Here is a 72089-nt window from a genome sequence, read left to right on the forward strand (position 1 = left end):
ACAACCCGAGGTTTGCTACTCAGTAGGGAAACAAATAAGCAACATCACATAAACAGTATGGTTTCCCAGACTCAAGCAACATATCCTCCATGGTTAATTACTTCACCAACCCATGGGCACATATAATAAGCACTGGTTTCTTACAATACACACGAATACACCAGTACTGGTTTAGTCACATTTACGGGGAGTACTTTTCTGTACGCTATCATCTACTTAAGGAAGATTTAAATAATGCTTCCCACATGAATAAGTGAATAAAGTTTACTCTAGATATAAGTACTGAAATTATTAACAATTCACAATTACACAAGGAAATAACATCATTCCTATATCTTTCTCTAATTCCACTAAGCATTCATAACCACATTACTAACTATAAAAATTTCTTTTCCAAAGAGGATTTTCATCTTTCAATATGAAGCCAAAATGCAACAGTACAATTTCACATGTTTTATAAACATTCTATTTAAATCAATGCATTCTTCGTAGCATTTCTAAAAATCTTATAATCTAGGCAAAGAGAAGGAAATGAGAGTTTGATAATCAAACTATTTCCTTCAAAGACACAAGATCAACAAGATCACACTACATGCTAAAATTTCTCACTATAAGTCTAACATTTTAATTGCATGGTTTTCATTTCGCTGTCATTTTAGAAGGATGCCAAACAGCCTAACATGACATTTCCAATTATTATGGTTGCAACAGAATGTTCTAGTTTTCCAAACAATAGAGATCAAAACAGGTAATCTTATCGATGATGCAAGGCCTCTTGAGAACACTCACTACTTTAATACAATACAAACACACCATAATTTGCAACCTATCATTGAAAATCAAATTATGATCAAAAGGTAAGTGAGGAGATATCAACAAAATAATACATATTAATGCATGCACATCAAACAAGCTTTTCATTCGCACTTTCTAAACATAATAAGGTAATTACATATACCCAAAAGCAAGTTCAATGGAGCATTGCTAAAATAAATCCTCAATCAAACTTGTTTAATGAAACACATAAAACAATCTTTCATGGAACACATTAATACACTCTTGAAGCTACGATAACATGTTCCCTTAAATACTTCTTTTACAAACAAAGCAGTTTCACATAACAACTATTCCCATATTGATGCACATCACTTAAGATAGAATTTAATTATGTTACTCCTACATTACACATGGATAATTCTTAAATGTAAACATACAATTTTCTCCCAATAATCAATATGAACTTTCAAACCCATAGCCCTTTTATTATCTAAACACACAGAAGCGTCATAGGGTTCAAGAATTCACACCCTTTCTCTCGCAAAAGAAAACTCAAATAAGAGATAATTACACATATCCCAAACATTTTAATTTCTAGAGAGAGAGAGGAGGAAGGGTGATAATCATTCAATTTGCTACAAAATAAGCATTCAATATCTACCATACTAGTCCTTCAAGCGAACAACACTAAGCTAGATCATAAACTTAAACAAGCACATTTCGTACTTCCAGATTCAAGACAAGCACTGACCAACCCCAATGGATCAATCTAAAGAGTACAACACTCAATAAGGAAGGTACATACGACTTTCTTTCCGAATAAGAGTAATCATAGACCAAGATATCCATAAGCAAACAAAACACAATCAATCACTCAAAACACCAACATCAAGAAGATGAAAACAAGGTGTGAACACACACGTTACACACCAGTTAAGGTCTGCTCGATCACTCACATACAAAAAGGAGGACAAGCATACAACATAAGGTCGATACACCTCACACCAACTAAGGGCACGATGAAACCAGAGATCCCAGTGTTTGCAACATGGGCTCTGATACCAAATGTAATGCCCCGCCAGGAAACCCCGAAGGGATAAGCTAAAACACATGAATAGAGTGCAAATAATATTTTTTTTTAAAGATAAACACAACATTAAGATACAACGAGATATCAAAATTCAGATTACATAGCGGAAGACATCAACTAACACCTAAAGGGTTTCCCAATCGTGATTACTTAATTCCACATTTCACTTAACTCACACTAATAAATCCAATAAGCTGATTATCTTATAATGAGATAATTCTTAAACAAGGATAATTTCTTTCAGTAAGATGAAAATATAGATCACAAGATAAGGTTCATCCATTAAGATTTATTCATACCTTTCGTTCATACTTTTCATTATAATATAAGTTAAGCATCTAATTTAATAACACACTTGAATTTCATCATAAACTAATGAGATCTTTCCATGCATACTTAATTTCCTTAACAATAATTGAATATATTCCATTATTCTAATCTACATTTTTTCACGATCCAATTTATTGTATTTTAAAGACGATTGCATACATGCATGTACGATTAATTTCATCTTATCCATTCTATACATTCTAACATAATGTCATCCATACATACTAAAACTGAAAAGGAAACATAAGAGAATAAGCATCACATAACACCAAATTGATATTGGAGTTCACCCCTAAAGGGCTACATCTCCGGGTCTGCTCAACTGCAAGACCCCTCTGATAATTAAATAAGTTAAGAATACATGAGGTTTTCATCATTTACAATCTTGCCATCAAGGCGAAACATAACCAAAATACAAATGACCACGTTGGTCAATAAGTACATAAACGATCCCTGAAAAGGAAAGGATCCAGTTGAACATAATGGAAGCAAATACAAAGTTCCATTGGAGCATCTGCGAAACTAAGTCATCGCGACCCAAGGTCTAGCATGATATCAACTATTCACAAGGCATAAGCAACATGATGATTCCACAAAAGTGCTCCTATCAAGACAACACAACAACACACTAGCGAACATAGGGACAAGTGTCAGCACACAACCTGGTATGGTTACCATGGCAGGTCTTCATAGGTTCCGACCCCATCCACTGGGTTACCCTAGCAACCTAATCCAAACCTCTGGCCCATCCAAGCCTCATGTGGACCCACACATCCTTTCGTGAAGACAAGGATGATGGTTTGCCATTTCAGGCCTTCTCACTGCATGCCGAGTTTGTACTAGCACTCATCCCATGTGTGAGGCACAATTATCTTACTTAGTGATTCATTAACTAACACTCTAATATGCTATTAGGTTATCACTTATTAGACACACTTCCAATGGGTTACCCAACAACCACTTTGGGCGCGACCCCCAATCGAAAGCCACTTTCCCATACGACACTAGACTATACTCAAATGAACTCAAAAACCAAGGAATACACATGGTCAAGTGAATAGAGTTCAAAATGGAGGAAACAACCATTTGGTCAAACGTGATTTCATATGAGGTGCACTGACTGACGATACTCTTTCTAGAGACCTGACTAGCTATGGTCAACCATGAAACATCATTTGACACCCACATAAAGGATATGACCAATTACGAAACCACCACAAAACCATAGTCAAACTCGAGACCGAGGACAGAAACAAGTACCCCAAATCAATCCATATGACAAGGTCCTATCGAACAAAACAAGGCTTGCCATTACTTAAGCAAAAGAGAATACAGAAATGAAACTTGCATAGGCAACAATTGGTAGATACAATCCCCCTTTTTTTTTCAAATTGATTTAAACATTAAATGTCGATCAAGTTTTCTAAATGATCCGAGTTAGATTGCAGTTATCTACCTCATCTAGGTACAGGTTGTTCTTGGTTTTCTAACTCACTGAGGTTCACTTGCATCAAACATACATAAATACGTCATTATGATTTTTTAAACCAATTTCACAAGAATCACATTAAATAAACATTAACCAACTAAATATGATATTTATTCTTCAAATAAAACATCATTGTCATACTGGTTTGAAAATAATTTTCTCCAAGTTCATCTTTCCAGAACCAAGTTAAACTTTTTCGATTAAGGAAATATACATTTAAAAGAACAAAAAATAGGCAAGCTTTTCCCAAATCCACAAAATTACTTCCTTACGTATATATAGAAAAATACCAAAATTAACTATTAATTAATGTATACATTTATTAATTCGTGATTAATTAAATATAACAAACTAATAATTAATAACGAAATTAACAAATTAAGTACTTAATTAGAAAAATATGCACTAATAATAAAATAGAATTTGAATATTAATTAATGTATATTTATCATTATACAAATAATTAATAACAAAATACTCACAAATTATTAATTAATGACCAAAATTTATTCATAATTAATACTTTATTTAAAATTAACAATTATAATAATATTAAATTAATATATATTTTTTTGATAAAAAAAATATTAAAAAAAAACAATATAAAGGGGGAGGGGCGGGGGGTATCCACGTGGACCCCACGTGGGCCCCCTGGTAGCTCACGTGTGCTACCTCCCCGTGGTGGGGGTTTATTCCCCGCCACGTGGGTTTTGCTATTTTTAAATTTTTTTTTTAATTACCGCTAAAATAACAGTACCCAGAAAAAAATAAAAAACACAGTCAATCAGAGACTAAATTTTTTAATTTTTTTTATAGCTTTGGGTTTTCTAAATTTTACAATATGAGAATACCCAGATCCAGGAAAGAACAAATTCCTCTAAAACAACACCATATTGGCAAAATGAGATTGATCTACACAAATTTTACATCAAATCTGCCAAACCCCCAAACTAAATTCCAATTTAAAAACTTGAACATGAAACCTTTAAAGGAGTTAAATAAAAATTTATCAAGAACGGCCAAACCCCCGAAATTCGTTCTATTTATTTATTTATCTTTTTTTTTTTTACCAAGTTTATAGAGAGCAATCCAAAATTCAATCTGGAGATTGGAAAGGGAGCAAAGAGGATTTAATTTCGGAAATTAATCTACAACTTCTTTCATTTTCCCCAAATAAATGAGATCTTCAACAACACAACCAAATTCCTTCGAAAAGAACAAACAACTCTGATAAACAAGGAAATCAAAGATATAAACTGGAATCTTACCTCATATAGCAATCCTGGAAAGATTTAGTAAGGAGTCCAACCCGTAGGCTCGAGAAATTCCTTCCTTTGGCAAAACCCCCAAATTTTCCATCCAAAAATATTTTCAAAAAAAATCAACCTCCCATATTTTTCCAAAAACCTAGGTTAAATGGGAGAAGTTTGACCAAAATTTTCCTTTTTTTGGGAATTAAAATATTTTATTTAAAATTTCTCCAAAAATCATTCTTTTAAACTATATCAATAAATTAAACTTGCTTTTCAATTTAAAATTGATTTTCTCAAATAACTGAAATTAACCTTTCTATTTCAAAAAGTCAACAAGATTAAATTAATTCTATTTCAATTAAATTTAATTCTTTCTTTTCCAACAGCATAAACATAATAAATTTAATATTAAAACTAACCATTTAATTGAACTTGCTACCAACCTGAATTGAGCAATTCAATTAACGATTAATCACATAAAAAGGAAGCCTATTTAATTTAGACTCCAAAATACTAATGCGAAAACACACATTAAATCAAATTAAAGATTAAGGATTAATTACTCGATTTAACCACACACAAAACACGCAACTCAAGAAAGCTACGCAGACAGACGACTCGCATACCCAACCAAAGGGAATACCGACGACGACTGACAATGCTCACTTGAGCATGACTATGGTCAAACGAGGATCTCACGACCACCTAATCCAACACTAAGGATTAAAGAGGTAAACTCAAACCTGCGAACCTAGGTGGAGACGAACCTTGCACCCATGCGGTACTATACCTGAAATCTCCTGCAACCAAGAGTCATACATGCATATATATATATATATATATACTTAATGAAAGTGTTAGCCCGAGGTTAATAACACAAAAAAGAAGAACTAATAAACTTGCATACAAACAGGCGCGGAAACCACATTAACAAGTATGCACTAAAATCAAAACACCTGACTATAATCATTATATTATGATAAACTAACCAAGGTCAAACCGAGATTATAAATTGATTAGGGTAGAGGTACTACAACTCCCAAATATAGCAAAGTAAAAAAGGGTGGGGCCCACAAAACACTGATGTTAGTATTGTAAAAAGTGCTTGCAGACCTACGTAAAGGTACTATGGGCTAAAATAGTACAATGCCCTTGGTTTTTTAAGTTTTATAAACTTTTTTATTAAAAAAACACACCTCTTTGTTAATTTAATGAAATAATTTTTTAAAACAAGACACAAATTTATTTATTTTTCACCTATGTATTGATTTTTTGATGCAGTGCTGATGTAGGTGATAGTATGGAGGTACGAATTTTCAACATTGAACAACATGCCTACCAAAAAAATTCACCAAAAATTTGCCAATTTGATTTTGATATTTTGGCAAGAAATTTAGGGGTTTTTGGGCCTCCTCAACACGATGGTGATCTCTGTTTTGTGCCAAGGTGCCCATAGTATTCAACTACCTCCAGAACTTGCCTCATAAAATGTGCCCTCAACCAAATTGACCCAATTTCCAACTTCTCAAATTTTGACAAACCAATACTTGATCTTAAGGTTTTTTGACGTCGTGGATGTGATGGTGATGTCTGTTTCACCTCAAAACTGATAAGAAATTCACTCACCACTAGATCCACAAAAAAAGAATTTCTAGGACTTTTAATGCCTTTGAGAAAAGAAATTTTCAAAACTTGAGAAGGGATTTGTCAAATTTGTGCTCTGATACCATGTTGAATTTTGCAACATAAGCTCCTATAAGATCAAATGGCAAACAAAAACACCTCCCACAAGAGAGAGTTGGACAAAAGAATGCTATATTACTTAAAAGCAAATAATACAAAATGAGTTACAATTATACAATGAGGTGCTTATAAAGAAAGCGTTGTGCTAAATTTAAGAGAACTAAAGTGCAAGCATGAGGAGTTAAATGAAGCTCAACTCTAGATAAACTAGATGAATAAAAGCTAAACTAGGTGCACAACTAAAATAAGCACTCATAAGTGAACTCAAGCAAAAAAGCATAACTTGTTGTAAAAAAACAACTAATAGCTAAATATGCTCATGTGTGTGTGTGTGTATCTATATGTATGTATGTATATTATATGTATGTAAGTGTATATGTATGTGTATATGTATTCGTATAAACATACACATACACATACACTTATATGTGTGTGTGTGTGTGTGCGCGCGCACGCGTGTACACATATGTATGTCTACATACATACATATATTTGATCGGTAAATCGTATATATATTTTATTAATTCGGAAAAACATGTACATGTCAAAATTTTAGGCCCATATTTGCAAAACAAGCATCATCAAAACCCCAAAACCCTTACATCCATACAGTAGAAAGTTTATCACCCGAACCTGGCAAGTACAATAGAAAAATAACATTATAGTAAATAAAACCAAAACTGGGTGATTCTCGCCTTCATCTACGCCTCCTCCATCACCTTCTTTCCTTTCGCATCCTTTGCCACTGCTCGATCTTCCATCAACTTCTCATCCTTTGGTTTCTCGCTACCATCGAAGCCTTCACCAAGCAATAGAGCCCAATCCTGTCTCGCACACCCCTTCCCTACCGGTCATCCACACTTCCTTCTTGGGTGAGCTAGCTGAGTCTTGAGGGACCGATAGTCCTCATAGGGTCCCCACTTGGCAACTCCCAGACATGTTTCCTAGGCAATGATTGATGAGATGTATTGTTTCACACCTTAAAGTCCTATCTGCATTGCAATTCGCCTAATTTCCTTGTTGCATGTTGCACTCCATACTAAGAACGACTAGAGTGGAGGGGCATATTCACTCACATGTAGCCATCTCCCACCCGGGATTACAAACCCCTCTACATCTCACACCAGGACTAACAATTCTTCAAACCCACCCAACCATTCTTTCTTGATACACGTATGCATTACCTTTGCCATCGATCAACACAGTTCTAGCTCCAAACACCATGCCATGAACAACGAAACAATGTCCATGTTGGTGCGGTACTTGAAACCCCCCTTCTAGATATTCTACCCCCAGCACAATCTTCACTCTGGTCAGGAAAGTGCTTTCCTCATACACGAAAATGTTTGCCAATCTATCATCAGTAATTCGTTCCCAGAATGCCATCTGTTGCTTGCTTGTCTATAGAGAAAAATTCGATTTCATATTGATCCCTAAGCTCTGCAACAACACCTTTAGCTTCACCTAGATGCAAATGCAAAAAAAATTTATTGCCTCTTGTGTGGTTTATAGTAGACTCATCCGTCCATCGCCATAAATGTTCTTTCCAAATTGGTATTGGGGCAAGAAATGGTAACATCTCCCACGTGCTTAGATACGGTAACAAATTGGAATTTTTTTAGGTGTTTGAACTTCATTACTATGCAATACATCACCCTTAGTCGGTCATCCCTTGAAGCCACCACATTCCTCCTATCTTGAAGCAAAAATTACACCACCTCTTATGTCACCTCAATCTTACACCAATCCAAAGGCATGGTTCAATTGCACATGCGTGGGCTGAGAACAAATAAAATATTTGTTTGGAATCATTGATTACTACCCGATTCGAATCTGCATATCTACCAACCTCCCATTGTCTGACCACCTGATTTCGTTTTGTACATAATCCACGATCATCTTTTCTTGAAGGTTTGCATCATAATTACCTTCTTGCAATGTGTGGGAAATTTTGAATTGTGGAAATTCCTTTAGTAAATTAATGATCATGCTAATGACCTTATCAATATGTTAATGGATTGCCTCTCCCTTTGCTAATGCCTATATAATAATATTTGAATCACCCTCCAAATGTAAATGTCTCACACTGAGCCTTTTTTCCATTTGGACTGCTAATAGGGCTGCATTAGCTTTTGTCAAGTTATTGGTCGTAATCCCTAGACCTAGTCCGCATTTAGCCAAAATCATCCCTTCATGGTTGCAAGCCATACACCCTGCCCTTGATTGACTCAGATTGCCTTTCTTTGCTCCATCAAAATTCACCTTGATCCACCCTTCGTCTGGAGGATTCCATTTTATATCGTGTCTCTGCCTTTCCATAGGATCAAACCTATGAATCCCATTAGCATACACACAAACACACATACACATATACATACACATATACATACACATACACATACACACACATATGTATACATACATACATACATATATGTATGTATGTACATATACATATACATATACATATACATATACATATACATATACATATATGCATATGCATATTGGTGAGATTCCTTTTATCCTAGGGGGTCATTTGTGAAACTTCCCCTAGAAAACCCTTGCGATGAACACCTGAAAAACTTTTTTTTTTCCAGCTTAGATTCATAACCCCAAATTTGTCAAATACTAATCCCAAGACTCTAAATATGCAAAACAACAACCTATATAAAACCATCATATGTTGCAAATAACTTCATTCTTTTCTTACAAAGCCATGGATTTAATTATGCATGAAAACCTGCTCTTTCCAAGGGTTGATAATAAAAGGGAGATTGACTCCCACAACATGGAAGCCGAAATATCATAGCAAATGAATAGAAATCTATAACCATATAAGAATTTTTACATAACCCAAAGAAAAAAATTCATGCAAACAAGAATTCAAAATCTACATGTAAAAGAATTAAAAAAATACCATCAATGGTGAAACAAGATATACCTTGAGAAAACCCTCAAGAGGGAAAAACTAGAATCCACAAACATCTATGCTCACGTATTATCTCATCAACAAAGATCACAATACATTTACAAAGTCTTCATGAATAACTCTAAAGCATCAAGCTCTCTAAATGCGATCCATATGAACAAGCAAACTATAATCAAGTAACACATATCCCAATCCATACTTCAAACCCTCACATGTGCAACCTATAATAGATGCTCAAACATGCTAACCTCAAACTACTCAACATTATAATAACCTTTCTCAACAACTACTCATATGATTACTTTTATAAACACGAGCTTGCACAAACTCACAAAGTAGTATTACATAGACCATGCGACCAATACCACGAGCTTCCAAAACCAGTAACCCCTCATTTGCTTTTTGGTACTAAGCAAACTATAATCAAGTAACACATATCCCAATCCATACTTCAAACCCTCACACGTGCAACCTATAATAGATGCTCAAACAGGGTAACCTCGAACTAGTCAACCTTATAATAACCTTCCTCAACAACTACTCATATGATTACTTTTATAAACACGAGCTTGCACAAACTCACAAAGTAGTATTACATAGACCATGCGACCAATACCACGAGCTTCCAAAACCATTAATCCCTCATTTGCTTTTTGGTACTAAGTTTCCCCAATGCTAAATATTTTCTCTGTGTGAAAACTCATATTGAATATTTAACCTATGTGATGCACATATCCAAAGATCTCATTGGTGCACCACAAATAATATTAAATTATATTATAACATTATGTCAGGTGTACAACACATCTTTTCCTAACATGCATGAGTTAGACAAATAAATGAAAAGAAATATAGAAAATAACATGTTGAAATAGAAGCAACATGATGATCTCAAAAGAAGAAAATAATAATTTTAAGATTGTAGTGAATGCCCATGAGATAGAGCTCCCAAAAGGAGAAGATATACTACCAATATTAAACGTTGTTGATTTGCACTCCTATTAAAGGGGAGAGCAAGTGGAGAAACAAATAAATGTTTAACTTCATTAATGGATGATTCAATTAAGATTTTCAAACACCTATAGACTAGGAATTTAAAATACACGCCTATTTTATTTTTAATAGCATCAAGAATCCAAAATCATTATGCTAGGTGATTGAATGGAGTTTAATGATTGGAGTCACTCATTTAATTATCCATATCGTAGTTATAAGCAATAAGACGAAGCCAAAGCTCTACAAGGTTGTAGGACGTGTAGAATTGCAAGTAGATCAATTTTGGGCAAAATATGTGCCCTAAAATGCGATAGATATGAAAGATATCAACAAGAAGAAAAAAGTAGGGGTAGGCACGAGGAGGGGGAGACAAACCGTTTTGTGACAAAGGGTGATGAGAAAAATAGAGGAAGAATTAGATTAATCATATTTCATCTATCTTGGGTGTAAGCTATTGCTTTTCCAAATCTATATGCTTTCTAACAAATTAGGCTCTTTTTAGTTTGTTTTGTAAAGCTTTTACAAATATAATTTCATGACATAATACAATAAAAAACCATTTTTAATTCCGTTTGGCATATACATTTGTTGGTGATATCTTAGGTTGCTTAGTCAAGGTGGTTGTTTGATTAACCCCCTACGTTGATTATATCACTAGTTAGTCTCTTTAAAAAAATGAAGTTTCCTATATAGTAACATAGAAATGATAAAGATGGATGTGATAAAAATAATCTTATAAATAATAATTAAAAAAGAATTATAATATTACAAGTAACAATAAAAAAGACACTCATAAAATCACATATCTTTTTTAATATTTCAAGATAGATAAATTGCTCAAGAGATCAAAACATTTCAAATTTAATTGAAAAACCAAATCTATAATATTTGTATAGTTTAAAAAAATGTTTGCACATTGCATTTTTAATATTCCATAAACAATATTAATCTTATATTTACACTATTTTTTTCTTCAGAAAATAGACTAATTCTTCCAACACTAAAGGTAATAGAAAATCTAAAATCCAAAATCCAAGAATTGAAAAACATCTAAAGAGATCTTTAAAAAGATTATTATGTTACACATTTATTATTGGAGTTGAGGAAAAATCAACTCTACAGCTCCTAAAGATTACTTGCATGCAAACTTGTCACAGAAGGAGAGAAGCAAAAAAGCTATGGAGGCCAGAATTCAGAGATCCAGAAAAGAGGAGTCATATTGATTGTGCAACAAGAATGCAATTCAATAATTACAGTTGTTATGAAAAATACAAAGAGAGAATCCTTATAAAAGGATACTTGAAACCCTAAAGAAATATAAGATTCCTAAGTTTAGCTTAAGCATGGAGTATAATAGATTAATAATTAAATAAATAATTATTAGCTAATAAAAGATAACTCTAACACCCCTCTTAAGATGAATTTAGGGAGTAGCTAGAAAATAACTAAGGACTAAAAAAAAGCATGTAAAAAATGTACGAAAGCAACAATGGGTCTCGACAACTAGCCCTGATGAGGTACCCAAGTACAATAAAATCTCTATAAAGTGGAGAAAAAAGGAGAAAACCCCGTGGGAACAAAACTCCTCTCCAAGAAGAGATGAAAGCTCAAGTGAAGGACTAAGAAGCCTCCAAACAAAAGTGTTCCAGAAGATAGAAACAAAAAGAAGAGAATGAAGAACACCACTTAAGCATGAAATAGCTGTCAAAGAGTAACTGCTGATCTGAAGAACCTCCTCTGAAATAAAACATGACTAGGTAGAGAAGACTATAATCTGCATGAGTGCCCTCAAATGACACTACTCGAATCAGATGACAAACAAAGACAAACAACTGGACTAGAAGATATAGATGACATGAAACACGAAAGCCTGAAGAGCTGATCAATCGAACCAAGGAAGCATTAGAACAACATGACAAATCTCCCCATAATGCTAAAAAGGGAGAGGGACAGGTACACTAAAAAGAACGACCAACAAGAATTGCATGACGAAGAACCAGGAACATCGAAGGTGCAGAGAAAGTACATAGTGTTGTGGAAGGAACACTCACTTGACACACATCATGAGGCTAATGTCATCGAAGGAACACTCACGTGACAAAGGTAGATGATAAACAAAGGCAAACATCAACCCCCCATGACACTTTATAAATAATGCATGTACAATAAGGCACAAGATGTGCAAAATCCCAAGTATACAATGCATGATGGCACTTTACTTCAGTGCGTTGGCATAAATAAAAAGCTACAATGATCAGAAGAGACATAAGACTGGAAACAAGAAGAACAACCAAAGACGAAACATCTTACTCAAAGAAAGAGATCCCAAGACCTGAAACATTCAAGATATTCATCAGAGTGCTGAAAAGTAAAAAACTGAATAAAATATACCTGGAGTAGAATCTAGAAAAAAAACTCATATGAATCGAAAGAACACGGAACAAGCTTTCCAACGATATAAAGTTTTATAAAAACGGAGTTTGGATGCTCAAGTTATGTCTCCCAGAGTGCAAAAAGGAACCTCTGGATTTGACAGTAAAAAAACACCATAAAAAAAGCAAAATCAAAAGTTCAAACCTCCAAATTGGAATAGAGCTCAAAAAGAGCTTTCCGACGATATAAGGTTTTTGAAAAAGCGCCTTCGTATGACCAAAAAAAAAAAACCCCTCTTATAGGGCATAAAGAGGGTTAAAAAAAGAATATATATATATTTTTTTTGACGAAAATTTTCTGACGCATTTGCAGATTGAGCCGTACAGATTTTTTGTACCTAGAAAAACCTGCCAATAAAAATGATGCCCTAGATGCCCCTGTCATTGAAAATAGGCAAATTATATATCAAAATTCATGGAATGAGCCTTTTGAATCCAACTGTGAGGTCCTTTTGGCACCAAATTGTACCAAAAAATTAGCTACCCCCAGAAATGAAAAAAAAAATAGCACAAACCCCCGAATACGCATATCTGAATAACAAGACCTAAAATCTCTCTTGAAGAGAACAAGGGCATGCAGATCTAGAGCTCGATACCATATTGGAGTTGAGGAAAAATCAATTCTACAACTCCCAAAGATCATTTGCATGCAAACCTGTCACAGAAGGAGAAAAACAAAAAACGCTATGAAGGCCATAATTCATAGATCCAGAAAAGAGGAGTCATATTGATTGTACAACAATAATGCAATTCAATAATTACAGTTGTTATGAAAAATACAAAGAGAGAATCTTTATAAAAGGATACTCGAAACCCTAAAGGTGAAAACTTTAAAAAATTATAAGAATCCTAAGTTTAGCTTAAGCATAGAGTATAATAGACTAATAATTAAATAAATAATTATTAGCTAATAAAAGATAAACTCTAACATTTATTAAAAATATTCTATAATATATCAATACATCAAATAATAATGAATAACTCAATAATTTTTTTGAAGATTAAATATAAAATATTCGAATCCTTCAAAATAAATAATAAAAAATAAAAGTATTGAAACATGAAAGCTATTAATTTTTAATCTAGAAGTTTAAAACACTAAAATTAATAATTAATTCTAAATATTATAAAACACCAATTATTTCTCTATTTTCTAGATAAAATGAAATCTATTTAATATTTTTTAATTTTTTGAAATTGACATGAGTCTTCCAACTCCTAAGCATCATCCCTATATTTGTTTTCTTCTTGAGTAGAATTTCCAAAATGGTTGGGTCCCTTATCCTCTCCTCATATTCATATAGCCTTATGATTTAAGGACATAATTAATTTATAATATTTTTATTCTTAATTTATAATTTTAACCAAGACTTTTGAGATGTGATGTCATTTCATGATTTATTTTATATATTTTTATTATATTAATATAAAAATATAATATTTATATTAATAAATAAAAAATAATAGGTTTTTAACATTTTACAAGACTAAAAGACAACCTAAGAGACAACCGAGGCATCACTTTAGTGTAGAAAGAGAAAGTAATATATTTTATAAGCAAAGGAAAAAAAACATAAAAACAAAAGAAACCAGGTATTCACCCGAAAAAACCCTAAATCAACGTGGACCCGAATTTTGAAAACAGAATAGAGTGTGGAACGAGAGCAGGACGATGCCTCCTTTTTGCCCAATCCCCATGCACGTACTTGTCTCTCCTTTGAAATAAATAGCGACTCCTAAAACAAAATTTAAAGCTTGGAGGGACATTTTGACCTCTTCTAAGCTCAAATCGCATCACTCGCTTTGTCTGCACTCCACTTTGGTCCAGTCTTCTGCAGGCCAAGCAGTAGAGACGGAGCCAGAGCCACTGAAAAAGCAAGCAGGGAGGTAAGTAAAACTAATTAAGGTTTGGCATGTGAATATTGAGCAGAGCAGTGACAATGTACTCTACACAGTCCCCATTTTCTTCGCTAAGTCATCCCTCAATCTCGTCCCAGCCTTTCCACATGCCCATATCTTCTTCGGCGCACTTGGCCATGTCTGGGCCGGGTATTGCGCACCCGAACAGCTTAGCATATCAGTCGCAGATTTACCACCATTCGACCCACCTTCAAATTCCCTCTCAGCTGCGCGAACTGTGCCAGCCCCAGTCCATTTCTCAGCCCCTCTGTGACATTGTACAGCCCGGTCCCGGCCATTATGACCCAGTGCAGCCCGTTGTCTCTCCGCCTGGCCCGGGTCAGTATGAGGCTGTTCAGAGAACTGTCTCCCCGCCTTGCCCCGGGCAGTATGAGGCCATTCAGAGGACGACTGGATGCTCGCCCGCTGGGCAGTATGAGCATGTGCAAAGGGCCGAGTCCTCGCCGGCTGGGCAGTTTGAGACCGTTCAAAGGGCGGTATCCTCGCCTGCTGGCCAGTATGAGACCGCCCATAGGGCTGTGTCCTCACCAACTGGGCAATATGAGGTTGTCCAAAGAGCCGTTTCCTCGCCCGCCGGACAGTATGATTCCGTCCACACTGTCACCTCTCCGCCCTGCCCTGGGCAGCAATACACAATAGCTGAAACGCCCGTGTCCAGCTCTGCTTATTGTGCTTCAAACCCTGAGGCTAAGGGCTCTGAAAAGATAGGAGCTGCGGAGTATGAAGACGAGGCAGAAGGAGAAGACAATAAGAAGAAGGAGAAGGAGAGAGAACATCATAAGAAGAGATCAAAGAATTGGACAAAGGCCGAGACTTCAAAATTGATTAGGCTGAGGACTGAATTTGAGCCCAGGTTTGCCAAGGGGGGCAAGAAATCAGAGATATGGGACGAAATTGCAGAGGCTTTTAGGAATGATCAATTCTGCCGTGATGCCCAGCAGTGCCGGGACAAGTGGGAGAAGCTTGCTGCTGCCTACAAGGGAGTGAGGGATGGTGCCAAGGATAGGGACGATAACCCTTTCTTCGAAGAGATGCATCCCTTGTTAGGGGGGAAGGTGTTGTCGAGGAAGGATAAAGAGAGGGATAGGGATCAGGAAGCAGCAGAGTTGTCTAAGGTGGCAGTGGTATCCAGTGAAACTGCTGCAAGGGACTATGAGGCAGATCACAATGATGCTGCAAAGAGAAATTATGATTATTATAGGGACGAGGAGGAGTGGGAGGCGGACATGGTGGCTCAGAGGGGGAAGAAACGCAGATTAAGGCCCAAGTATATTGCAGTGTCTGACCTATCTGCTGTTAAGGATATAGTGGGGACGGTCTTTGAAAAGCAGCAGGAGTTGTTCAGAGATGTCTTGGAGAATGTTGAGAGGAGGGAACAAATGAGGGAGCTGGCACGGCAGGAGAAAGAGGAGAAATGGAGGGCCGAAGAGCGGGCTCAAAGGGAGGTGTTCCAAAAGGCTATGCTGGTCTTATTACAGAGGCTTGTTGGTGATGGAGCAGGTAATTTTGAATCAGGAGCTCTGACAATTCCACCAGTTTCTTCCTTTGATGGAAATAATCAGGTGCTGAAGAAACGGTCGAAGAATTGGAAGCGGGCTGAGGTTCTTCAGCTTATCAGGCTAAGAGGCGAAATGGATAGCAAGTTTTCAGAGTCTACAAGAAGGGGATTGCTTTGGGATCAACTGGCAGACTGTCTAATGGCACAAGGAATCAAGCGGGATGCAAAACAGTGCAAGGAGAAATGGGATAAACTTGCAGCAGAATACAAAGATGTTGTAGATGAGAAGAAGGATGCTAGTTTGAGTCCATATTTTGCAGAGGTAGCAGCCATACTAGGCCGGCATCTTGTTAATTCAGAGTAGCTGCCATCTTTTTACATTCTCAAAGGTATGCTATCCATCTTTTGCTTTGCTTCTTGTTTTGATATCTTGTTGATTAAATCATGATGAGATTTGGAAGAAATTTATCAACGTGACAATGTGCACTAGCTTTTTTGTCACATGGTTGCAAAGTAGAAATAGGTGCAATACTGAGACTTACACATGCCCTACAGAATAAAAGCAACACTCATCTCAATATTAATTCCCCGACTTTTGAAAGCAGTGTGCCCATGCCATAGCATATAAATGTCTATGCAATGGCATCTTTTTTATAGAATGTGGTATGTTGGTAACCTGCCAAAATAGAGATCGCTAATATATCACTAACCTGCCAAAACGTTTTATACTAAAATCTCAACATCACATATTAATATGATTCGGGGGATATTAGTATTGCCATTCACTGGAAAAACAGTTCTATAAATGTTAGATTAGCTGTAAAGGGTTGGATTTGTGCTTTTTATGTAATGCAAAGGCACCACATGAAGCTGTGATAGTTTGCAGTTTACAGCACAATTGTCTTAAATGGCTGTTTTAAGGACTAATGGTTTGTAAAGGTCTAAAGGTTACAGGCTTGCCTTAGGATATAGGGACATGAACGTTAGGTTTAGAAATTGGGCGTTTAAGAGAGATTTCATTTATGTAGGGGAGATGGATGAATAAGGAAGATCGGATTCAGAATGATTCTGCAAGGTTTAATTTTTCTGAACATGGTTATCAATTTGTTGCCCTTTGATCTTTAAGTGCAATGTTTTGAGAGACTGGAGTCGTGGACACATTTTTTGATGTAAGCCTGCAAGGATTCTCTCTGTTGAACACACATCTTAGTCACTTGTCAATTTTCCCACACTTTTCCATGCCTTGGTTTGAGGTATGCTTTTGGATTTTTCTTTGCATATCCAATCTTTTAGTAATTGAGGTTTCATCGGAAGAGATTCTTAAATAGTCTGTTGACAAGTTTTTTCAATTTTTTTTTTCTCGAGAACAAGTTAAATGCCATAATCATTTGCTAGATGCTTACTATTTGCTATTTTCTGTTGCATAGAATAATATAATATACGAATTGCCAAGTATTTGTAATATTTTATGCTTTTCTGATGTTTAGAAGAATACAAAAAAACATTTTTGACCAACCCAAGCCTTATGTATATCATAAAAGAGTACACTGCGATGCTTTTGATAGTACTGTCTAAAGAAAATGTATAATTTGTTATGTGCTTGCAATTAGTTATGTATAGCTGTTTTCTAGAATAACATAATCAACTATTTTTGACCAACCAAAAACTTGAGTCTGATGATTATTTGTACGTAAGAATTTAAGCCTTTGATGTTTTGTATGATTGTAAATCATTTAGGTAAAGTGAGATTTAACCTTTTCCAGATAAAACTATTTAGAAGTTTAGCTTCCTATTTATGATGTATATTTGTTGATTTTAACACTTTCAGATTAATGTAAACTCAGAAAATTAGAAGTTAATTGCTAACTAAGTTGATTAGATGAAAGATTTATAGTTTACCAGATTTAAGCATAACCAAGAAATGAACAAAATAAGAACAACACACGGTTACCCTGGGAAAACCTCCTAGGAGGAAAAACCCAGCCAGGAAAGATCCTCAGATCTGATTATGGATTATATTCATATGAAGATTACAACACTTATCTCAAGTACTTGAAGGTGATTGCACTTAGGGCTGATAATGTCTTCCACAAGACTGTACTTTCACAAGCATCAAGTTGTCAAGTCTGCCCCCTTTACCGCTTTCAACAGCAATCAGTTCTAAACCCTAGGTCTGCATTATATTGCACATGAAGTCTGCACTTTGTTGGACTGCAATCCTTAGCCCTCAGTTCGCTCTCCTCATGGATGAATTTTGCACCTTTAATGGCAGATGTAATTCGCTGGTATAGCAGATGTGATTTGCTGTAATATTGCTCCTTCACCAACTTTCACATTAATCAGATGTATACTTCGCATCATTAGTAGATATGTATTTCACTTGAAGGATGTATATTAATTGTATTATGAATGAGGTGAATGTGTCTTTTATATATGTGATGTAAGATCCTTTTATGTCGGCCTAATATAAATGACTTTTAATTTATTTGAAACTCTTTAATCCGAAATGCCTTAATAGGATAGGGTTGGCCCTATTTGTGGAGCACGTTAGAATGTGGCGTGAGGTTCTATTATGTAGCGTGGGGTTTAATGGAGTGCCGTGAGGTATAGGGCCCAGCCCTACACGCTGGAGAAAGGGGCTGGCCCCCTTGGGCGGATTCCAATGTTGCCCAAGGCAATTGGAATCCGCCATTTCCCTAATTACAATCAACAATATTCACCTAAGGAACTATGTTCATTCCCTAAATAAATATACCACAGCTGAGTTTAATACAAAAGATATGCTATGCTATATAAATGCCAAAGGGGATTAGAAAACTGTCCCTGATTCTATGGTTGGAGTTGAAGAAAGCTGATCGGAGCAAAAGAAGATTGGAACAGTGAGGTTACTATAGAAGATTAGGCACAAGTTTTGATTTGAAATCTAATGGGTCACGGAAGAGAATGCCAATAGCAGTTGTGACTGTACCAGTGCAGTGATTATACAATACTGAAATAGAGGAGTGTACAAAAGGGTAGAAATATACCTTAGAATACAAATTAGGTACAAGTACTAGTGATCGTCCAATGTGATAATGTAATGTCTCCTATTGGGATATACCTGATTTTGCCCAAAAATAACAATTATAACAAATGCAATTTATTTTCAAATAGAATTCTATAATAAAATTACATAATTGTAATGCCAATTTAGAGAAAATCCTAATTTAGCTCTTATAAACAATATTAAGTAACATCAAAGCATTATTATCAAGAATCTATGATCATATACAAATAATCTTTATTAAAATCAAAGTATCCTAAAATCATTCATATTTATTTCATAGCTTATCAACCATTTTAGGAATCCGATGGAAAAGCTGGATAGAATGCCAGGAGACTGTCTTCCTCAACCAAGCCCAAAGGCACGAAATGAACTTCCAATCCATGCGGCCCCTCGGCTCACAAGTATGGTAGGACCTCCTGTCCATCCATCTCGGGGTGGCATACTTGATGAGGGGAGGCCAGTATTGCTGCATCTTTGTATTTGAAAAACATTTCACATTGATTCCAAACATGGTTGCTGATTGAAATTAGATAAATAATTACTTATCCTATATTTCTTGATGGATTGGCAATTTAATCATATAAGTAGGTCTTAAAAGCTTCCTAACAGATTAAGTTGAGATAAATACAATAATACTTGCATACCAATTATTTCCCTTAATATTGTAGACTGCTGTTTTTAATTTCTAACTCAGGTTTATTTCTGAATAATTCTCCAATTCAAACTTGATTACTCCATGCCTTCCTCAATTTAGATTTGTCTCTTTACGAAGCGCTGCATGGAAGAAATGCTTGTTAATCTCTGCCTTAAGATATTCCATTTAGCGGGGCCTTTTGTTAAATAGCTGAGGGGAATTTATTTTCTCTTAGTTGGCCTTTAGTACTTTTTATGCTGTCACCCAATTTAGTTGGCCTCAAAATTCTTTTTTATGCTGTCACCTAGGATAAGTATAAAGTGAGGCTGCGATTTTCTGAGTGGTGTATTTTAAGTCGTGTGCATGACAGATAGAGACCATATGATTTTGGTTACTGGAGTGGTGGCATCCTTAACATTATAGGCTCCGAAACTTTTAGGGGATGCAAGCATTCCTCTGTTGGTTGCATCTATGCTTGCAGATTTTGGATATGATATTCCTGCATAGTAAACTATACCAAATTGGAGATTTGCTTGGGAGACTACCTCAGTGAGTACTCCAGGCCGTGTATTTCAACCTCAATTGTATTGATTGGAAATTTGGGAGAGCGTATTGGTGTAGGTGCAAATATGTTGGACAATAATGAAAGCTTTAGCAAACAAGAAATTCAAAGACTTCTATAGCCTATGATGTGTTTATGGTGTATGGAAGGAAGCAAAGGTTATGGAGGATTACCAAGATGCCAAGGGTTTTGGGAATGGAGAGGAGTGTGAGGTTGTAGATTTCAGAAGGTGGGAAAAGGCAATGAGAGTTGTGGAGGATATGGAGGGAGTTGGCAAGGGAGGAAGAAAAGTTTTACAAGAGTTCATTGGAAGAATAGCTATAAATTGAGAGTTCAAATGTGGAGTGAGAATTCCAAAATATTGCTATAAAAGACTTTAGAAATCCTGAGATGATCAATGATGTCCAGAATAACATAAATTATAATTGAGTTAGTGTCTAGGTTGACATAGTTTTTGAGAAAGTTTGATGTAGAATCAGAAAGAGGTACTGGATTGGGTCTACTTGGCATTTTCATAATCAGTTTTTAGGATAAGAATCAACTAAATGCATCCTCAAACATGCTAATGGAATGTACACTACAATGAGTGCATAATTGATAAAAGGGAATAGAAATTGTAAAGTAGGCAATTTCCTACAATACAATATCATAAAAGGGTGTGGTACTGTTGTTGGTTTGAATTGTGTGTTAAGCATTAAACATGTACTGTTTCTTTATTTTCTCTTCCCATAAAGAAGGCTTTGATATTTATGGTCACGAATATGATTCTCTGTTCATTTTAAGTTGGTGGTAATAGACCCTGAGCAGTCCAATCAGGAACACTAGACAGTAGCAGACTACATAACAGCATATCAATAGAGTATATGTTGGGCCAACTTGCTCACATTTTCATGTTATGTTCAGGATATTTTGAGCAATAGTAAATAGTTTATTTATTACTCTATCTTATGTTTGGTGTTTTGATAATGTTTTTGTTGGGAATTAGTGTTCACATAGAGTGTGTGAGGTAAAGTGAGTTAAATAAAATAACTTGCGTAATTATTATGGGTAATGAATAAATGTAATAATATTAAGTTGTTTGACAAACAATTTAATATTATTACATTTATTCATAAGGTTTGTTTATAGGTAAATGTATTAGTGGTTTGTGTGTGTTAGAGTTGTTAAAACAACTCAACTATTTTTAGGGAGTTGTTTTAGGAGTTTCCTATAATATAGGAGATTTAACTCCTATATATATGTAAAGCATTTGAATGGAAAGTGAAGCATCGCATTATTTGTGTAAAATATTTGTAGCTTCTCTGTGCATCCTTGCCCATATTTCTTATATGGTATCAGAACGGGTCGCCTAGATCTGAGTCGAGCTTTCCCTTCCAGTATTCTTTATTGGAATTAGTTTTGAAGTTGTTCATCTAAAGGAACAAGATCCCGGTCTTCAATGGATTGACTTCACTAAATCGATCAACGCCTCCGATATATGATCATAATTTCTCAGGCATGATATTGAAGATCTTATGCCGTGTAGCAGAAGGTTTGGTGGATTTAATTGTCGATTCTATGCAATAGAATGATGATGATTTGTGTGCACTTAGATCATTTCATGTTTCCTAGAATTTCGAGATGTAATATCTGATTTTTGCTAATGATTGATGCAAGAAAAATAAGATACGGATTTGTGCACTAAGAGCATACCATCCAGTCTAGTCTTTGGGTATCACAGATCGGACGCTTTGTGGCATCTAATTCTGCAATATTATCTACTTGTAATGGACCAGAATGAATATTGGCAAAGATGAGTATTTTGCTGTCCCAAGAAGTTGAGGTACATCAAATTGAATGCCAAAGAGGAGAAAGGTGCCGCCAAAGAGCTTGAAGTCGACTTGGTGTACGTGATTAATAAAGGTTTTATTGTTCATGAGTCTTCATGTCGTACCAGATCCTTGTCAGCCACATCTTGGTCAGTGCTGTGGAAAATAAGATCCGTGTGTGACTTTTCCTCTTTCGTCTATTCTTTGTATTCACGGGAACAACTCTGTTCATGCTAGGCAGTTGTGTGGAGTGGTCATAGTTCATGATCACTGCCTTTTGTTACGATTTATTCGTGATTGCTAGAGGTTATTCCTTGGTGACCATTGCCCTAGAACACGCAACGAATTTGGCCTGATCACATTTTGGTTTCTGTTTATGTGGAGGTATTTACATTGGAAGACCATGTATTACAAATCAAATCGGCTTCACATTGATGAGCTCTTTGCATGAAGAGTGTAGGGGTAGATTTGTAGCTTTCTTCTTAGTTGAAGCTTTGTATTTTTTTGTAGACTTGCAAACCCGATTGACACATTTTCCTTGGCTCATTGGTGGCGGTGTTTGAGTTGGGTTTTTTAATTTTATTTTGGGATTTGTGTTGCTCGACCATGTGACCTCCTAGCTGTGGCCAATAAATTCTTCCAAGTTTACGCATCCTTCTAGAAATTGTCAATGAATGGAGTTCGTGGTTAAACATGTAAGATACTAGCATTAATACTTGCAGCTTGTGGTATTATTTGCAGTTTGAGTGTTTAGTTTAGCTATAAGTATATTTTATTAAAGTCAAGTTCTTGCTATAGATATTATGTTGGAGTCCAAAAAGTTTGGTAAAATATTGTATGTTGTCAAAATCAAGGCATTCCTTTTTGTTTAAAATAATGTTCATTCAAGAGTCATTATTTGTTATAATAAAAAAAAGTGTTATTGTTCCAATTGTAATTGGATGCATTATCGCTTGTATGCGACGCCCATTTGTGCGGAGAATATGTTATTTTCTCACAATTGACAAAATTAAGCTTCAAAGTTGAATTTGCTAAGTAGCAAATCCACTGGAGGTTGGAGGCACAAGAGGCTGGAGGAAATTTAGTGACCTCTCGTCAGTCACTAGCAATTGTATTAGTGACAAAACTTGTGCCAAAACAAGTAAAGCCAAGATTGGTTTCCAGGTGGCAGCGGCAACTGTCTCATATCATTTGTGATTAGAGTGGCAATGATCTCAAATGGTGGCTGCATACGCGACAACAAAGGCTTGGTTCTCAAGCTTTGTTTGTCCCCATTCACAAGATGATGTAAGTGGTTGGATGTGCTTGTCCCCAATCGCTGCTGTTGGTTGTTTGTGAATGGATGTATTTGTCCTCATTCACAAGATGACTGGATGTGTTTGTCCCCAGTCACAAGAGTTGGTGATTATTGGATGTGTTCATCCCCAATCATAATTGTTGTGAGCAGAAGTGTATGTCCTTGTTCATGACCTTGTTTTTGGGTAGATGTGTTTGTCCGTATCCAAAATTGATGTAAGACCTTGGATAGATGTGTTAGTCCCTACTCTTATCTTATAGTGTTTGGTGGGCTACTATGTGTGGTCATCAAGTATTGTCTCTCACCCCATGTTCACACTAAGGGGGGGTGTTGGGAATTAGTGTTCACATAGAGTGTGTGAGGTAAAGTGAGTTAAATAAAATAACTCGCGTAATTATTATGGGTAATGAATAAATGTAATAATATTAAGTTGTTTAACAAACAACTTAATATTATTAATAGTCATAAGGTTTGTTTATAGGTAAATGTATTAGTGGTTTGTGTTTGTTGAGTTGTTAAAACAACTCAACTATATTTAGGGAGTTGTTTTAGGAGTTTCCTATAATATAGGAGATTAAACTCCTATATATGTAAAGCATTTGAATGGAAAGTGAAGCATCGTATTATTTGTGTAAAATATTTGCAGCTTCTCTGTGTATCCTTGCCCATATTTCTGATAGTTCTCATTTTACAAAGCAGACAACATATTTTCTAGTAGAAATTAGGTTCAGATGTATAAATATCTGGATATAGACTAGTTGAATTTGTATGATCAATTGCTATTATTGCAAAGGAGTGTGGTTGGAGAGAAGCCAGTGGAAATAATTAGTCCCTTGCTGCGAACAGCTCAAGATAATTAATCAACACTACAAAGAAAAGAAATAAAATGTGATAACCTTTTGTTACTACCTGCACTCTACTATCCATCTAAGCTTTTTATCACGTCATTAGCTTCTAGCAGCCATTAGCTCAAGGCAATGAGATATTAGATTTGTATGGTATGATGATACCACATCATTATTTTCAGTTTTATTCCTTATTGTTTTGTTTTGTATTTGGATGGGTTGTCTATATGAACTGTAGTTTGTCATTTATATTGAAATTTTTTCCTATGGTATGTGGATATATATATTTTTAATAATCATTGTATTGCTAATGCGTTGTTTATATCAAGGCTTTTATACTTTGATGGTAATGTGCATGTTTTTGACTTTTTGTGCCTGTGTGTCTGCTAGGTCAAATCTGAATTGACATTAACAAGGTAATCAATTAATCTTTGTGGAGGAAAAAATTTAAGGGCATTTCTATAGCATAGAAATATAGAGAGAAAATAAAATAGAGTTAACCCATGAATTGTTGAAAATAGATTCTTGTAGTTCATATTCATATCACTAATTACATTGCATTGCACAAAGATATTTCATATTGCATAAATAATAAATAGATAGTGACAGTTGTACAAAGTTAACATAAAACTAATACAACGTTCCAAAAACTCAAATTTAGTCAATGACTCCTGCTTGTTCAAATAGAGCTGTGCTAGAGGGCAGAAGGTCCTGATGATGAAGCTCCTGTATAAGAGCCTGACCTAGGTCTTTCAATAACATGAGGATTAAAATCTCATGAATGCAAGTTGATATATTGCTGGTTATGAGCAGAAATGTTGTTTTGGCAATTTATGTTTCCAGTGTCAATTTCATATACAAAATGACCTAAACATATATTGCCAAAAAATGCAACATTTTTGCTCATAGCCAGCAATATTCTGTTTGTAGATCAGTTTGTATACATAATATAAATCAGGTTATCTACAAACTGATTTGATTCTGTAAAATGGACTATCTAAATTGGTTTCTAGATCAGTTTGTATGCACGAATCTGTTGACCAAGTGCATTCTATATAAATTGGTGATCATCATATTCTGTTGACATCTGAAGTCTGATAATAAATTGGTGAAATTTTGATGTTACTGATTTGACATTGTCCTTCAAACTCGAGAGCAGTCTATAGTTAAAGAAGGAAAAATTATGAATGGACACCAAATATACGCACACGTTATAATTTGAGTATTTGGTTGAATTAGATAGGGAGATAATTGTAATTTACTCAATAAAAGTTACAACTGCCTCTTAGCTGTCTTCCTGTTGTATATTCTATTTCTTGTATTGTTTCAATCAAAAAAATATATACTTTATCGTTTCATTTCAAAAAGATTGTTTGTAATTTACAGTAGTATTTATTCAAGATATTTTAAGGATTTTTTTTAATTAAATAAATAAATAATAATTGAACATTAATAATTTGTAATAATTGAATATGAGAAATGTAAATGAAAAATTAAGCTTATAATTGATGAATGGAAGAATAATGAAGACGCTTTGAATATGTATTTTGGAAATAAGAATAGTTAAATGTCAATTGAGAATCATTTTGGAATCAAAATTCTTTATTAAGATTTGTGTATGCAACCAGAGAAATAAAATCTGGCAAAGATAGATATGTAAAGATAAATATGTGGCATCAAGGCAAAAATCTGGAAAAATAAAATTTGGCAAAGATAAATAGCCCCAACTTGAAGATACAGGAAATGGCTATGGGGCTACCAGAAGGCACCCGCCCATGGTGTGGCTATGGGGCCACTAGAAGGCACCCGCCCATGGTGTATTTTATAAGTCTACTTTATATTTATACACCATGGATGTGTTCATTCTGGTGGCCCCAAATACATTACCAAAGATACGCACCTCTGTCTTGCATCTTGTCTGCCCCAACTCGCGTTTCGTCTGTCGCATATTTTGCCCTTTTCTTTTTGATCTGCATCTTGGGTTGTATCAAAATGGCATGCAGTGCGACTTAATACTGATTCATGTTTTTTTTTCTGACTTTTGCAGGTTTTTTAATTTTTTGTGTTCCGTTTAGTGTTTTGTGATTTTTTTGGTTTTTTTTTTCGCGATTTAGTTTAACTGCAAATAAATCGTGGAAAATTGTTGACAAATTTATTTGTGATTTTCGTGTATTTCATACAAAAAATCGGCAGAATGGGCAATTGTAGATTAATCGTGTTTAGTTGTTTTGTACTTCTATGGTCCTAGGTTTGAGTCCCAGTTGACCAAATGAGCTGTAGCTCAATACAAACCACATTCCTTCAGTGATCCAAAAACATCCATATCTTCTTATGTTCAATTTATGTGTTTATATAATAAGCCAAAAGGTGGAAATCAACCATCACACTTGTTAATAATTATGCAATTATATTTCTGAACACCCTTAACAAAGGGTTTTGGAGTTTTTTTAAATTTTAAAGGCTTATCTCACCTTTTGCCCCTTTTAATTCAAAGAATTATCTTCTTTTTCATCTACTCTATATTTTAATAATTTTTTTTCCTCAATAAAGTGTTGTGGCCGTATAGATTTAATTAAATATCAAAAAAAGTTTACATATGGTTGCAGAGAGGCTGAGCCATGCTCCAAGCCGTTTGCCAAAATTGCTTAACAGGCAAAACGGCCAAAATGCCCACATTTGTCTTTTGTCTGCAACTACCCTAATGGGCAAATCCATAAGAGCAAGAGTTGATAAAGCAGGATGAAGGACTGGAGAAAGAAGTCTCAAAACGCTAAGGGCAAAAAAATTGTCTTGTAGAGGTTTATTTATAGAATAGAGTTCCAGATGAACCTCTCATCTTGAAAAGGCAGACCATAAATGCCTCATAATGGCGAAGTGAGTTATGCGCCATGCCGTCCTTTCAGCTAGTTGGAATGAGCAATACTTGAGTAAATTCCACACTTATGAAAAGATTTGCTCTTGATCTTTAAGCAACCAAGTTGGCAAACTTGCCACCAAAGATATGATTTGATTGACTACTCATCAATGCCTTGAGAGGGTTTACCAACCTGTGATCCAACTCCAACTCATATGGGTGACCTGTCAAATGATATTGCTGACTGGGAGCGCTCCTATACACCTCAATAGTCAAAGCTTTGGAAGGCCATCATTGTTGGGGCCTAATCTTCGAAATTCAATTCCATCGGTTCCCAGATCTGCAATTTTGTTAGCCTCCCTATAAATATGCTTGATAGTAAATGCTTCAAAGAACTTGAGCAGTTCTAGTGCTATGTCTAGCCTAGCATTTAGTTTCCAGTTTGGTGTTGCCCCAACCAGGACAGCATTGACCACAATTGCTGAATCACCTTCTATTTAAACCCTCTGGATTTCCAAGTCCTTACATAGAAGCAAGCCTTTTGTATGAGCCTTGAACTCTGCAATATTATTTGAATCCTCCTCCAAGGGCTTATTTAACTTAGCCACTACAGACCCATCCCAAAAATGTATAACGCATCTTGCTCCTAAAGCCCCAGATTGGCCAACTGATCTGCAATTTTGTTAGCCTCCCTATAAATATGATTGATAGCAAATGCTTCGAAGAACTTGAGTAGTTCTAGTGCTCTGTCTAGCATAGCATTGAGTTTCCAGTCTGGAGTTGCCCCAACCCTGACAGCATTGACCATAATTGCTGAATAGCTTTATATTTCAACCCTTTGGATTTCCAAGTCCTTAGCCACCGCAGACCCATCCCAGAAATGTATAACGCATCCTGCTCCCAAAGCCCTAGGGTTACCCCGGGAAGCACCATCAAAGTTAAACTTGGACCATCTTGGTTTAGTTGGGGCCCAAGCACACTGGGCTCTGGCTTGAATACTTTCTGGGCCACCCAAGGCAAGAAAGGGTGGAATCTTCAGACCTTGCCAACTCACTCTGATCTTCCCGTCCCAATTGGTGATTTGAGCCTCCTTAGAGTGATGAGATTCAATTCTGCTGTTTACTACTTCCACTATAGCAGCTTCCATTTTATTTATTAGTTACTCCCCTTCCATCTTTCTCTTTTGAAAGATTCTTCGATTTCTTTCCTTCCATAATTCCCATAGAATTAGGGAAGGGCAAACAATCCAAAGGCCACTTGTTCATCATGTGCTAGCATTTAAATAAGGTCAAAATGTCGTTGGGGAGAGCGGTTATCCATCCAAATTTGGCACACAGCCACTGCCAACATTTTTGTGCAAAAGGACGCCTTAGAATAGAATTAGGGAAGGGCAAACAATCCAAAGGCCACTTGTTCATCATGTGCTAGCATTTAAATAAGGTCAAAATGTCGTTGGGGAGAGCGGTTATCCATCCAAATTTGGCACACAGCCACTGCCAACATTCTTGTGCAAAAGGATGCCTTAGAAAAATGTGATTGACTGTCTCCTCATCTTGCTCACAGAGAACATATCTTGATGGGCCTTGGGCCTTAAAATCCTATTTTTTGAAACCACTCAGCTGTGAGGATCCGACCTTGAAGAGCAGCCCAAGTGAAGATCTCTGCTTTAGGGAGATACAATAGGTTCCAACACAGCTGGAATGGAATCTCAGTTCGCTGAAAATGTTGATTCTTGATGATTGCACTATACCCATCTTTGGAGTTATAGTTCCCTGATTTTATTCCCAACCAGACCTGCTGCTTAGGATTTTCCTCAATTGTGTTAAGTCCTCTCTTGGAAGTGGTAGTTCCTCAAAGGATTTCCACTTCCAGCCAATGGATGGTCACTAGCAAAATCCATAGTCCTTGACAAAAGGACCCCATTCCTGCTCAAAAAATACTCTGATTCTATCTGCATTCATGATTTTGGATATGATCGGATAAACCCCCCAAGAATCCTGTCAAAATAAAGCATTATGGCCATCTGCTGTATCCCAGAATAGCTGCCAGTGATGATATCTTTGCATTTTAACATAAAATTCCAAACCCTGGATACTTTAGGTGGGTTGGCAGTTCTGAAGATTCCACTAGGGCTAAAATCTTCTAGACATTTTCCTTGCAATATCTGGACCCATTTGAGATGAGGATCCTTATACATCTTCCAAATCAGTTTTGCTCTTAATGCCTTATTCTGTCACAGTAGATTTCTCAGCTCCACACCTCCAGCCTCTTTGGGTTTACATATTTTGTCCCAAGCTACCATTGCCATCTTCTTTTTCTCTGCCATGCCTTGCCAATAAAATGTCCTCAACTTTTGCACTAGTTTAGAGTTAGCCCCAGCCTAAATGGAGAGGCAGGGCATCAGATATATAGGTAAAGCTGAAAGGACAGCCTTAATCATTGTTACTCTGCCCGCCCAAGATAGCCACTTACTTTTCCAAGAAGCCATCTTTCTGTCCAACTTTTCCCCAGTAGGATCTCATTTATATTTTAATGACTGCCAATAAATAGCTTTTCTTATTATGATCGGTCTATACTGCAGTTGATGTCATTATCAAACTGCTGTCTTCTCCTTGATCGATGCCTTTACTTTTCCCATCCTAACCTATTTTATGTCTTCACATTGATAGAAAAGTTGTCTCTTCTACCCACACAACCCTTTAAAAGGTGATGTCCCTTGATAAATACAATTTTTGTTGGTGAATCGCTGCCATAGGATACCTTTTCATAAGCGTTGCTAATTTGTGATTAGTGTAACAATCACTGCCCCTTAATGTAATTGTATTTGTTAAATATACCCATCGTAGCAATTGGTCTCCCATCATGATCGTTGTTCATAAAAACTTCATTATTAATACTATCTTAATTGTTGCCTGTGGTAATAAAATCACTGCTCTCTCTTAATGCATGTATTAGTAATTAATAGTTAAGGCAGACAGATCTGACATGCGTCAAATCTGGTCTGCCACTAACTATGTGTAATCTGATTATTGGGTTAAGGATGGGGACATGACAATGAGGCTGAAACTCTTCCATTTATTCCAGTTTCTTCAACTTCATTATCACTTTTGTCATTCTCAATGCTGCTCATGTTGCTTTTTTTTGAGATATAATGTAGTTTTAAAATGAAAAATGGAAAAAAAAATCAGACATTTGATATTTTAAGTTTCGAAAAAAAATTGAAAAAAAATGACATAATGACTAACGCCTTCGAAGATATTATTGTCTCATTACCAATGATGCCCTAGATTCAACCTCTTTTCCAGCTGCTCCTTCAGTCCCTGCTAAAAAAAATTGTTTCCTTCAAACCCTGCTGCAATATGCTTGCACAAACAAAAATGCATTTGTATTGAAATGAGGCTGTTTTTCCTCATTTAGGGCCAGCTGGGGTGTGGGGGTCCACAGTGAAGGAATAAAATGATACTTTAATTTTTTTTAAAATTTTTGACTGAGTTTATTTTTTTAAATGATACTTTTTTGCTGTGATGACTGGTTGTCTCCTTTTCTCCTCTATTGCATCCCTGTGTTTTGAGGATGTTTCCTGTGAAATTTTGATTTTTTGGGATGGTCGAGGAGTGTCCCTTAGGATCCCCCCTGTCCTTGAAATGTCCTGGAAATGGGGACGTGCCAAAAAAGGCCGGTATGCATCCCTGGGTTTCCTTGGTTCTCAAGACTATCTCTAATGCATCTCTTCTGTTGAATTCTGATTTGATGGTAACCACATTTGAATTCTGATTTGATGGTCCAGGTATGTCCCCTAGGCATCCCCTCTGTCCTTGAAATGTCCTGGAAACGGGGACGTTCCAAAAAAGGCTGGTAGGCGTCCCTGGGTTTCCTGGGTTCTCAAGACTATCTCTAATACATCTCTTCCATTGAATTCTGATTTGATGGTAATCACATTTGAGATCAATTTTGGAAAAGTAAACTGCTCCACTCAAACAACACATTAGATAATTCATGTGCAGTAAGAAACCTGTATTTGATGGCAAACTTGTTGATAGCACAAGAGTCTATACACATCCTCCGTTGACCACCCTTCTTTGACACAAGCATTCTAAGTACAATGCAATGGCTCTTACTTTCCTTGCCTAGACCTCTGTCTAGCAATTCTTCAACTAGTCTGTTCAAATCAACACTCTTATTAGGTCTCATCTTTTGTGATGCCCTATCAGGTAGATTGGATCTTGGAATTGAATCCATACAATGTGAAACTGTGCACTGACAACAAACTTTCATCTCTTCCACTCTCCATGGTATCTTCAATTATCTCAGCAGTGCCTTCACTTTTGGCTTTTCAGAGCTATTTGGCTTGCCTTCCTCTACCAGTGTAGGCTTAACTACCAATGCATACCATTCTTGCTAGTTTTCAATCTCAAGAAATTTTTGACCAGTCAAGAACATTTCCTTGCTTTCCAAGGCTTCCTCAACCTTTCAGCGGTTGCAACTCAAGTTCTATTCATCCTTTGTGATGGTGAATATATTCATCCTCCTATAATGGGTGGCATACACATTATATTTCCATGGTTTGCCAAACAACACATGATAGATTGCTCAACCCCTGAGATACTTCTGCATCACTTATGTAATCCAGACTCGTTTGCTGTAAAATTATTATAGTGAAGCTTCTTTGTAAAGTTTGTTTGGAATAAGATGAAGCTGATTAATACTAGTACCGTAGATTGTAACTGCTTGTAGCCGAATGTTTCATGAGAAGGCCTAATATATTCTGGAGACATGGCCCACCTTGACAGATAGATCTTTTGGCGAAGATCATCACTATACCTACATGGTTTGATGGTTTCCAATTCATGCATCTATTCCTCAAGTGTAATGGGCATTTAGTGAATCCACAAATCTGTGTATTGATGCTTTTTCTTTCAGATGCCGTAATCTTTGTTATATTTTATCTTAGACGAAATGAATATCTGGCATTGTTTCTAATCTCTGATTGGACCCTTTCGAAAATGAGGCTGGAAAATTTGGCTGTATACTGTTTGTTTTTGCACACAGTGCAAATATTGAGTCGATTGTTTCTGGAAATCTGTTGTGCTTCTTGTGTAACTGCTGTCATGTACAATTGTAATTAGAGAGAGAGAGAGAGAGAGAGAGGGTCATGTTTCACTTTCTTAAAATATTTCAGCAGTTAGAAAAGAACCATAATATTAAATCTAATCTTTTGTATGTTCTGATAATGCCTACAAGATGTGCAGTAGAAACGGTGATTGAAAGATAAATATTGCACACATTTGCACGCATTGATCATTCAATTACTTCCTTTGTTTTTAACAATATTATCTCTGCCGAGTAGTTGATTGACAAACTATAATTATAAGTGGTGCCGGTTAAATATTGCAAGTGGCTTTTTAAAATATGTATAAAAATCAGATTTATTACATTCATGCTAATTTTGCAGAAAATAGTACCAGAAAAGCACCAAAGGGATCGGAGTTCTTTTCTTTTTATGTAGTACATATAGAAGAAAGGTGGTGCTTTAGTATTTTTGCTTCAATTATCTTAGTCTCTAAGTAGGGCTGATTACAGCATATTTTTTTTTCAAATAGATAATAGTAGTGGCAATCTTTAGGTGCCCCAGCCCAAGAAACTAGCAAAAGATAACAAAAAAAATGCAAGGCCTGCATGAACAATCCATTCAAGGGTGTAGCAGGCCAAGGGAAACATAAAACCAAAACATCGATCTGGGAGAAAAGCATGACCAACCAAAAATTCATCACAGTAGGTCTGCTATTTGAATTCATAAAAACTCCAGTGCCCAATGCTGGCATCATTTTTAACCTCATCATTCCTATCAAACATATGGCTTTTCCAACCTGCAGCCACCATGATCATCACCATTTCCTGCAGGCTGCCCTGAACCCTTGAATTTAATGCCATGGATAACTTCAGACCCTTTGGGGATCCTCTCCAGCTGATCACTGGACTGCCAAGGGATGGTATAAGCATTAGTGACTTCCAGTGCGCCCTTGTGAGAAACTAGCAAAAACTTCTCTACAGAGAGCAACTCCTGGCAGAAAGTATTTAAATTGTCAATATCCATATTTATCTCATGCAGCTTTGTGTTTTTTGCAGCTAATTTTGACACATACGGATGCCTGCCACAATCTTCAGACCTGCCCTGTCATCAGCATCCCCAGCAACATCTTACTCTCTGTTGCATTCTCAGGGAGGAGTAGCAGAAGCAGTAGCCACTCCTTCACTTCCTTAGAATGAACCACATGAGCGAGCTTATCACAAAAGTCTGCAACAATAGTCACATGAGAGAATAAGGAAGCATTATCCTCAATGGCCTGTTCACCCAAGATGTTCAGAACAGTTGAGAAGTATGAAGTTTGGACAATAGAAGATCTTACGCAACTGGTGGTTGGAAACAAAGGATCCTTGTGATAACCAGCCAGCTTGCAACAACCTATAAAACCTAAAGAAACACCAAAGTCAGAATCCTACCATTTGAAAAATAACCACCCCACCCTTCAAACCATTTGCTGTAAGAAGAAAGAGGACGGGTCATAGATAGCAAGCATTGCATGCATCAAACTAAACACCCCTTAAATCATCATCAATGCGCACCTCAGGACACTGGCCCAAAGAAGTTGGTACTCACCCTTGGGAAGCCAATCAAAAGGGAGTTGAATGACATCAAACATGATAATCACATTAACTTCTCTTGTATTATGGGCTCTTCCAAACCATCCCAGTCTGCTATGCCACCTGAGAACTAACAAAGGATGTGATATAACTATGTTGATTCCTTTATTAGCAAGCTTATCTGCCACCCTATTACATTTGTGGAAGCAGTGGGCAAAATGAATTGGATTCAAAATTCTTATAAATGGTAATCTCTTCTTCTAAAGGCCCACGGAGATTCCAATTTGAACAATACACGTGTTGCAGGTCTTTGAGTACATTTGCCAAATCTGTTGCAAGCACCAACTTCCTAGACCATTCCACCTTTGGTAAGGTGACCCTTGCAATTATTGCCTCCTATTCTGCTTCATTGTTGGTTTTCTGACCCAAAAAGAAGAAACTACCCTTTAGAAAACTCCCTGAAGAGTCGTGAATAACCACACTTAACATGAGAAGCCCTATCCAAATTCAACTTTCCAAATCCTCCATTTTTCTTTACTTTGTTTTAAATTCTTATCTAATATCTCAAGAATGGGAGAGCAGAATTACAATAGCAGAGTGGTATAGAATAACAAGTAAGAACCTATGGAATTTACTTCCTTTGGAGCCATGGACAACATAAGGAAGTCCTATAAAGGAAAAATTATTTTAGAAGAAAGAAACTAGTGTTATAGATACCAAAGAATTTCACCCGAATGCTAGTCTTTTATGTTCTACATTTTTCTTATAAGCATCCATGGTTCAAATTATTGCAGACAGAGGAACTATTCATTACATTGAGAGAGTTTCCTATACGTGTCTGTTGGAGAAGGATTGTTTATGTGCTCACCACAGTAACTGATTGTTTTCCACTGTCTCAATCCTGTGGACACTTTGGAACTTAGCAGGTAGCACTACTTAGGAGTCAGAAAACAAGAGCTATAGCCTATGCATGTTGTAATCTTCTTAAAATGTTGCTAAAGACAACAAAGTTCTATTTACTACAAAATAAAAAATTTTCTTGCTGTTTTAGACAAAAGTTCAATTGTTCAATTAATGTTGGTCTTAGAGAAGGACTGGGGTTATGTTGATCTGGTTTCTTCTCTTTTTTTCATTTTCTCGTCCTGTCTTTTCACATCTGTCATATGGGGCATCTTTTGGGTTTTCCATAGTATACCTGCATTCGTCAATTGTGCACTAAGCTTGTGGCAGTTGCTCTTACAGTAGCCTAGAATCTAGTTCAAGCTGTATAACCCCTCCCTTTAGTCCTACGGCCATACTGGGTTGTAGAATTGAGTCATATATGTTATAAGTATCTAAAATAGATTCCACAATTCAGTGGCACTCATTCCATATTCTTGTATGTCAGAAGGTAAGGAGAAATGGTTGCCTATGTTGCTTTGCCTGTCCAAAGAATTAATTTTTTAGGTTTTCTTGTTTCTGTAGATGTTATTGCCCGTTTTTTGTTTGTATAATGACTGATAATGACATCCATTGATGAATATCCCCAGTTTGTTAATTTTGTAACGTCAGTCGTACTATTTCATGCTTCCAATATATATATATATATATTAATTTGATTACATATACTAGTATGTTAACGTTAACTAATGATAAATAAAACCAAAGTTAACTTATCGTGTTTGACCAATGTTTACACCGTTCATGGTATTGGGTGGTAAAGCGATTCTCAAACAAGTCGCACTCCTTCTGATCGGGTAAGTAAACAGTGACTAGTTTATATACTGTGGTGAGAGGTACGTAGGGAAGAGATGCGTCTTCCCACGTGGGAAGACATATCTCTTCACTACGTAACCCCTCATCCACTTATATAGCATGCTTACATTGAGGAGGATGTACACACCGAAATTGATGTGTGATGCATCTTTAAAACACGTTATAGCAGATAAAATACAACTTTCAGATCATATCTCCATCTCTTCTATTTTGATCACAAAATTTTGAAAGAACTTAACATGGTATCAGAGCGAAGTTAAGGAAGATCATATTAAAATTCTGTAACGATCTCATAAACTTTCACCAGGCTCTTACTAAGATCACATTCCCATAATCCTAATGGCAACCAGAGTTAGGTTTGAAGATATATTAGATGGAGCATCAAATTTTGTATTTTGGAAATTCAGGATCATGCTTGTTTTGAAAGAAAATAAAATTGACTCCCATGTCAAAAGTGAAATTCCTGAACCCTCTGATGATACAGAGAAAATTCAGTGGAGCAAGGACAGTGAGAAGGCCCTTAAGATAATTGTGGATTCAGTAAGAGACCACATTGTACCAGTTATTTCTAATTATGAGACGACCTTTTTGATGTTCAAAGCACTAGTTGACATTTATGAAATCAACAACACTACCAGGGCTCTCACCCTAAAGAATCAACTGCACCATATAAAGATGAATAAAGGAGAAACAGTTACAACCTATTTCTTGAGGATCACTGAGCTTAGGGATCAACTATCCACTACTGGACATCTAGTAGACAACAAAGAACTTGCTATGATGGCCCTGAATGGACTTCCTACCTCATGGGAATCGTTCATTCAAGGAATCAGTGCTCGTTCTAAATTTCCTAAGTTTGATAGATTGAAAACCGATTGCATTCAAGAGGAATCTCAACTTGTCACAAGAGGAATAAAACAAAACAATGGTAATGAAGACATTTAAGTTCTAAACTTTAAGAGAAAGAGGGACAACAACTCAAATGGGAAGAGGTCTTCAAAGAAGAAGAGACATTTCTGAAGTACAATGTTTCAGATGTGACCAATATGGGCACTATGCAATGACGTGTCCAGATAGGTTCAAACAACAAGCTTCAATGGCAGAAATTAAGAAAGGGAGTAATTCCGAGAAGCTAGTCTTTCTACTCAGCCCTCTCTAGTCAAGTCACCTCCAATTTCAACACATAGGTGATTGACAACGGAGCATCTTGACCAGAGAAACGAGACTCGCCTGAAATCGCCCAAACTCGGCGAGTCCGAGTCCGAGTCAGGCCAAACGAGTCCCAGGGGCTCGGACTCGGACTCGGCCGAGTCTGGAGAGTAAACTCGCCAAACTCGCCGAGTTGGCGATTTTGGCTCAAAATCGCCAGACTCGGCGAGTCCTGAGCCCCAGACTCGGCTACTGGCTAGGTTAATAAAATGACAAAAAAAAAACATTTTAAAAAGTTTTTTTAAAAAGTAATAAGTTTTTTTGAAAGGGCGAAATTTGACATTTTGGTCTCTCCGTCAGGATTATTTTATGGAATATAACATTTAAGTATAAGATTATACTTTAAGTTATATTCCATATATACTGTCAGGATGTTTGAGAGTGGTTTCGGGCCTCAAGGAGTTATATTGCAAAATCTAGTTTTTGGAGGATTCTTCAATTTTCCAGACTTAGTCAAATTTCAGGATCAGGACATTCCAGACTTAGCCAAATTTCAGGGCATTTGAAGATCAGGATGACATTCCAGACTTTATCACTCACCAACTTGACCTAGCTTGGACCTTCAAGAATGATACTCACTCACCAAGCAAGACCCAATTAGCAACAAGAGCAAAACCAGGCCCTAAGGAAGACTCTCAAAGAAACCCTAATTCAGACTTGTAATAAGTTTTTTTGGCCTCGCGGGGCGCTGCCCCTCGACCTCGCCCTGTATCGCGACAGGGAGCGCGCAAGGGGCGCTGCCCCTTGACCCCACCTTGGGGGCGCTGCCCCCAAACCCCCGTCGAAAAATATGGGGGAAACTGCGTCGATAGAAGTAGAGAAAATTTAACCTACGAGTCTGACATTGATTGGATCGACCAGGTAGATATAGAGGTTGAGACTGTAGCCATGGCAGAGGAGGAGCGGAGAGCACGAGCACAGACAGGAGATTCAGAGGCAGATAGTGACACGGATGTTCCTGATGTTGGTGAGCATGGCATGGTGTCACGGGGAGCGGCTATGGCAGTCGAATCATCCAAGACCTACCTTAGACACCTTCGCAGGGGGCTGGAGCCGGAGGGTGCAGGCTCCTCTGAGCCATAGACTTGTAGTTGTATTTACCTTTGGTATTTGTATGAAACATTTGATGATGATCATATGATGACATGGATTTTTTATTCCATGAGTTTTGTAATATTGTATACATTTGACAATATTTATATATCTATGTTTGTTATTTTCTTTAGCTACAATTTGCGTTTATGCTTATGTGATTGATGTATACTTGTGTATGTAATCAAATGAACCGAGTTTGATGATGTTATTGTGTCTTTAAGGTGTATTCAGTAAAGGGTGTCTGAAACAAGTTTTAAATATTTAAAAATCTCTAAATTTCTTGAGTTTTTCACTATCCCGAGTCCAGACGAGTCTGGAGCCGAGTCTGACGCCGAGTCCCGAGTCCGAGTCCGAGTTGGCCTTGTCGAGTCCGAGCCGAGTCCGAGTCTCGTTTCTTTGATCTTGACACATCACTGGATTTCGTGAGCACCCAGATACACTTGTGGAAACTTCAAATGAAGAAGTGACAATTGGTGATGACTCAAATTATCCAGTTATGGGAATAGGAACCTGCAATATCAACCTAAAGTCAGGCATATCCCTATAGCTGACTGGAGTTCTATTTGTACTTGGTATAAAGAGAAACCTTGTCTCAGTTTCTGCACTTGAAGATAAGGGTTTAACCTTTATGGAAGGAAAGGTACTTGCTTGGCCAAAGAACTCCACCATCAAGAAAGCCCACAACATTGGAGTAAGACAAGGGAGCCTCTACAGACTTTGCACCTCTCCACCTCTAGCTTTGATTCACGAGACTCCAGATTCGAATGAACTTTGGCACAGAAGATTAGGGCACCTTCATTTCCATGCCCTACCTAAGATAGAGAAGATGGTGATCGGCTTACCCAAGCTAAGTCGAAAATTTGAAGGAGCCTGCAAAGGGTGTGCCTTGGGAAAGAATACTAAAGGGTCTTTTAATTCTAGCAACAGTAAATCCAAAAATGTATTAGAATTAGTTCATTCTGATTTATGTGGACCCATGTCTGTACCCTCATTAGGGGGATTTTTATATTATGTAATATTTGTAGATGATTATTCTAGGAAGACCTGGATATATTTTTTGAGGTACAAAGAGTCTGAAGAAATCCTTTCTAAATTTAAGGAATTCAAAGCTCTTGCAGAAAATATGACAGGTAAGAAAATCATAACCTTAAGAACAGACAATGGGGGGGAATACACTTCTGATATGTTTAAAGATTATTGTATAAATGCTGGGATAAAGAGGGAGTTAACTGTACCTTATAACCCACAACAAAATGGGGTAGCTGAAAGAAAGAATAGGACTATAGTAGAAGTTGCTAGGGCTATGTTGTTTGACCAAAATATAGAAACCTCATTTTGGGCTGAAGCATCTAGGACAGCTGTGTACATTCAAAATAGATGTCCTCATTCTCTTCTTGACAATAAAACCCCTGAAGAAGCCTTTACTGGCAACAAACCTGACATAAGTCATTTCCGGATCTTTGGGTGTCCAATCTATATTCATGTCCCCAAAGAAAAGAGGTCAAAGTTAGAACCTTTGGAAAGAAAGGAGTATTTGTTGGGTACAGTGAAACCTCTAAAGCTTACAAAATATACATACCTGGTCAAAGACAAATTGAACTAAGCAGAGATGTTATCTTTGAGGAAGACATAGCATTCAGGAGATCCAAAAGCTCTAATGAATTAGAACACCAAGATCCTCCTACAAGCTTGGATGAGGATTCCACCCCTGAGATTCAGAGGGAGACCCCTGAAGATGCTGAGCAAGAAGTTCAAGGCCTACCTTTAGAAGAAAATTATCCCGAAACTAGGAAGAGACCACTTTGGGCTAAAAAGATGCTTCAAGAAGCTGAAAATTATGCTGCTCCAAAGGGGACCTTCAAAGAAAGTAAGATATCTAACCTATTTTCCAGTTATACTACCTTGATGAGTGAGATCATTGATGCAAAACCTTCCCGTGTTGGAGATGTGCTCAAGCATCAAGTTTGGAAAGATGCTATGTCAAAAGAGTATCAGTCAATTTTGAAAAATGATGTTTGGGATATCGTGCCTAGGCCTAAAGGCAAATTTGTGGTATCTTCTAAATGGCTCTTCAAAATCAAACATGCAGCAGATGGCAGCATTGAAAAGCACAAAGCAAGGTTTGTTGCCAGAGGTTTCTCACAAAAAGAAGGTATTGACTATGAAGAGACATTTGCTCCTGTTGTCAGATACACTTCTGTCTGAGCAGTTTTGGCTATTGCAGCATCTAAAGGATGGAAAGTCCATGAAATGGATGTCAAGATTGCTTTTCTAAATGGTAAGATTGAAGAAGTATATTTGGAGCAACTTGAAGGTTTTGTGATTCATAAGGCTGAATCACATGTTTGCAGAGTAAAGAAAGCTCTTTATGGATTGAAGTAGGCCCCCAGAGCATGGTATGAAAGAATTGATCACTATCTCTTGGAATTAGGTTTTTTCAAGAATGAAGCAAATCCAAATCTCTACTACAAGGTAATCAATGGTGAATTATTAATTCTTATTCTTTATGTTGATGATCTACTAATCACATGAGAGGATAATTGTATTTCTCGATGTAAGAAAGAATTAGCCTCTGAGTTTGATATGAAAGATTTAGGAATTCTTCACTACTTCCTTGGATTGGAAGTTTGGCAACAGGGAGATGATATAATCCTTAATCAAGGAAAATACACCATTGATATACTCAAGAGATTTAGAATGTTGGATTGTAGATCCATGACCACACCTATGGAGACAAATCTGCACAAGCTAAAAGGAAACAACTGCAAAATCAGAGTTTGCAGATCCTACACTCTACAAACAGATTATTGGATCTTTGATGTATTTGGTAAACACAAGACATGATATATGTTATGCTGTAAATGCACTAAGTCAATTCATGTGTGAACCCAGGGAAATACATCTTGTTGCTGCAAAGCATATTCTGAGATATCTTTGAGGAACTATTGGTTTTGGTTTGTAATATAAACATGTAGAACTTGACCTACATGGATTCACTGATTTTGATTGGGCTGGAAGCATAGTTGACAGGAAAAGCACATTAGGACGTTGCTTCAGTTTAGGATTAGGAATGATCTCATGGATATGTAGAAAACAGTCTTCAGTTGCTCAAAGTTCTACAGAAGCTGAATACATTGCAGCCTCCATGGGAGCAAGAGAAGCTGTATAGCTCCGAAAATTGCTTGTAGGATTGTTTGGTCAGCCTTTAAATCCTACGGTCATCTACTATGACAATCAAAGTTGCATTAAGCTTTCAATGAATCCAGTATTTCATGACAAGTCTGAACACATTGAGATTCCTTATCACTATGTTCGAGATATTGTGGAAAGGAATGTGATCCGACTGAATTATATTAGTACAGGTGATCAGATTGCAGACATTCTTACCAAGCCTCTCTAGAGGATCAAGATTGAACACTTAGAGATAAACTTGGTATGGTTGAAAATGTTATTTAATTTTGATATTTTTGAGATAGTCTCTCATTTATTCTGATATACTAATATATTTAAAGATGTTTAGTGTGTAAACTTTTTTATTTGTCACGTGTGTGACTCCATGACTGCATGGGCCTTCTATGAACATTATTGAAGGGTGACGACTTTTCAATAATGAACACTTGTTTCAAATTGATATTGTAAGGTGACGATTTTACAATTATCAATTTAACTATCTCGATGGATATCATGTGACTTGATATCTGTGGACATGTCATGATAGTATATATATCTCTGAGACATTATGGTAGATATTTGTTGGTTGATATCATTAAATAAACCATAATTATGATAGAGATCTTCATGGTGAATATTATGAACATAACATTCATGGACATACCATGAAATCATTATCAGTATGGTAGGCATCATGTGACTTGATGCCAGTGCACATACCTTACTTGATAACTATTAGTTATGGTGAGTATCATGAGACTTGATATTCATTGTTGAGCCATATCTCTGAATATCACTATGGTGTGATATCTCCTTGGTGCAGGAGCACCTAACACAAAGGCATAAAAATAGTCTATAAGAGGATAAAAATCAATTCATAAGTATTCAATTACATTTTCATTTGTAATGTCATTTTGAGTGAATATGAATCAATATGTAAGGCTAAAAGAGCCCATTGTAATGAGTTGTCCAAGTTGTCCTAATAAGGTCTTGAATTAGTCATTTGGTAAAATTTGTATAAAATATCCTTGGAGGGATAAAATGGTGACAAAAATACATTATTATTCCATCCTAATATGTTTTAACTTCCAAGATCACAAAACAAGAGATTGAAAACAATGAAAATATGATACCAAAATGTTTCCAATGCTTTCCAATTCCTTCTCCAACTTTTACATCCACTTATGAACGACCATTATAGAGGTTTTATAGCCTTTTAATCTTCACATGGAAGTTACAACTACCCAACTTCCTCTTATGACCATACAACTTCCTATTTTGATCTTTTTACAACTTTTGAAAAGTTGCATTTTACCACTTTTACAACTTTTGACTCAAATGACTTTAAACCTTCAAAATAACCTTCAAAACATATTAGGATGGAATAATAATGTATTTTTGTCACCATTTTATCCCTCCAAGGATATTTTATACAAATTTTACCAAATGACTAATTCAAGACCTTATTTGGACAACTCATTACAATGGGCTCTTTTAGCCTTACATATTGATTCATATTGACTCAAAATGACATTACAAATGAAAATGTAATTGAATACTTAAGAATTGATTTTTATCCTCTTATAGACTCTTTTTATGCCTTTGTGTTAGGTGCTCCTGCACCACTCCTCTCTTCACAATCAATGGATGAATTGTGATGTTTTCTCTAACATGAAATGTGTCCTCCTTAGTTAAGAGGGAGTGTTAATTTTGTAACATCTGTTGTGCGATTTCATGCTTCCGATATATATATATATATATATATATATATATATATATATATATATATATATATTAATTTGATTACATATACTAATATGTTAACGTTAACTAATGATAAATAAAACCAAAGTTAACTTATTGCGTTTGACCAACGGTTACACCGTTCATGGTATCGGGTGGTAAAGCGATTCTCAAACAAGTTGCACTCCTTCCGATCAGGTAAGTAAACGGTGACTAGTTTATATATTGTGGTGAGAGGTACGTAGGGAAGAGATGTGTCTTCCCACATGGGAAGACATATCTCTTCACTACGTAACCCCTCATCCATTTATATAGCATGCTTACATTGAGGAGGATGTACACACCGAAATTGATAAGTGTGGTGCATCTTTAAAACACGCTATAGCAGATAAAGTACAACTTTCAGATCATATCTCCATCTCTTCTATTTTGATCACAGAATTTTGAAAGAACTTAACACAGTTGCTGTGTACATCTCTCTACTTATGCAATCCTGTGATTGTATAATACATCATTAAAATTTTCTCTGGTGGCTATTGCAGCACTTTGTCATTCTCTAGTGTAGTCCTTTGTTGCATTTGGCCATGTAGGAATGAATGTGACATTGTGCAACATCACATAATAAATAAATATTACAATTATAAACATTAATATGCAAGGTGTACAACACCTTATTTCCCAACGTGTGGAACATAATAATGATGACGTGCAAAATTATTTAGGCCTATTATACTGTGTTTATGAAATGCCCTTCTTATTGTTGCGGAAAATCTCTCAAAAGACAATGCTAACCAGAAAAGAAATTGTAATGCCAGAATTCTTTATTGTTGAAATTATTCTTACAAACAGAATAAACTCACAGAGCTTTTACATATAAAAAGGTATTCCAGATATTTCAATTGCAATAACAGAACCTAATAGCATTACACGCATTGTTCTTAGTTCTAGACTTTCACTTGAACCAATGAAATTGACAGTTCAAACACTTACAGGTTCCACCTTACTGGATTGGATTTTATCAGAAATTCAGATCAGTATGCGACCTTCCAGCTGTTGGTGATTGTTGTCAATATTTCTCTAGAGGCTGCGTGGACCAATCTCTGTGTGGAGGTATGTCTTCGATGTGGATTTGATGCCTTTCCTGTGACAGTCCTCAGTGGTTTTTTCTGATCACACCGAAGCTTCACTTTGCTCTGTCGAAGACACGGGCAAAGGCCACTATCGCTTTCCCTGTCACAGTGACAATTCCTTAAATTAATTCGATGCCTTTCTGAGATGTGATATGATTCCTTACAGCCTTGTTACTCTCCACCATGCTTCTGTGTTATAAGCCAGGCCTCTGTTGTTTCTTCTCCACTGCCCACGGATATGAAACTTGCACCAAGCATAGTTCTCCAGAAGTAATGGAAGCTCCGATACTTAGAAGCCCTCGATAATGGTTATGGAGACTTAATAATTATGTGCCATCCTATGTGTCGTCCTCCTCTCCACCAGGCTTGTGCTTAGGCACCTCCTACACCACCTCAGCTCAATACGCCATGCCAACAGGAATATAATTATATTTTCCAGTTGCCTACTTTATCATGAATGGATGGTGGCTCGACAAACTCACTACAGGAAATATTAATGCAGTGGCATACCAATATTGTGTTTGCAATTCAATCAAGCAGGTAGACAACCAGCTCACACATAATATGAAAGGTCCCTTTATTTAGATCCAATATGACTTCCGACTTTAAGAACTGACAATATGAAGGTAATCCATCTTGAAATAATATTGAACCTCAGTATCTCCAATCCATTATTATTGCAGATTTGTCTCTAATGGAGTCTTCACAAATTTTTTCAACTCTGAACTCTGTCGTGAAACCACTCCCAGGAAGAGTCAGGTTTTTGTCCAACCTTTCTATCAACTCTTCCATCTCCAGAAATCATAAACATATCAACTCCAAAAGCATGCCCAATACATCATCAAGAACCCCCTTATAAAGATCTCCAGGTTGAATATAGATGATAGGCCGACTTGCTGGAGAAATATATTTAATAAAGTGATATTATAATAATATTTATTATTATTTAATTAAATTGATTAATATAAGTCATTATTTGAATATTTTATTTATTTTGTTGACAACTTAATAAAAATCAATTTAATTATCACTTAAAAATTGGGGACATTACAGTTTAATATCTTCAGCATATAACTGACTTTAGGAATGAACTTTTTTGTTTATAACTTTATACTATTTTATAGAGGTTATTGCATCTTGCCGTGTGGAGTTTCACACACTAGTTAGTTTGTTCACTGGTTTGCGTGGCACCGTGTTGATGCATGCACATTTTGAGTTTTCACATCTTTATGTGGTGGTCTGCAAGCATGAAGAATAGAAATGTTAATAACTATAATTAAAGTTTTATATGAGAATTTCATGCTCAACATTCTTGAATAGTGTCGGTTTTTTGGACCTTCTGGGATTCTTATTTTCTTGTCCTTAACGTACCTCTGATAACTTTGACTTGTCAACTGCAGTTCTTGCGTTAGGTGGGGGCATACTAGAGGCTACAGAATGTTCGTTGAGCCTTGCTTTCCATTTATGGATGCAGAGTGAAGGCCATTTTCATTGAACTAATACAAATTGGAAGATGATCCACAAATGAATTGTTTCCTTTTAGGTGACAATTCTTCTTCGAAAACGTCATCCTTGAGATATCATTTTTGTTGTGAATGCAAATATTGTAGCTGCAGCACTGATGGGCTGTAGGAGAGTAGACATTTGCAAGAATTTCTGGAATTGATTTCAAGGTTCCTGGAAAATTGAAAAATATCCTTTGTGAAATGTAAATTGACAATTGATGTCTGTATGTATAGTAAACTGAGTTTTTCTAAGGGAAAGTAATATTTTCAGTTTGTCAAACAACCCACTTGATATGTAGCAAGATTTGTGAATATGGCCTTTTATGCCCAGGTGTGATTCCGTATAATTGTGGAAGACATTTTGACATAAGTGATATATCTAACATCTCCTTTAGTCAGTGAAAAGAATTGCATATTCTTTCTCTGAATCAGTCCAACAAGTTTTCAACCTGTTATTTGAAGACCTGCATCTAGGGTAAAGCAAAAAGAGTGTACGATTAACATAGATGTCACTGGCCCCATACATCATTTGACTAATTTGTTTACTATCATCATTTTATCGTTAATGAGCATACTGTGTTTAAGATCTTTAATTGTAAGTAAATATATTTTTAATTAGTTGTTTTTCTTTAGTACCTAGTGGGAATGATAGTGACGAAATAACAATTTTGACATAAAACAAAATGCATTTGCATGCAAAATTTCAAGAGTGAAAGAATTTCTCCATGGGAACTTGCATGAAACTCTAATATCTCGCTGTCAAAAATCTAGACATTGACAAATGTTTAATGAGTATTGGCCCAAGAGGTGTAGTAAAATGGTGGGGAAATAGGAAAGGAAAGGGGAAATACTAAGTTGTTTTAACATAGCAGCATAAATTGGGTTCAGGTTTGGCCTGACAAACCAAAAGTACAATTGCAATTCAAATACTTGGGAAAAACTGAGGAAATTAGCAATTGCTGGAAAAATCATAAAAATGTAGAAAAAATGCTGATTCTGTTATTGCTTATTTAAAGCTCAAATAAAGGGAAAAATGCTGTTTTTCCATCTGGCACAGCCTAAAAAAAAAATATATATTTTTAATTATAAAAAACTAGAGTGGGATTAGGACGCTGTGGGGTACAGGTGGAGTCAAGGTGTAGAGCCCCCCACTAGGTCCAAGACCAAATTAAGGTCTTCTGAGGTTACATAGACCTTAATGGTGCATGCCATTTGTTATCATTTTATTGTTTTAACCAAGCCACAAATCTCTCAAAGAATTTGGGCTTAATCATTCAATGGTTTTCTTCAGCACGGTACATACTGATTTTTCTCCTAAACCTTGTCATATTTTGAAATTTGAGTTCCTTGTAAAATACAGTTAGAATGTTCAGAAGGCTACTTGTGCTGGTTTGTTGGTCAGTGGATTAAATTAGCATGCCAAACCTGCTTCTTTTTAATAGTAGAGAATCCCTTACCACAGAGACAGGGTCAGAAGAAACATAATCCTACTTGGGCATAATCTATCTTTTGTGTCGAGAACATTTGTAGTAGGAAATTGACTGTTACATGACTTAAAAGGTGAGATCTGTGCGGTGGCCCAGGGGTTTGAAAGGCTATTACTGAAGATCTTGTCTGTTAAAGAGTTTTTGAGAATTTGTGGTGGTTGTTAAATTTTAGCCACCGAGAGTGTGGACCAAAACACTTTTTTTAATTGAAAAAATATATTGATGAGATTGCAATGCAGAAATGATGGGCATTGTGGATGGTGGTCAGAATCAAGTCAGTATGCACAAGAACACAAAAAATGGTGGGCGAACACGAATGCTTTTCTATTATGTAAAACCAGCATTACAAAATCAAAAGCCAAGCGTGCTGTGTTAAGAAACACTAGTCGCTGCGTTGTCTGAGCTAACAAAGTGCTTAGCCAGACTAGAGTGTATGACCACCATGCTAAAATTGATGCTATTAATTTTGTGATTTAAACTTCAAATTAAATTTATCCACCTTATGCAATTAGGAAAGGGCAAGGCTTCCACATTCATAGGAAAAAGGTCGTGTTATACCATTATAATGATAATTCTCTCAGTATGTCTTGTACCTGGTCAACATTTACTCTCATTCTAGATGGGAGATGTGGGTTAGGTGTGCCAGTTCATGGAAAATGACAAATGTTGGTCGAAGCTTTCAAATCACTATAGAAAAGGTAGAGATTCTTGTTCCGATATGCCCCATACATACTAGTTGCGGGGTAGCCATTGCTACAGATTGGTTTTTTGTGGTCGAGCTTCATTCGATCAATAAGCAGGTGGAAACTATCAACGTGCCCTCTGTTCAAGGGGAGCACACAACTAAAGGTCCAACAATACAGGTTGGTGGCACTCACTCACACAAACCAGCATTTAGTTTGAATTAGCCATTGTATATACCCATCCTCCTTATGCATTCGACTGGAACTAACTCACCTTGCTTTGGACTACAAGGGATTTTCTTCAGACCCGCTTTCTCACTTGGATAAGGTTGAAACTAAGTTCTCAATATGGCAAGTATAAGAGTGCAATAGGTCAAGAGGTCTAAACCAATTGATGGAACACTTTATTAGAAAGGCTTGGTAGGGTTCTTACAAAATTTTTATTCCTAGATTAGCAAAGACATGCCAAGATCCATGTTTTAACTTGAAGATTATATATGACATGGAAAAAAATTGCGTTTGTTGTACATAAATAGCACACTTGGCATCCAAGTGTCTTATATAAGGGCACCCTTGCCAAATAGATCACATTCAAAGGAAAATTAGACAGAAAGAAATGTTGAATCACATTTTATTAAATTGAGAATTGTACATTACAAGGTCGGGACCCTTGTCCCTTGGCGGTTCCTAGCTTCGGTCAAAAGCTTCCTCTTCTCTTTCTCAATCTGACCTCTTGTGAGATTCATTCTTTTTGTTTTGATGGTTGACTTGTATTGGGTCTGGGTCCTTCCTGTTCTTATCTAATCAAAACATTTTATTAAATTGAGAATTATATTGACAAATGGGAAATTTACATTTGTTGTGAATAAAGATGTGCTTGCCAAAGAGCTTTGAAGTGTACAATGGGAATAAACTTTCAAAGTGGGAAGTCCAAATAGATGATTGCGTCTGCTTAGCACCCCATACTAATAAATGTTTCAAGTTGAGCCCAAAAATTAGGAATTTATGTTGTAGTTGGCATGAAATGCCTATTGTTATGTTTGATAATATTGATTATTCTACAATTTATTAATTGTCCAAATTATGTTTGTTGTCACTCTCAGATAGTCAATGTGTCAGTTGGTTGATGGTTGTGTACCTCTTGACAATCATCAGATTCTTTAAATATGTTGTGTACCGCCGACAATAGAGTTAGATCAATTGTAATTCTTGGTTGACCATCTTTGGTTTTCTTTGTAATAATTTCATGTGCGAATAAATATATATTTTACTCTTGTATTTGGTATCCGTTGTTATTTGTATTATTATTTCCAGTATTTAATTTATCAGATTTAGCAGTTTTGGTGTAGTTGCCTTAAAAGAAATCAGATTAGCCTTGAGCGATTCATGCCCTTAGACCCCAATAAAGGCGAGAAGAGGGCACAGGGTGGTCAAGGCCAAGTGATTTTTAAAGATTGTAGAACAAAAAAAATGAAGAAGACGATTACGAGAAACATTTGAGGAAAACCTAGTCGGATGATTAGACCATTTGTCAATACAATCAATGTCAGATGAGGAGGTAAATCTTGAACTCAGAGACATATTTTGCAGTCTATCCATCTCAAGGGAACCAAGAATTGGAGGATCCGAATTGCCAACCCTCGGATGTTGGGAGCACAAGAACGAGTTGGAGTGTGGAAGTACTTGGAGTGCTGGGGATGTTGGAGGTGGACATGTAGAGGATGCGCACGTGGTCTAGAGTGTTGGGAAAGCACCATAACACAACGATCAGAATAGTCCACCCAAGTCCAACACACAAGGGAGTAAGCAGGCAAGAAAGATGGCGACTTCTTTGACGAGTCCAAATGTGGATTGGCAAAAAATGTTGAAGTTCATGGGGAATGGGCTAGGGGATCCTACATGGCACTGCAAGATGTGCGGAACCATTTGGTTGGCAAGCGGTCAGTTGGATAAAGGCTACTGGTTCAAGACATTTCCTACGACATTACGGGGAATAGCCATCGACTGCTTCTTAGAACTAGAAGGGAGACACACGAAATCATGGGATAGCCTGAAGAAGGCATCCTGGGAGGAATTTAAACTCGAGGGATGACAATGAAATTGTTGCTGAAATCTACAATACCAAACAAGGGAAGCGTGAGAATGTACGGGCATACAATTGAAGGCTCAAGGAGTTGCCAAGTAAGATGGAGAACTAGCTAGCCAATGGGTTGAAGAAGAGGTGGTTAATCGAGGGACTAATCCCCTCGCTACGCAATAAGATGAAAGTAGTGCCTCTGCCCTCGTATGTCGATGCTTACAATCGATGCATTGACATCAAGAGTGAAAACAAAACATCCTCTAGAGGGAAGATGAAGATTGACAATGACAAGAGCATCAAAGGTAGTAGCTACGAAGAACCCAAACCGGTTCAGGCCCTACGACGAGATATGATGAGAATGATGGAAGTATTGAACATAGAGAAAGGAACCAATAAAGAAAGTAATGAACTATGGTGTATTGAATGCAAAAGTGAGGGGCACTAAAGGTAATTGTCCTAGAAATATGTTTTGTGAGATTTGCCATGTGTTGGGTCATTCAAGCAAGGAGTGTCCATACAATTTGAAGACGAGATGTACACAAGTACTCTTCACATAAGGAGAGTCCACTCCATCTAAGCACATAATGCATCACTAGGCGGTTATCAAAACCAACGAGGGCAAAATGAAATATAGATGACCCCAGAGGATGTCCGACCATCATATAGTGCCGACAATGTAGTGAATGGGGACACTTTGTGAGAGATTGTCAGAATAAGAAAGACAACATACAATATTGTGCAAATGGTGTGGATCGGGGAATCATGAAGACATTGATTGGCCAAAGCAAACGGGTATTAATATGCTGGACGTGGTGGAACAAGATGAGACAGTTCTGGCAATCATGAGAGCACATATGAAGAAGGTGGTATACTCGGACCCTTGTGCGAAGAAGGAATGACTCTGGGAAGACAAAGCAGAAGTAGAACAAGTGTTGGCAAAGGAACAAATAACTTCCAATGGAACTGCAAGTACATCATTGTGAGAGTCAGAGAAGAACATAGCACATCATTGCCAGCGTTGGGACATAATCAACCATCCTCTCTCGACGAGTTCCAGAGGTGATTATGGACAAGTACATCATTGCCAGCGTTGATCTTTCAAGACATGATTATGGACAAGTACATCATCGTTGACAATGATGTCTTGAAACTTCCAATGGAACTCGTCGGGAGAGGATGGTTGATTATGGCCAAGGTGAATCATAACTGGAAGCAAAACACACTCTCAATTGAGAGTGATGGGAGGAACTACGTCATCGACATGAGGAACCAAGTGGTGAGTAAAGAACTAGCATCCTCTGACTCAGAGTTCGAGGGTGGACATTTTGGGATGGAAGGATGGAAAACAATGGGACCTAATGACGAAGGGTTGCTTGAACTGGAAGATTGCTTTGAAGATGAGACGAGCTCCTTGAATGGATTATTCCACTAGAAAATCGAGGACTATGACATATTTTAGCCAACGTGTAATTTTCCTAAATTGGTAGCTTGGTGAAGGGCAATTAATGAAAACCTATAAAGTTATGGACGATACATCTGACAATACAAAGATGGAAAATGAAAGGAAAAATAAATAAAATTGCCGTACATAGGAGTGGAAGGAAGAAGATCGTACGCAACCAAAGGGAAACCAAACAAGCCGTACAAAAACCACATGGAGTACATAGGGGAGATAGTAAGTCGCACGAAGGGGTAGACAATCCGTATGTGGCACTTAGAGGGTCGTACGTGAAGGTAACTCACATGTTGTACGGACATGAAAGACCATACATAGGAACACACTTACACACGTTGTAGGGATAGGAGAAGAGGATGCATGGGCTAAAGTCGTACACAGAGCCACATGTAGTGGAGAAATCAAGTTTGTACGGAGTAGAGGACAATCAATACATTACAGAGGAGTGGTACTTGAATTCAAGGACACAACACAAAAACATGAAATCGTACTTGGAAAAGTAGACATCGTATAGAAAAATTAAACCGTACATGAAAAACTAGTCAAGCCCATACACGAGGAAGTCAATCAAGGCAGTCAAGGTTGTATGTGAGTTACACTATATGGGCAAGTGGAGAGGGGATTGTACAAAGAAAAAGTAACCAAGGCATACCTCAATTCTAGGTTGTACGTGAGGAAAAGTTGCAAGTTGTACATGGAGGTGCCACCTGGGCTGTATTAGATAGACCCTACCAAGTAGTACATGCTAACAACTTCTGGACCATATGTTGTACAATCAATTCAGTGCCATCCTTCTGTACGTCTTTTGCACATAGTGGATCGACATGTCTTGAAATCTCATTTGAGAGTGCGACTTGAGCATAATTTTGATATGAAATTGCTATTTTTCTAGCTTTCAACATTATTTTTGGCGTCTTAAAAAATCACCAAAATCATGTGCACTATGGAGTCTTGTGGGGTTTTGAAGGTCTTAATTTGGTGTTGGCAGTGGAGGCTCTGCCCCTTGACCCCACCCTATATTACAACAGGGAGTGCGCTTGGGGCGCTACCCCTCGACTCTACTAGGGGCGCTGCCCCCATAACCTTACAAGGGGTGCTGCCCCTTGACCTCGTTGGGGGTGTTGCCCCCAAACCCCCATTTGATTTGGTAAATGCACTACTAGTTGGGGTTATCCTATCCAAGTCATTATCTACACTTTTGTTGTCAATCTTTCCGAATATTACTTGATCTATACTTGTTATCTGGAAGACGACATTTTCTTTTGGGGGGGTGATGTAGTCGACATAAAATGCATATTATTATATTTGATAATATTGGTTATCCAACAATTTATTAATTGTTCAAATTAAGTTTGTTGTCACTCTCGAGTAGTTAATGTGTCAGTTGGTTTACTATTGTGTTCCTCTTGGCAACCGTCGGGTTCTTTAAATATGTTGTGCACCACCAAGGAAGGGGGGAGAATAGACTTGGAACAATTGTAATCCTTGGTTGACCATCTCTAGTCTTCTTCTCTGTAATAATTTCATGTGCGAATAAGGATGTATTTTACTCTTGTATTCAGTATGCATTGTTATCTGTATTATTATTTCTTGTATTTAATTTATTAGACATAGTAGTAAACATACATGGTCTAGAAGATTTGGCAATAGAAAACAACTTGTGAGATTTTGCCAAGATCTAGAGGCAATGGAAAGCACAAATAAGAGAGAACAAAATGGATGATAGGAATAAACTGTATTCTATCAAGAAAATATTTATCAACTGGATCATTACATGATGTTCAATGATTGCCCGTACAAACAATGTAGATGAGCGTGCTTATATAGGCAAGGCTAAATGGATATGTGAGCACACAAACATGACGTGGCTCAATAAGAAACCAGGGTAGGTAGGAAATAGGTGTAGGTAGGTAGGAGAAACAATATAATATTCCACATGAGGTGGAATGTAACAACAAGATAAGATCAACACCATAAAAAGGTGGAAATTCTCCTACACACACTATCCCAATGTGACATAAACACCCAAGTGTCTCATACCCAAACTATTATTACATGCATGTACCTAAGTAAACTTAAGTAAAGTGTAATAATATCCATGATGAATAATTTTTGACACCAACACCCCCCTTAAGTGCAACTTAGGGGAATGCACTAAAGTCTACAATGCAACTAAGCAATGCAAGATGGGTCCCGACTACGAGGCCATGTTAGGTACCCATGTACAAATGCAAATGCAATCTCCCATAAATGGAGAAAGAGAGAAAAACCTAATGGGAAAAAACCCTCCCCCAAAAGAGAGATGAAGAAAGCACACAATGCTCTCAATGATGATTGAGAAGAACAAAACCTGTCCCCCCATAAGAGAGAAGAAGAGACCATGAAGCCCTCCCTCAATGTCGAATCTCCTGCAAAGATGGTCCAATGATGATGACCAAAATACCTCCCCATAAGGAAGAAAGAGAGCCAATGCTGCACAAATAATGTCAAAGTGTGACAAAACTAGGTACTAATGTCGATGACGATGAATCACTTGCTGCAACAAAATGAAGATCAGATATGGAGATAACCTGCTTTGAGCATCACCTAGATATTCGTAAATGGCAGAAATATTGGTACAATCTAAGTCTCACGGGAGCCATGCACAAATGTGTACAATCTAAGTCTCAACTGGAGCCATGCACTAAGTCTCACAAGATATTCCTAATCTACGTGTACAAGAGGATTACATCAAATAGTCAACAATGATAAGATACAAAGAGGTGTGACACTTTATGATAGTACGAGTACAACATTACTCATGCAAGAGCATACATCATGATAAAATATTCAAATGTGGAAACATGAAAATGATGCCACCAACAAAGAAGCCTTGTAGAATACTGTAGATGAAGATGTCTCCAAATGAAATTTAACTAAGAGATATAAATAAACAACTGACCCCCCATAAAAAGATCATGTTGGCACTTGTAAATAATGGCAAAGCGGCCTTCTGATTTCAACTTTACAACTTCTCAAATGAGATATAAGAGACTTCAACAAATACTACTAGTGATCTAAATTGAGATCCAAGCAAAATACAAGTACCAAATAGGCCAAAAAATGACCAAATATTGTAAGGACAATTTCTATTCAAAATCACTGCAAACTAATGGTAGATTATGAAAGTAGATAAAAAATTATGCACTTTAAAAAAAAAGCAGCACCTGAAAATGAGTCCATATGAGCCCAAATGAAGCCTCCAAAGTTGTAAAAATTGAGATTTCATGATTTCCGAAAATCTGTATTCGAAAATCAGAAAACTCCTGCACCATTGTATAGATCATGAAATTCTACCCTAAAACAAAAAAAAATTGCTCGAAAAAAGGAGTCCAGATGAGTGAGATATCACTATTTGAAAATTGTTTGCAAAATTATAATTTTTGGAAAATTTTCGCCGCAGCTTCAAATTTCAAATGCCTCTAGATTTGGCCTCCAAAGTCCGATTTGGATGAAACAAAAGGCAAAACTGACTTTCTTGGACCTCCTCAATCCAATGGTTACCTCATATTTGATCAATCAAGCTTCAATAATAACCTGCAATAGAAAACTCCAAAATGCAAACCCAAAATAGTATCAAATTTCTCTCAATTAGCAAACCAATGACACTCTAATGGCTCTGATACCATGTGAGATTTTGCCAAGATCTAGAGGCAATGAAAAACACAAATAAGAGAGAACAAAATGGATGATAGGAATAAACTGTATTCTATCAAGAAAATACTGATCAATTGGATCATTACATGATGTTCAATGATTGCCCGTACAAACAATGTAGACGAGTCTGTTTATATAGGCAAGGCTAAATGGATATGTGAGCACACAAACATGACATGTGGCTCAATAAGAAACAAGGGTAGGTAGGAAATAGGTGTGGGTAGGTAGGAGAAACAATATAATATTCCACATGAGGTGGAATGTAACAAGAAGATAAGATCAACACCATAAAAGGTGGAAATTCTCCTACACACACTATCCCAATGTGACACAAACACCCAAGTGTCTCATACCCAAACTACTATTAAATGCACGTACTTAAGTAAACTTAAGTAAAGTGTAATAATATCCATGATGAATAATTATTTACACCAACACAACTTAAGGGTTAAAAGCTCAAAGATCCATTAAGGCATTATGTTCTTGAAAATCAATTGTCAGTGGGAAAATTATATGCTTCAAGATCTTTACTAAAATATGAAAAAGGTTAAATGGTCAAAAGCCCTAAGATTAGGAATTACACGTTCCAAAAAGTTTTTTTTAATGGAGAAAGATGCAAACTGGGTAAGAGCCAAATAGTAAGGCATTGGATGTTCCAAAAGTTTTGCTAATGGAGAGGATGAAGTGTGAGAAGTTCAAAAATAAGATATATGTTTTTAGAGTGTTCTCAATGGAGAAAGAGGCTAAATGAGAAAATTTGTAGTGTAGTTTGGGATGTGGCTAACAAATGTTTAAAGGTATTTGCAAGTTAAACACGTGCCTTTGTTTGTAATTATTAATGTTGAGAGATATATTACAATGTCAGAAAGCAATTGGTGGAATACAATGTTGTGAGTGTGCTGACATTTTTTATTCTTAAATTTAAATTTGATACTCATTCACACATCAAAATATTTATATTTTTTAATATACAAATATTTCCAAAACGAGCAGCACATAACATTTGTATGCTTAATTTTAGAGAAAAACACGGACTTGACCAACGACTCTCATGCTTGTGCATTTTTGAATGTTGGCTCTCCTACCTGTGAGTCTTTGAATGCCGAAAACTACATGCCCGCCTTTGCTCCTCCTCCTCGAGCCTTATCCTCTGCGCTAGGCATTTTGGGTCTCCCTTTGCCTCACGTGGGTGCCTTCACTAGCGTCGCTGATTCTGCTGCGGTTGATTTGGGTACCTGCCTTGTGGGTGGTCTTGGTATTGTGAATGTTGTTGTTGTTGTTGTTGCTATGAATTGGTCATGCCCCTTGCGCCGTCCCCCCCCCCCCGGGGTCCTGTGGGTGCTAAGGTTTTGCCCAGACATTCCTTCTTTGTTGGTAAATGCAACTTTGCTCTCGTGGCCATATCGGTTGCTCTTCCCCCCAAGGGCTCTCTTCGACTTCTCTATGCCAAGTTCTCTCCTGTGGTGGTTTGTGGTCGGGATGTTATGGATAATACTGGTTTATACCAGTGTTGTGCATTGGTGTGCAAATTTGTTGGGTTTGGCCTTCACTGTGGACCTCCATCACTGGGTGAGTGATTCCTGGAAGCCTTTGGTTGCTCATAGCATTGATCTTTTCCCTCATGCTAAAGACTTTTTTGTTTCTTCTTTTGATCATGATTTGATTTTGGTAAGTTGTGTCCCTGGGGTGATCACTCACTCTTTGTTAAGACCTGGACAACTTCATTTGATCCCCTTATTGAACCTCTCAATGTGCATCCAATTTGGGTTCGCCTTCCTAATCTCTCCCTTCATTTTTGAGAACTTTCTTGCTATGGAGCCATCGGTAACTCTATTGGTTGTTTCTTGAAGGTTGACGATGCCACGTCTTCTATGGGTCATTCTACTTTTGCCTGTGTCTTGATCGATATTGACATCTCTTCACCTCTCCCTGGGGAAATGGTTCTTATGGTAGGGGATAAGCCTTGGACTCAATTGTTCGATTACGAGGGCCTCCCCTTTCATTGTTGGAGATGCTTCTCAACGGGTCATCAATCTTAAGATTGCTCTACCTCATCACAAAGGTGCTGCAACTTGGTGGAAGGATGCTACTTCAGAACACTTGATTGTCAATGCCTTTGACTCGAATTCCGTTGGCCCCTCTCGGGAGGATGATGTCTCCTCCTGGAAAAAAATTGTGCCTCTCATTGCTACTGAAGCTGCTATCAATCCTCTTGCTACCATTGTTGTGGCCTCTTCCATCCCTAAGTATCCCTCTCCTATTGCTCCTACCCCTGATCTGCAGCTCCGTTCTGCTCCTGATGTTGTTTTGCTGCAACACCCTACTGTTGTTCTGCACAACATTTTGTTGTCGGTGCAGATGGAGTCCCTATGAGGTCCTCCCCGCTTGATCCTTCTCTTCATCGTCCTAATGACAATATTGCTTGGACTATGATTTGTCACAAGTAGAAGGGGAAGTCGTCCCCCCTTCCCCAAACTCCCTAAATGTCAAGGCTCGGGTGTTTCTCCCCTTCCCTGATTTGGGTTTGGGTTGTTGATGGTTTGACAGGTTTTCTTTGGGCATGTCCAACCTTGTTTTGTTTGGGGCTCTCACCCCCCCTTTTTTTAATCTCTTTTGCCACCTAAGGGTTGTTGTATTAAGGGTCAACACCCTTGTTCTTGTTGCTTTCTTAATCAAAAGCATTTGTATGCTTATACGTAGTAAATAAAATAGTTCCAAAGTGAAATGTATATATACTAACATACACAATATGATAAATCATTTCCCACAAAATTAGAATTCTAATATAGCCTTAAACAAGAATAATAAATGATTGTTCATAATTGAGCTAGTATAATGCAATTTTTTTAAAGTTTTATTTATTAGTCTAGAAAAGGACATGAATGTAGGATGAGTGAGTTTGTTGTTTGTGGGATCATATTTTCATTAACAACTATAGCAATTCATTTGTAAATTAAGTTTTAAGATAAAAGTGGAGTAACTTATGTGCTTTGTATCTTTGGTATGAGTATAGAACATGGTGGTGGTAGGGCATGCTAATTGAATCATAATCATGTGTTAATAAATGTTCTTAGTTTAAATAAACAAGACAAGGTATTTAGCTTTAGATTTGATGTTGATATGATTGTGATACACACTATCAATTGATTCTTCATTGGAGTTTGTTAGATGATCAACTCTAGATTGAAAAATTTATTGTTTGTTGCTTTGGTTCATTTCTATGCCTATAGATATGAATGATGTCAACGGTTTTGGCCCTATTCTATGAATTTAATTGGGTAGGTCATACTTACCTTGATGTTTGAATTCATAAAATGGCGTCTCAACCGTGCATTTCCATGAGTTTACTATATATAGTAAGTTTTCATTTGAGCACAAAATGGTACGAAATTCTCCCCAAAGCTTCGGATTGGCTAGATAAGCATGTCGGTAAATTTTCATCGCAAGATCATAGCTACCTTTGAGATGTTAAAGTTTTTCGTTTTTGGAAGGTGCGATGAAAGGTTTAAATTTAATATTAAGGACTTTAGACTCTATGAAACGCCTTGAAAAGTGGGTGTAACCGACACAATGGGTTACAAAGTGATAGAGCACTTCGCGAACTTTCTGATGCTTCAAACGATTCGTCATTCAGATACCTAGTTCACAAGTTATGACCTTCGAAAGTTTGGACTCTTGAAATAGGAAATATAAAATGCATCAGACACATAAATGAGCTGTAAAAGGGAGGAACATGTGTTGATGTGTGTTTTGACACCTCATAGGGCATCTAGATTGGAGATAAGGTCAACTCTACTTTATGGGGTGGTTTAAGCCCATGGTTTTATAATATCGTTTGACGGTTTCTTGTATTGTATCTCCTATATATAAGGTGTGTGAGATAGAGGTTGTGTGTAAGAGTCTTATGACTATTGAGTTGCCTCCAAATCTCTTATTAGTGGTACTCCTGTGAAGAGCTTGCTCTGAAAGTATATTATAATATGTTATTGATTGCTGAATAATATATTGAGCTGCTTTTGGAGTGTGGGGTTTTTCTCCCGAAAGGGTTTTCCCTACATAAATCATTGTGTTGTGGTATGCATGTTATTATGTCTATTTCTATTAAATTTCTGTAATTTTTGTAATGATCTGTAAAGTTTTTGCATTACCCTCCTCTTAAGGTTAGCGTGGGAAGTTGTTCTGCTACTTAACTTCTTTATAGGTCACACTTACCTTGATGTTTGAATTCACAATAAATAATTAGTGATGTTTGCAAAGACCTTTAAGAGATTGCTATATGAGAATCTCTTGATGTTGAGTCCAGTGATTTGGTTTAATGGTTATGGAACAATGATCAAAACTCTAAGTAATTATTCAATATGCCTATGCGGATACCATGTTGATGATGGGGTCAAAAGATAATTCCTCGATGCTAGCTAAATGTTTAGGTACACTCACCTTATGTTCTTTAGATGTTTAAAATAAGTTAGGTTTTTTTTTTTTCTTTTATACAACATCCTAGTATGCAAATTGGATATTTTTGTGCTTAAGCTCATAACAATCAATTGGAAATGCACGCTTGTAGATTTAAGCTAGGTTCATTTTTTCATGTGTAGAGTCAACTTACAATAGTTAATAAATAAATTGTAGATTGAGTTTGGACCCAAGGAGTGTGTGAAGGTGGGTCTATTATTTTGTTACCTTTCATGTAAAACATGTCATTTTGCACACAAATAATTACATGTATAAAAAAAGGTCAAAGTGGGTCCAAAATGAATGGTAAACTTGCAAGGCATGCACTGTTACCTTTACATTTTGCCCCCACTTTGACTTGTATGTGGATTATTACGAAGATGCATGTGTAAACAAAGAATCAACATGAAAACAAATGTTCAAAAACTCATAAAAATACACGATAAGGATGACAATAATACACATTCTCCTCACAATGAGTACTCTATTCAAAATCTGCAAGCACAAAAAGTTTCATAAGTAGCGTCTAACAAGCATTTAAGATAGACATAATTTATAATTACTCAACAATATTAACAATAAAAAATGAAAGTAAACTGACATCCATTGGGTATAATAGGAAGTCATGCGAAGATCTGTTAGGCATTGTAGGAAACCAACATAATTATGAGTTAGTTATTGCAATAATAGGTATCAAAGAATGCCAATGCTAAATTCCCCCTCCATTTTGTTGTGTGCAAGGAGTGCAAGAGATTGGAAGATGAGACAAAAATGTATGATAATGTAAAACTCAATAAGCATGACATAGGTTTGAAAGATGTGATAACATAGTAAGATGTGATCACGAGATTATATGTGAGGTGAAGAACTAGGTACCCTTAGTGTTTCTCCAATGATGACCATAACCGCATGCTAATAACATTCAATGTCAAACGAGATCATGTAAGCACAAGTATATGTAAGATAAAAGCATGATAAGTACAAGTACTATAAACATGTGATAATAAGATTTAAGCATGAGATAAACATGCAAGAATAAGCACAACACCATTAGTTGTGACAATAATAATCATAAACATGGAAACATAATCTATAGGATGTAAATATGAAAGCATATGGAGTATGTGATGAGAAGATCATATAGGGTCTTTGTTATCCCCATTTTTAGCTATGGCACAAACATGAGATAACCCCTACCAATTTTGTCCAATTTATAGTCCATGTGCTCTAAGCACGTAAATCAAGGTGAATTTTTATTTTCTTTGTCCGCATTTTGATCCTCGTGAAATCATCTTGATTTAAGTCCAAGTCGTCAATTTGAAAAATTGGCAAAGCTCTCTTTTAAAAGAGTTAGTTTTAATTTTTAGGTATATTTTTGGAGTTAAATGCACATATTAATGTGGCACAGACTGCATTTATGGATAAGTATTTGTATTGAAATTGGTTTCTTTTTCTGTTTATTTTACCTCTTTCCATTCCATTTTCATTTTCATTTTCTTCTCTTTGTGCCCTTTCATCAAAACATGCCCTAGCCCCTTGCGTTTTGGTGAAGGATTGAGCATTCTTTCAAATCATTTTTCTCAACACCTTGTTTATTGAGTATGTTGCTCTTCATCTCCTTTGTTTTTCTTTCACATTTCTAAAGATGCATATTGTGCCCTAGTTTTAGTTTAGGGTTTTTGTGTTTTGTGTTAAATTGTATTCTAATTTTTGTCTTTAATTTTTTATTGAATGGATCGTAGCAACGATGTTGTTTGGGCTTGTAAGTCTGAACAACATCATTTGTGTTTGTGTCTTATTGCAGTTTCAATGTTGTTTGAACTTACAAGCCTAAACAATATTCATTCTTTACACTTCCCATATGAAATGCAGTTAGATGTTGAAAGTCTGAGCTACACACGATTAAGTGTAGTTCAGGCTCACAACACCGAAGTAAATGTTTGTTTTTAATTAACACCTTTCTGTCTAATTCAGGGTCATAATCCCAAACTTCACTGAACCATGTTTTGTCAAGTCTCACCAAATGATGTACTACGGGGTTGCAACCCTGAATTACACCGGGGTCTTTCCCTTGTTGTGCACTTCAGGGTTGTAACCCTGAATTACACCAAAATTTCATTACACCAAGCTCCCTATTGGTGTAGTTCGAGGTTGTAACCCTGAACTACATTGAATTCCCAAAACAACACAAAATTGTAGTTCGGGGTCTTAACCCCAAACCACACCATAAGCACTTCACTAAGTGTAGTTCTGGTGTATAACCTCAAAGTAGACCAAGGGTTTTTCACTTGTGAATTAAGTGTAGTTCGGTTTTATAAACCTGAACTACACCTAGCCTTTTACTCACAATTCCAAGTGTAATTCAAGGTTATAAACCCAAACTATGCCATTACAATTTGTAATCCCAATTTGCCTCAAGCGTAAATCGGGGTTGTAAACCCATTTTACACCATTGTACTTCCTAAGTAAAATTTGGGGTTTTGAACCCAATTTTGTCATGAATGATCTTCCTCAGGCCAGTTGTTCAAAGTGAAGAATGTTTCTCATGAGCTTCTTTTCACAATGTAATGGTGATTTTTGTCCGACTCTGGAAGACTTGTTCCATAAATTTGCAAATTTAGTTTCCTAATAGATGATGGAGTTGTCTCTTAGCAAGAAAACCACAAAACTCAAGAAGCAAGATCCTCACCAAAACTTTCTGCCTTCTTCAGTGTCTTCAAACATAGACAATATCAAAGACACTAAAATAGCCCATGTGGACCTCGAGGAGTTTCTTAAAAGGATCAAAGAGCCTCCTCAATACTACAAAATGGAGTCAACCATCAACAACAATATCCACTTAGTTTCAACCTTTCCTATGTCTACACAAAATCCATAATTTGTGCTTGTAGTGGTCAACCGTTTTGATTTCGAGAGTAGAAGTGTTAAAGATGCATATGGTAATGTTACCGCATCATTCTTCCTTCGTAATAAGAACAAATTCCTTTCGGAGTCCTAGTCTTTCTTGTAATACCTTGGTTCAAGCCTTTAGTCCGTTTGTAAATCGTCTTTCAATCAAAAAAGCCGAGTTTTAGTAATTGGTTGAACTCTGTGAACACTTTGAACCATCTTGAACCGGGTTCAACAGGTTCATTTAGGTTCCACAGGTTCCTAGGTGTTTAGGGGATTTTTCATACTAACATTTTCTTTAAGTATTTTGGAGCGGCTCTTTAAAGGTTTTTGTTCGATGATGTGTTACGTCATCTCTCTCCAGGCGTTGAACTCATTGAACTGAGTTCAAAAGGTTCAAACGTGTTCAACATGTTCAACACAGCACAAATGGTTAGCAACTTGACATAATTAATAATCTCAGAAAGGATTTCTCCTGAGCGCAGTGTATGCCTTGAACTACTTGAACCCTAATGAAGTCTGTTCAGGATGTTCATATGTGTTCAAAGTTGGTGGGTCCCGTGGGTTAAATGATTTGATGGTGCATTGATTGCCAAATATGAGGAAGGTGAACCATATCTTAAGTGACGTCAATTGTTGGCTTTTTGAAGTAAGTAATCATTTCGGGAACTGGTGGTTACTTCAAAAATGCCGCTATGCATTTAATGCATGTGTGCGATGTCCAATCCACAAACTTAACACACTAAAACTGACAATTGGAATTATTGCACTTAATATTTCCGTATCATTGCCCTCGCTATAAGGTATGAAGGATTAACTCTCTGAAAATTTGTTCCTTGTTGCTGTGCTGTTATTTTTCCTGGATAGAAGTTTTAATCGCTGGTAGTCGTCTGGTTGCTCAACTGTGAAGGTGAGTCTATTTCTTGTTCTATCCAGTAATTTTTACCTATATTTCTTCTCTCGTAGTAGGGTTGTTGCAACAAATTAAGGCTTATCACTTTGAATTATGAAGTCCACACTGCACTTGTTCGGGAATGTTTTTAGCCTTACATGCTTTCAGGTTAAAAGCATACTACTCAAATAAAATTAATTAGATTATTCCCCGAATAACTAAGATAGGGAGTTGTACCTATGGAAAATTCAGAGGGAAGTGGTTTATATAACACTTGCCCAACTGTTTAGTTGAACACTTGTCTTTTAAAGAAGGCGACAAAGTTTGAAATTGATCATTTTTAAGAAAGGCAAAATCCGTTCACTAACATATTTTTGGCGACTCTGCTGGGGATACAACAAAACAAGTAGAACATTCAATAGACCAACATGCAATGAGCATGTAAGAGTTGAACTCGAAATCAACAATAACCACAGGTTTGCTTTGTCTGAGATAGATTCCCAAAGTACAGGAATATTGCTGGGCTTGAAAGAATTGTTTAAATATCTGAGAACCCTAGGGGTATCAACACTGGATTCTCGTCCTTATACCAGATCATAGAGGAGAGAGGGAATAACTGATAATTGTTTTGAAGAATTGCAAGGGTTATCATTTGCCACAAATTTCACTCCCAAAAGAAACGCTAAAAGTAGACCTTCCTCTCCTCTCAGAACTACTTCTATACCTTCCTCTTCAAACCCTTGGCAAGCACTAACACTTACTGGAGTTCAAGCCCCTCCTCTAGTAATTGTTTATCCTGTGTTCATTATGGCCCAACCATGGGGTGTTGCTGTCGGACCTCTTGCCCTCGGAGCTCATAACCCACTTCCAAAAGGGGTGAGGGATGTCCTACCTAAGTATAATGGAGACGGAAAAGTCTCAATTGAAGAGCACTTGAATTCTTTCAATGTAGCCACTAGGATACTGGCAGTTCAATATGAAGATGTGGCTGTTAGGCTTTTTGCCCAAACTCTTACTGAGGGGGCAAGAGATTGGTTTAGTCATCTACGAGCGGGATCCATAACCGACTAGCAAACAATGAAAACCGCTTTTGAGAAAAGGTTCAAGAGCGCTGATGATGAACACTCTTTACTGGCTCAACTGACACAAATGAAAAAAGAAATTCATGAGCCAATGAGGGACTATGTAGCTAGGTACAATAAGATTATCCATAAAATTCCTCTGGCTAAAAGACCAACCGTTGATAATCAACAATGTTTTTTTATAAACTCCATGCCTCCTGATGTAGGATTCCACCTTAGAAGAAATAGGCCGGCTGATCTTGAGACTGCGCAAAATGAAGCTATACAACTTGAAGATGACCTAATAACAGCCAGGAAATGGAGAAAGGATGTATAAACTCCTCAAGGTCAACCCCAGACATCCACCTCTTCTACTGACCCAGTTGTTCAACGGCTCGTCAATGATATGATTGCTTTGAAGAGGCAAATACCAAAGCCCGGAAGTTTCTATCCAAAACCCTATCAAGATATAAGCAGAAAAACTCCAAATCAGTATAACTATGGACGATCGTTGCAATTGCCCGCTACTCCACAAAGATTGCAAATAGAGGCTCCTCTTGACAAGGGTGCTATGTGTTCATTTCATCTTACCACAGACCATGATGGGGGTTCTTGTCCTGATATGATAAGACATGTTCAAATGCAAAACACAAAGGATGAATTAGGTGAGTTCACTGAAGCAGAGAAAATTCAAGAGGTACCTGGCGACTCTAGATCATTCTACCTCGAATATGAGTCGGATTCAGAAAGAGGTAGTAATATTTTGGCAACCCTTGAAGATCCTGTGTGTGCAATCCTTACAAGGAATCAATGAACTTCCTAGTCTTCCCCTTTTGTGAACCCTTCTGGAGGTAATTTCAAAGGTAAAGATCTCCCAAATAATAGCTTTCCCTCTCATTCAAAGACTCCTAAAGTTAGGATTTTGCAAAGGAATCACGAAGATAAAAATATCTCTTCGTCTTCCTCCTCCTTTGACATCATTGAATTTTGTAAAGCTTCTACTGTTCAACTTTCCACTACTGAATATTTGAAACTGAACCCGAAAGAACTAGATAAGCTGGTCAAGTATGTAAAAGGAGACTCTTCTTCGGAGTCCTCAGTGCATGAATGTGTGGGGAGTAGTGATTTGTTTGCTGCTGAAAAACCTTCATTTGTTTCGTGCCCATCTACTGATTTGGTTAATCCCCGTGCTTTCCATAATGCTGAAGATAGGATTGATGTTGAGTTTCTGAAACCTGAACCTTTCTACATATCCCTCCTCCTGAATGGTCAAAAGCTTAGCAATTGCATAATAGATTCAGGGGCATCAAACAACATAATGCCTTCATCCGTTGCTAGGTCTTTAGGTTTAACTCTCACAAAAACATTTGGGAGATGCTATTCAATGGATGGGAAACATGTCCCTCTTATTGGACAGGTAAAGGATGTTCAGACAGTGCTAGCAGCATGCCCTGATAAAAGAGTAAAATTGACTATCTTGGTTGCTGACATTCCTGCAAGTTACAGGATGCTCTTGAGTAGAAATTTTTGTAAGGACCTTGGAGGTGAAATCAAGATGGACTGGTCGGAAGCTATTATCCCCCTTGGTAAATAGAAAATCAAGCTTGAACCCGAGCCAAAAAATAAGTACACTGTCTTTCCTTTTGATAACCCTAAAGCCCAGATTCTGTTTCAAGAATGCGTGTTCGGAAACTATCTCATCCTTGCACTTGGCGAAAAAGAACCTGAAGAAGTAGTTGACGAACTTGGCGGGTTGTGGCAGATGGAATTCGATGGAGGTTGCGCCAACTCTAGCTCTGGAGCAGGGGTAGTTTTACTGTCGCCTAATGGTAACATTTTTCCTTTCTCTTTCAAGTTGGATTTTAAGAATACTAATAATACTGCAGAGTATGAAGCATTATTATTAGGATTAAATGAGGCCAAATGTAAAGGTATTAAATTGCTGAAAGTTAAAGGTGATGCAGAGTTGATTGTCAGATAGGTGAGAAATGTCTATACAGTTAAGAATGATAGATTGAGACATTATAGAAATAGGGTTTGGGATGAGATAGAATTCTTTGATGCCTTCTCGATTGAAGGCATACCAAGGGATCAAAACAGTAGGGCAGATTCGCTGGCCGTTTCAGCTTCCCTTTTGTTACCACATCTAGACTTTAAGGATGATTCATATAGGATTGAAATGATTTATAGGCCTAGTGTCCCTGATAATGTAAACCATTGGCAAGTATTTGATACAGATGCTCAAATCAAAGACTTTTTGGAATGTGTTCAGTCATTTTCCCAATCATATTTTGAAGGTTCTGAAAATAATTGTAAGGAGTTTAGTCCAGACCTGGATGTTGATCCTACAAATAGTTTTATTCAGCTTAAAGGCAACAAAATTCCGAAAGGGCTAGTGACTTTGGAGAGGTTTTTCACCCGGGATGATGCGTTCATAGGCAAGAAAGTCCCCGAGGATGACGGGAAAGGAAGTTGTGAGAAGATTAACCTGGGAGATGAATCCAACCCTAAAGTGGTAACAATTGGCAAGTGTTGTTCTCTAGAGGAAAAATGAATACTCGACACACTACTGAAACAATACATTGATGTATTCGCTTGGTCCTATGATGATCTAAAGGAGTTTAGGGATGGGCATTTTCAGCATCAGATTCCATTGAAGCCAAGCGTCTCTCCCTTCAGACAAAAATTGAGAAATTTCAACCCTATAATGGTAGACACAATCTTTAAAGAGGTTGATAAAATGCTTAAAGCCATAATCATATATCCAATTCATCATTCTACCTGGGTAGCCAACATTGTGCCTATGAGGAAGAAGAATGGGGAGATTCGTATTTGTGTGGATTTCCGCAATTTGAATCAGGCAAGTCTTAAGGACAACTACGCCTTACCCAATATGGATCATATTCTGCAGACGGTATCTGGGTCAGAGATGATGTCGATGTTAGATGGTTTTTCTGGCTACAATCAGATTAGTGTTGCAAAGCATGAACAACACAAGACGACATTCATCACTCCGTGGGGAACATTTGCATATAACCGTATGCCTTTCGGTTTAATAAATGCCGGAGCCACCTTTCAAAGGGCTATGGATTCCTCTTTTAAGGATTTTCGAGACAAAATTATTGTTGTTTACTTGGATGACTTGACAGTGTTTTCTAAAGAGAGGAGGAATCATCTCAAGGATCTGAGGGCAGTTCTGCAGCGTTGTCGAGAGCATGGAATCTCCCTGAACCCAAAGAAGTCAGTTTTCTGTGTAACAGAGGCCAAATTACTAGGACACATTGTTTCAAAAGAAGGAGTCAAGATTGATCCTGAGAGAGTTAATGTAATTCAACGTCTCAGTTTACCTTCAAATAGGACTGGAGTAAGGTCTTTCTTTGGTCAAGTGAATTTCTTAAGGAGGTTCGTTCCAGAGTTTGGAGAAACTACCAAACACATTATCAACTTGTTGAGCGAAAAACATCCTTTCAAATGGATTGAGGAGGCCAAAGAAGCTTTTGAAAGAATCAAGGGTTCAGTTGCTAATGCACCAACTCTCATCAACCCGAATTTCAAAAAGAATTTCATTATATATTGCTATGCCTCCGAACATACGATGTCTGGAATATTGTTGCAAATGGATGAATCTGGGGCCGAAGCACCTATAGCGTTCATGAGTGTTCCACTCAAGAAGCATGAGCTTAAGTATTCACTTTTGGAGAAACACGTATTTGCTGTGGTCAAGGCTGTGAAACAATTTCGATATTACATTCTGCACTCTCACTCTTTGGTTTTTGTTCCAGACTCCGCAGTGAAAAGCATTTTAACTCAGCAAGAGGTCAAACTCAATAAAAGAGCAACTTGGGTAATAAAAATCCGGGAATATGATCTAGACATTCGCCCTACAAAGATAGTCAAAGGACAAGGCTTATGCAGGTTAATAGCAGAAAATGAGATGGAAATAGTAACAGAATTACCATTGACTCTATTCGTTGGATTGTAGGATACTTGGTTTTCTGATGTGGCCTACTATTTGACTTATGGCAGCTGCCCGAGTCATTTGTTAGCAAAAGAACAAAGGAATCTTAAGTTAAAGGCCGCTAAGTATGCTATTTGGCCAAATGTCTTGTACAAAAAAGGTTTGGATGGAACATACTTGAGGTGTGTGGATAAGCCTCAACAACAAAAACTTCTGGAAGTCTATCATGATGAAGCTTGTGGCGGACACTTCTCATCCTCTGTCACTGCTTTCAAAATTTTAAGGAATTGCTTTTATTGGCCCGACATGTTTCAAGATGCGTATATTTATGTAAAAGAATGTGAGAAATGCCAACTCTTTTCTGGGAAGCCACATTTAGCGGCTTTGCCTTTAAGGCCTGTGGTAATTGATGAACCTTTCAAACAGTGGGGAATTGATTTCATTGGGCCGATAAACCCTCATTCCAGTGTTGGTCATATGTATATTTTGACAACAACTGACTATTTTACCAAGTGGGTGGAGGCCATTCCCACTAAAAAGGCAAACTCAGGGGTCGTGTGTAACTTTCTCAAAGATTGCATCCTGGTCCGTTTCGGGGTCCTCAAAAGATTGTTGCAGATAACGCATCATATTTCTCCTCTGAAGAACTAACCATGTTTTGCTATGAACATCAGGTTACTCTCTCACATTCTTCTAATTACTTTCCACAGGGTAATGGATTGGCAGAATCAAGCAACAAGAACTTGGTTGCGATTATGAAAAAGCTGGTGGATGAAAATGCTCAAAACTGGCATAAGAAGGTATATGAAGCTTTGTGGGCAGACAAAATCACGCCTAAAAGAGCCATTGGAATGACACCTTTTGAGCTTGTGTATGGGATCGACGCAAAACTTTCTTTACTCCTAGAATTGTTAGCAGCCAAGCTCCAGACAGTAGTGGAGGATTCTTTCTTTCAGAATGCTCTAGAGAAGAGGGTTATGTACCTAATGAAGCTGGAAGAAGAAAGAGAGATGTTGGTGGACAGAATTATAGAGCATCAGAGTAGGGTGAAGAAGATTTTTGACATGAGAGCTCGTCCAAGAGGTTTCCTTGAAGGAGATGAGGTACTGTTATGGGATAAACGGAAGGAACCAAAGGGTGCGAATGGTAAATTTGACTCATTGTGGAAAGGCTCATTCAGGATCTGTGAAGTGGTGGGACAAAATGCTTTTAGACTGAGCTATTTTGATGGAACGCTTATGCCCTATACCTATAATGGGCAAGATCTCAAGCTTTACAAACTGTGAGTCCTGTGGTCAAGAATTTCTGTATATAGTAGCTTAGGTGTTTTGTTTTAAGTGTCTGTTTAGGTTTGAGTCCCCTTTATTCCCCTATTTACTTTTGGTCATGTGAAACCAGAGATTTAGAGTTCTTTGCATTCTTCTTCGCAAACTGCAATCCCTAGTCAGAGCCAATGTTACCGCATCATTCTTCCTTCGTAATAAGAACAAATTCCTTTTTAAAAATTCCTTTCAGAGTCCTAGTCTTTCTTGTAATACCTTGGTTCAAGCCTTTAGTCCATTTGTAAACCGTCTTTCAATAAAAAATACCGAGTTTTAGTAATTGGTTGAACTATGTGAACACTTTGAACCATCTTTAACCGGGTTCAACAGGTTCATTTAGGTTCCACAGGTTCCTAGGTTCAGGGGATTTTTCATACTAACATTTTCTTTAAGTATTTTGCAGCGGCTCTTTAAGGGTTTTTGTTCGGTGACGTGTTACGTCATCTCTCTCCAGGCGTTGAACTCATTGAACTGAGTTCAAAAGGTTCAAACGTGTTCAACATGTTTAACACAACACAAATGGTCAACAACTTGACATAATTAATACTCTCAGAAAGGATTTCTCCTGAGCGCAGTGTATGCCTTGAACTACTTGAACCCTAATGAAGTCTGTTCAGGATGTTCATATGTGTTCAAAGTTGGTGGGTCCCGCGGGTTAAATGATTTGATGGTGCATTGATTGCCAAATATGAGGAAGGTGAACCATATCTTAAGTGACGTCAATTGTTGACTTTTCGAAGTAAGTAATCATTTCGGGAACTGGTGGTTACTTCAAAAACGCCACCATGCATTTAATGCATGCGTGCGATGTCCAATCCACAAACTTAACACACTCAAACTGACAATTGGAATTATTGCGCTTAATATTTCTGTATCATTGCCCTCACTATAAGGTATGAAGGATTAACTCTTTGAAAATTTGTTCCTCGCTGCTGCGCTGTTATTTTTCCTGGATAGAAGTTTTAATCGCTGGTAGTCGTCTGGTTGCTCAACTGTGAAGGTGAGTCTATTTCTTGTTCTCTCCAGTAATTTTTACCTGTATTTCTTCTCTCGTTGTAGGGTTGCTGCAACGAATTAAGGCTTATCACTTTGAATTATGAAGTCCACACTACACTTGTTCGGGAATGTTTTTAGCCTTACATGCTTTCAAGTTAAAAGCATACTACTCAAATAAAATTAATTAGATTATTCCCCGAATAACTAAGATAGGGAGCTGTAACTCTAGAAAATTCAGAGGGAAGTGGTTTATATAACACTTGCCCAACTGTTTAGTTGAACACTTGTCTTTTAAAGAAGGCGACAGAGTTTGAAATTGTTCATTTTAAGAAAGGCAAAATCCGTTCACTAACAGGTAAGAAGATTATTAGGTTGGATGAAGACTTCGTCAATACTATCTTCAAATGTCCTAGCATAGGCAAGTGTGCTGATATAGATATGCAGACAACCCAAGCTTATTGTGAGAAACACTTGGATAAGTGTTGAAGAAATATGAACGATGATTGGTTGAAAACTCCAAGGCCCACCATTTCTAGATGGCCTAAAACCTTTTAGTGCAGTGACTTCATTGAGGGGGTGAGTGATTTAGTAACTCTTCTCAATATAGTAAAAGGTTTTCCTGTGTCTAACACATATCATGAATGGATTTATCAATACATTCATGTCATCAAGTAGAACAAAGAAAATATATAGTGGGGCAAACAGATAAGTGATGCATTATGCGATCAACTCACTAAGGTAACAACCAGTTTGAAGTTTTATATGACTTCTTATTTGGTGTATGCTGCAAAATCAATGAGGCACTTTCCTGGCTTGTCCACAGAGGGAGATAGAAGACAAGTCCTGGTTCATGAATTCTACTCCTAGCTAGTTCTAAAGAATAGCCTGCATCATTTCAGGAGAGTCAATGATGCTTTCTTCTATCATTACATAAGCATGCTCAACAAAGATCTACAATATAAGAGAGTATATGATGAAGCTTGGGATTTGGTCAACCAATATAGATGTATGTTCTTGCAATTTCTTACTTTTACCTACCTTAGGGTAGGATGTTTTGATGATCAACCATTCACGCTTCCTAGATATCCATTCGATAAAATTGTTCTCATGGACTTAGCTCGATAGATGGTTGCGGTTCATGAATGACAATCAGGTTCCCATAAAGTTGGCCTTAAATTATGTTTTGACCATTGGAAAGAACTCTATCAATTCCATCTATAAAGCTAAGGCAATGGATGAAAAAATGAGAAGAGTCACAATGAAGCTTTTCAAGGCCAGAAGAGATTTTGATTATAGAGGAACGAAAAATAAATTGAAAAAGAGTTATACTCATGTGCATCACATAGCGGATATTTGGATTG

The 72089-nt window shown here is 37.0% G+C and overlaps 1 protein-coding gene across 2 annotated transcripts; it reads left to right on the forward strand.

Annotated features, from left to right (window-relative positions):
• The first annotated feature begins 14694 nt into the window (after positions 1-14694).
• LOC131039066 (trihelix transcription factor GT-2) lies at positions 14695-46039 on the forward strand. Of its 2 annotated transcripts, XR_009104597.2 has the most exons (3): positions 14695-16849; positions 44114-44231; positions 45652-46039. XR_009104597.2 is itself a non-coding variant. In XM_057971710.2 (2 exons), exon 1 carries the CDS (start codon positions 14983-14985, stop codon positions 16822-16824), a length of 1842 nt encoding a protein of 613 aa, XP_057827693.2. In that variant the 5' UTR covers positions 14698-14982; the 3' UTR covers positions 16825-16849; positions 45652-46039. The 2 variants fall into 2 exon arrangements, 1 of the variants encoding a protein (XP_057827693.2); XM_057971710.2 differs by lacking the exon at positions 44114-44231 and having other exon boundaries at positions 14698-16849.
• Positions 46040-72089: the final 26050 nt, after the last annotated feature.

This window comes from Cryptomeria japonica, chromosome 6, assembly GCF_030272615.1.
Source record: "Cryptomeria japonica chromosome 6, Sugi_1.0, whole genome shotgun sequence".
NCBI lineage: Eukaryota > Viridiplantae > Streptophyta > Pinopsida > Cupressales > Cupressaceae > Cryptomeria > Cryptomeria japonica.

Coding starts and splice junctions, on each gene's coding strand:
- LOC131039066 (XM_057971710.2), top strand. CDS start 14,983: ATGTACTCTACACAGTCCCCATTTTCTTCGCTAAGTCATCCCTCAATC.